This window comes from Nelumbo lutea, chromosome 5 (genome assembly GCF_056320005.1).
Source record: "Nelumbo lutea isolate HS-2025 chromosome 5, American lotus-T2T, whole genome shotgun sequence".
Lineage (NCBI taxonomy): Eukaryota > Viridiplantae > Streptophyta > Magnoliopsida > Proteales > Nelumbonaceae > Nelumbo > Nelumbo lutea.
The window spans coordinates 43,098,324-43,158,729 of NC_142688.1; the positions used below are offsets into that span (position 1 = coordinate 43,098,324).

At 37.4% G+C, this 60,406-nt stretch overlaps 1 protein-coding gene across 2 annotated transcripts; it reads left to right on the forward strand.

The window, feature by feature from the left end:
- The first annotated feature begins 13,780 nt into the window (after positions 1-13,780).
- Positions 13,781-48,118, forward strand: LOC148852016 (fatty acid amide hydrolase-like). 2 transcript variants are annotated; one of them, XM_088944935.1, is made up of 20 exons: positions 13,788-14,278; positions 14,938-15,047; positions 17,424-17,484; positions 17,629-17,816; positions 18,066-18,195; positions 22,521-22,598; positions 22,720-22,867; positions 23,028-23,140; positions 34,439-34,514; positions 34,605-34,676; positions 35,852-35,903; positions 36,345-36,413; positions 36,779-36,859; positions 37,091-37,194; positions 37,291-37,383; positions 45,111-45,179; positions 45,586-45,650; positions 45,815-45,876; positions 45,977-46,072; positions 47,506-48,118. In XM_088944935.1, the coding sequence occupies exons 1-20, from the start codon at positions 14,176-14,178 to the stop codon at positions 47,575-47,577; spliced, it is 1,842 nt and encodes a 613-aa protein (XP_088801061.1). In that variant the 5' UTR covers positions 13,788-14,175; the 3' UTR covers positions 47,578-48,118. The 2 variants fall into 2 exon arrangements, with proteins under 2 accessions (XP_088801062.1, XP_088801061.1); XM_088944936.1 differs by lacking the exon at positions 36,345-36,413 and having other exon boundaries at positions 13,781-14,278.
- Positions 48,119-60,406: the final 12,288 nt, after the last annotated feature.

Sequence of the window (60,406 nt, forward strand, 5' to 3'; positions counted from 1 at the left end):
TTGACCCACCCCACAATCCACTTCAATCTTACAATGGGGCGTTATTTGTTAAACATCCTCTCCTCCGACACAGCCATCAAGTGCAGCCCATCCAGTCTGAGTTCAAATCACCCGCCCTCCCCCCCCCCCCACCCTCCCAGAGTCCGACGCCTCCTGATGTGAATATGGTGGTTTTACTTTGTAATTTGATGCCTTTTACATGTCATAGGTCACAATGCCATTGCATGTCCTACCAAAGTTGTTTTTGTTTTCTGTTTTATAATCTTACCTTTTTAATAAAAGTTTTGTTTCTTTGGAATGCTTTTTCAATTGGGGTACATGTGGAAGATGCAACCTTGTCTAACTAAAAGAAACATTTCAGTGTTCTTTTTCCTTTCTGCCCCTTTTCAGCCTTCTCCTGGTTATCTTTCAACTACCCTAACTATTATCTCTTATTTATTCATGAAGGAATGATGATTCAACCCAATCACTAGCTTTAGTTAGTTCAGCCATAGCTTTACTAATACATAATCTGATACTACCCTTTTTTCTGTCTCTATATGTGGGAAATGGATCTATTTGTCAAGTTATTCAAGAAAAGATTTGGGCCTATATTTCAGGCCCAGGACTTGTGTGCTGGGCCAGGCCTAATCTTACATGAAGACCTTTCTGTGCTAAGCCCGGCTCATGACCACCCCTACTCGATATATCCAAAACCAGTCCTTTGTTTTTACCATTTTAGGATTGAGCAATGCTAGTGAAACAAACTTGTATTAACACAATTGAGGAAAGTATAAATCAGAGTGCTTGAGCAATAAAAACCCTGATGGAATAAAAAACCGTTTTGTATTTTGTTCTTTTGTGCTCAATACGCTCATATTAGCACCATCATCATCTAAGCCTTGTCCCAACTATATGAGGATGGTTGCATGATTACTATTTTGCCATTTCCTTCAATGCAGTGTCATATCTATCACTAAATTATTGGCATTTAAATCATTTCTTATTACTTTCGCCCAAGTCATTTTTTGTTTGTCACTAACTTTTCTAACCCCTTCAACTTGTAATAGATCATTTTTCCTAAAAGGTGTTGTAGATGAACTCGGATTTCTTGCTCACAAAAATCCCACTCACATCTACCCATATGACAAGACAGCTGTACATTGGGAATATCTTCAGTATTTACATGTTATCATTCATGGGGAGATGTTCCCAATGTACAAATGTAGTGCCATGTGGGTAGGATTCTTGTGGACAGAAGATTTAGAGATGTTATAAATGGTCTCTATGTATGTGACCAAACTATCTCAGGCCTCATTTGGTTTGTGGAAATAGGAGTCTGGAATCGGAATTCGAATAGGCCTAATTATATATAAATGTCAAGTATGATCAAGTCTAATCAGATCAGACGCAATTATTCTGAGTAATAATCTGTTCGAGACTGATTCACTCTGTCCTTAGCTTTTTTATCACTAATTAGGGATGTCTCCTGTTTATCTAAGGCTGTGTTTTTTTTTGAAAGAAAAAGCAGGGAAATGAAAGGAAACCTTAACAAATCTTGTATAAATTTTCCTACCTTCCCCCGCTTTTTCATACTTTTTCTTTCAAACCAAACGGTCTAACATAACGTGGGGTATGTTCTAATCACCAACGTACCATTTTGTTAAGGCTTATAAGATCGCACTTTGTTATTAATAATATATCGAAATGCCTACATCTGGTTGATAGAAATTAAGTACCTGTCTGGGAGGGCTTTCCAAACAGGCTTATAGCTTGTGAGTCCTACATAGAAAGCTTAAGAGCTATGTTTGGTGAAAAATCAGTAAAGTTGTATATTTTCCTTGAATCAAGAAAGTAGGGCTTTCCAGTGAAGCCATTTTTAGTAGCTTTTTTTCAAGGTGATTCAACGAAAGCAACTCGACCAAAACTAAAACCCTCCCAAATAAACCTTAAGAGAGAAACAGAAAGTTGAGGGAACTTTTAATGAGTTGGTACAAGTCAGCTTCCATAGTCGTTGATGGACTTCAATTTTAGGCATTGATCCCCCTTCTGTGGTCTGTTTCATTTAAGAATAACTATCCTTCAAACTTCAGCTTCGGCCATTGATGAGGTAACCAACATAGTGCCTGTTTTGGATAGCTGAAGTGCAGCACCTTCTGGTCTTCTGAGATGGATCCCAAGACATCCTATATGCTCTGTTTGGTGAAAAATTTAGATAGCTCAGAATCTCAGATCAGCCATCTATCAGTCACTTGAAGGGATGTTTGCATCAGCCACTTTAGGGCCAGTTTGGGAGGGCCGCTCTGGTCTAGCTGCTTTGAATTGCACTCCAGATAAGCTAGCTACTCAAGGAGGCTGAAGCGGCAGCCCTTTAAATGACTTACAGCCGATTTAGGCTCTCCAGATTTTTCACCATCGTTTATAAGCTGCCTATGTGGGGTTCACCTCGTAAAACCAGAAGCCACTGTGCTTACACCCTCCTTAATGGACACCTAAATGGCTTATTTAGAATAGGGTTGTTCACAGTCCGGTTTGGTGTTTTTTGGAGAAGATCTCAGACTAAACTGGTAAATTATGGATTGAGAAATTTTTAAATAGAATCAAACCGTTTTATTACGGTTTGGTGCGGTTTTTAATACAATTTGAAGACTTTGGATAATTCTATGATTTTTTTGGGCTTAACTCAATTAGAAAGCCCAAATAGTTCTCCTAAAAATTAACATTTAAAACTTTTATTTATTATTTTATTATAAAATAAAGAGTTCTTTATACATTTATAATTTTATGCATTCAATTTAGATATATTATATATAAATTTACATATCATATATTCATATTATAAAATTCAATAAACCAAATTGAAACCATAAACCACAACTTAGAAAATTCTTAAACCAAACCAAATCATTTATAGTTATTGATTTAGTTTTTTGCAGTTAATGAACACCCCTAATTTAGGGTGCTTCATAGCAGCAGCTGAACCAGCTTAGCTAAATCTTCAACTCAATCCTTCCAAACGAGATCCCATTTCCAAGGTTCAAAGTAACAATATGATACACCCCACATTGGGTATATCATTATATTGTATATATTTTACCTTTAGGGATCCAAAACACCTGTTTAGGTGTTTTCAGGAATCCCATTTTTTATGAAAAATATATAAAATTAAATTTTGAAAAATAAACTAAAAGAGCATAAAAGCAAATGCTTTTAAATATCAATACATGGTGCGTCGATAATTTGAACCTTGCCCATTGCCTAGGGGTGTCAATCGGCCGGTTTTGGGTTGGATCCAATCTGATCCAAACCTTATCAAATCGGATTTGGACAATCTGTATAATTATTGAATTGGTCCAATCCAAAATAAATTGGTCCATATTCTTAGTGGTCTGAATTGGACCTAAATCCAATCATGAGGCCAAACCCTTGTCCAATTTTGAAATTGATCAAAACTGAAGCCAACGTAATATCACTTTTATGAGAGCACTTTTATAAAAATAATTTTATGACAAAAATACTTTTATGAAAGCACTTTCACAAAAAGTGCTTTTATGAAAACACTTTTACAGAAGCAGTTTTGTAAAAGCACTTTTACGAAACCACTTTAATAAAAGCACTTTTACAAAAATACTTTTACACGAAATCACTTTTACAAAAGAACTTTTATAGTACTTTTGTGGAAGTACTTTTATAAAAGCATTTTTTACGAAAGCACTTTTATGGAAGTACTTTTATAAAAGCATTTTTTATGAAAGCACTTTTATGAAAGAACTTTTACAAAAGTACTTTTATAAAAGCACCTATATAAAGGTACTTTTACGAAAGCATTTTTACAAAAACAATTCTATGAAAGTACTTTTACGAAAGTATTTTCATTAAAGTACTTTTACAAAAGCACTTTTATGAAAGTACTTTTATCAATGTACTTTTATGAAAGCACTTTTACAAAAGTGCTTTTTCAATGCGAAAAGGGTATAATTTTATAATTTTCAGATTTTTTATTTTAATATATATATATATATTTTTGTAATTTTTGATATTTCATTCAGTTTGGATTGGATCCAATCTAGTCCATTTACAATTTAATGGATTGGATTGGGTTTGGTTTATATTAGATTTGGACTGGATTGGGTCCAGTCCCTTTGTAAGTGGACTCACATTGGACTGGATTAGGTCGGACCAAATCCAGTCCAATTGACACTTCTACCATTGCCTACTCTCTAGACAATCCATATAGACATGTTTTTCAAAACCAGACCGGACCGAACGGTCGGACTAGAAAAACTGGTAACCGGTTAGCCATTTGGGTCCGATTTTACTAAAAACCAAAAATTTCAAAATAACATTGAAAGGTCAAAAAAACCGTTGACTTGGGTGATCGAACCGCTAAACCATTCGACTCGGGCAGCGGTTCGCGAGTTAATGTTTTAAATAAAAAACAAAAAAAATAAAATGCCAATTATATCCCAATCAGTTCGATTTTCGAACCCCAATCCTAGTCCCTTTTTCGGTTTTGCCTTTAGGGTTCCTGAGTTCCCTCCTCACTCCTCAGTCCTCTCAAGTCTCAACCCTCACACCCTATCACCTACAACGGTCATTAACTTCGGCATCCGACGATGACACACACCGACGACGACCGGTGAAAAGAGTCACCAAGCACTTGCAGCGGCAGACGGTGAGCGACTTGCAGCAGTGGCGAACGGCAAGCGACTTGCAACGGCGGACGACGAGCGACTTGCAGCAGCAACGGGCTGCTCGAGCCCACGGCGGCGAATCCCTGAAGGTATAATTTTTTTCTTATTTTTTTTTTGTGATTTAATTGATTTTTTGAATTCTTTTGGTTCATTTGTTAGGATAAAATTCTCATTAGTTAGGATAAGCAAGGAATATCTTAAATTTTATCAAATCAACACATTCTTCTTCTTCTATCCTTCTTATTCTTCGTTTCCTATGAAAAAAAAAACAGGGTCTTGTCCTATATTTTTCTGAATTTTCTTTCTTTTTTTTTTCTTCTCAAAACATATTTTGATATGAAATTTATGCTTTCTTCTCAAAATATGTTCAGATAATTTTTTCTGAACTGATATGCTTTTTTCTTCTCAAAAAACAGGTGCTCATTACATATTCTTGCTTACATATTTGTTCTATATTTTTTTGGAAAGTTTTCTATATTTTTTTTGGATTTTTTCTGTATATTTTGGAAAATTTGCTGTATTTTATTATTTTTATATTTAGATATTTTTATTTTTCATATGTTGTTCGTTTTCCTATATTTTTCTATGTATTTTTTGTATTTTATTTAAATTTCTATAGTATTTTTTCTAATATATATATATATATATATATATATAAGTATTTTTTGTTTTTTTATTTATTTATGATATTTCGGGTGGAACCATTCGACCCAGATGATTGAACCGCCAAACCAGAAAATAGTGCCCTGACCGGTTCGATTTTAAAAACCATGTATATAAACCCCCTAATAAAATGTAAATGTGCCATTCTTCAAAAGAAAGAAATATATATATATATATTGGTTTTTGGTTTAAAACACTGACGTGTTTACATTTCATTGAATATCACATGTGACCGTGGTTGCAACTTTGCAGGAAATCTTTTCTGCTCCCAAAATGGACACTTAGCTGGTCCAAGGCAATTTAGCCCTTGTTTGCGACTTGCGAGTGCTTATTGCACTTTGGATAGTATAGGTATTTTAAAAATTACAAATTTGCTGATTCTAGTTTAAAAGGAAACAGGATTCAGTCAGAGCAAAATATTCCTTATTGCATTGAGAATATTTCCTTATTAAATAAAGCATAGAAATACGAAAATATTCTCGATGCAAGTTACAAACGCTAAAAACTGATCTCATCTAAAAGTCAACTACGTGGCGTTCATTAAAAATCTTGAAATACACAAAGTGTAGGTTTTGACGATGGCCGAACATTTAAATAATTAAATAAACTAAAGAGAAATTCATGTACCGTACACAGAAAACTTAGATTTGTAATTAAGAAAATTGAACAATACATTGACAGAAGCTCAAGTTCGTAATTGCCAGATAACCATTTTATGCGTGACCCATCTTGCTTGTTAGAGAGATTACAAGCTGATTTTTGGCCTAACTATCTCCATTAGCGAATTTGTTTTTAAGGCTCAGTTGGGAAAGACAGCGTAAATACATATAAAATATAAAGTTTTGTATTTTATATATTTTTGCATTTGTGTTTCTTTCAAAAGATTCGGTTTGAAAGAAACGCAAATATAAATACGTAGTGCCTAAAACCTTGTATTTTGTATTATTTTATATTATATATTTTTATTTATGTTCTTTTAAAACTGAGAGAAATGACCCTTGAAGGTAACCTAAAAAGTTTAAGTTGTTGGGTGAGATGTAAGAATAGGATTTTATTCCCTAACATGCACCTCACGCAAAAGCCCAAGTGTGGATAAGCACAAACCTATCTATACCTTGTGATTAAATTTAATTAACTATAAACGAGGACTTTGATATAATCTCAAACAACCATTCAACAAAAAGGCTTAACCTGTTAGTTGATGTCTCTGAATAGGTTTTAGTTCTCTAACATTGTTTATTGGTGGATTCAAGTTATTCTTCATCTGAATAGAATCTCTCTTCAGTGGCAGCAAACGGTGGAAAAGAGGTCCTTGGAATTTGGAAATGGTTTGCCGTAACCAAAATAAAAATATAACAAAATGTAGAAAATACTCGTTTACGTCACCAAAGCTATTTTATACACCAAGGGTCCTTAATTTGGTTCATAGTGTAGGAATTTAAATCAGAATTGGAATCACATTGGTCTATTTTCATTTTCATACTCTATAATTTGGTTTAGAAAGGAATTAAAATGGGAATGAAAATGAAATTCTAATTCCACTCAACCAAATAGTTGGAATTAGAATGATTCATTTTAATTCCGATTTTAAACCTATATCTTTATATATTTCTACAAGCCAAATGATCCTTAACTTTAGGAGCTAAGGTTTAAAGGTTTAGTATTAGAATTTAAGAATTTTGGGTTTGGAGTTTAAAACTGAAAATAAAAATGTAGGATCATGGTAGGAGCCCAAGTATTACCCACGAAATACAGTCTTTTTTTCTTCTTCTGATAGTTACCCACAAAATACAGTTGGATCTTGGATATAAAACTGCTGAAATGACTGAAGTGTCGAATGACTCCTATTGATTTAAAAACTGACCCGGAAATGGAACCGTTCTAACCACTAGTTTTTAGGTTAGTGGTTTGATCATCTGGGTCCAACGGTTCGAACGGTTTGAGTGTCTTGCCCGTTAGATTGGAATATTAAGGGTTGAAGCTTGAAAGAAAATTGTTGGCTAAACTGAAAGAGTTTAGAAGAAGAAGAAGAGGAGGAGGAGGAGGAGGAGGAGGAGGAGGACTTGTAGGTTTACAGCGGCGACAACAAGGGCGACGGCGATGGCGATGGCAATGGCGAACTACAGCGGCAACAACGGCAGCATTCTCAGTCTCAGATCTCACTCTCTCTCACCTTCTTGTGCGAGAAAGACAAATATGATATTTCTTGGTCTCAGAGTCTCAGATCTGAGATCTGAGCAGCAAACCGTTCTCTGGGTCGAACAGTTTACCGGTCAAACCATCTGGGTCAACAGTTCGTTGACTAATTGAACTGTTTTTTACCAAATGGTAGGTTTGGGTTAAAAGGGAACCAGTCGCCTAAATGGTTTTCGATTTGAACGGTCTGACCATCTGGGTCAACGACGGTTCGAAAACATTGATTTAAGGGTACACTTATTAATCCAATCCCCATTTCAGTCATTAATGAGGAGGGTGTTCGGTTCCATTTACGTTTACTGAATAAACGTTTTGTATTCGTGTGGCTGTATAACCGAGAAAAGCAATTAATGGGGGTGTTTATGACACATAGGTCCCATTAGGCACCACATCAGCAAAGTGTCAATAAACGCCTACCCGTTTCAAGAAACTTCAAAACAAGAGAGGTGGATAGAAATCAATGTTTGCAAAAACAAACATCGATATGTACGGATGCAATTAATGAGGCATTTGCTGACAGGGTGCCTATGTGGCAACGTTTACCCAATAAACATAAACCGGACCAAACACATATGAGGTAATCTAGCTGATTGTAGAAAATAAAAACACTAACCCAATAAATCATTCAATTCAACCACTTCATCTGGCCCTAAAACTTGAGGGGAGCAGGATTTGTGAAAACCCTTGCTTGCCATATGTGTAGGATTCATGATATTATATTCTCACCTATTTTCAATTTAAATATAAGAATGTGGTACTCACCATCTCCATGGTATATATTCTTGTTTAATTTAAAAAATTACTAGCTGGAGCAGGTGTCACTTGAGTTAGTTGGTAAGGTCTCTTATTGGTTGTAGGGGAGACTTCTGAGTTGACCCCGTCTAGGGTTTGGAAGGTTAATGTCTTGGAGGCTATTCCTGGGTTTCTGATACTTGATTTGAAGATTTTACATTGCATTGATCGTGTCTAGATTTTCAAAGTGACCGATTCAAATTTTGACAAAATCCCAATCAGTAATCGCCCAAGTTGCATCCCTATCTATTTGCCTAGTGGAAAAACATATAGTATAGGAAAAATCTCCAATCATTTCAACTGTCTTATAGCACAAGAACATTATATAAGGCATGATTCACGGTCACATTTAATTCGTAATGCATAATTATCGTCGCACATGCCAATGTTACATTAAAAATTAAGCTTTAAGCTTCTGGTCTCAACCTTATTACCATGCAAAAGCTAAAAATTTTTTCTATTCCAATTCTGATTCTGCAGTATTTTCATTCCGATTCTGATTCTCACTACGAACGAAACGGACCATAAATTCTTTCACAGGCAAATTTTCTTTTCTCGTTCTCTCCTATACCATACTTGCTTGATTCTTCGCCTGCGCTAATCTATATCTCTACAATCCATGAGATTCAGGCTTGATTTCAGCGAGCAACGAAAAATATGGATGGATACAACATACTGTTGTATCATAAATGCATTTTAATGAGAATAACCACCACAATCCACATAACAGGAAAAGGAATTGGCAATTTTCCTGTATGGTCATAGATAAATTGTATAATCACATGGATATAAATTATGAGAAAACTGTAAAGACAATTGTACAGTTTAAATTTAATATTCTTATATTCCAAATGTACTATACATGCAACAAGAACATAAATGGAGTTCGGTGATAGTTTGCCTTTTGGTGTATGAATAAGTGAGAATTCAAACACTCCCCATATACGAAAATGCAAAACCCTCCTTACATTCAAGGGTGGGGTGAATTGGGTTTAGAATCCATGTCTAATTTCTTATTATTTCTTATCATATATAAGTAATAAATAAGTAAAATAACATAAATAAAAATAAAATTCCTAATTTGATTAAGACATGTAAAAAACACATAAATTATCAATTGTCCTTCATATAAAATTCAAAATGTTATTAAATTTAAGACCCAATACATAAAGCTTATATGCTTTCTAACAATATGCAGGTTGGCCGGTTGGGGAGGATCAGGTTTAGCCTAATACCATTACTTTACCCGTATCCATACAGATTAATCCCAAAATCCATCTCCACCCCAAACCCCGGTACCCCCGGGTGCCATCGCTGAGTAGGAAATCCTTTAATTTTTTCATTTTTGATCTTATCTTTTTTTAATTTTTTCATTTCAACATTGTATCTCTACCACACTTATTTTTTGAACATGTTTATTGATTGCTGAACACTTTGCTACGTTCAACATTTTTGGCCTTACCACTATTTTATGGAATTTTCCTTTGGACCTAAATGCTATTCACATGATCCCCTCTATTTTGTCCATCCCATTACTTTGGTTTCATGTTTACATTCTCCTTAATCTCTCTATTGTTACGAACCATTAAGCCAGTAAGCCTAAAATAATCAAACTGAACCAACCTAATTATATAGGGTTAGGTTTGCTTTACATGCTTTACATACATCAACATATTGAAAAAAAATATAGACAACCTAATGCATCATGCACATGCCTATATTTTTCATGATCTAGTTGTAATATTCACATAATGTCTAAATATATCTAGGGATGCAAATGGATTGGACCGAATTTGAATTAGAATATATTTGAACCCGATCTGACCTGAAGATCTGATAGGATTTGATAGGCCTTGATCTGAATTCGAATCCTATCGGTAAGTTGGATCATCGGATCTTATCCAATTCGATTTATTGTTTTAAAAATTAACAAATTATTAAAATAAAAATAAAATATACTAATTTGAATAAAGAAAAAACAAAAAATACAAGTATTTTTAATTATTTTCATCATATATATACATGTTTTTTATAAGAAATAAATAATATAACAAATTTATAAAAATAGAATATAAATAATATATTCATAAAAAAATAAATAACATATATATGTATTATATATATATATATATATATTTATATAAATAAATATATAACATATATTGGATTGGATCTTCTCAAGTCGGATAGGGATAATCTGAATCCGATCTGGTTTCTGGTCGAATCCTATTATCCAATCTGATACGATTCAAAGATATAAATAGAAGTGACCCAAATTCGATCAAATAGGACTGAATCTCGGATTGGATTGAATTGGATTATGATCTGATCCATTTGCACCCCTAAATATATCAATTTAATAAATAAGTAGAATTATTGTCAAATTATAGATTATAATTATTGTTGCAGCCTAGGATGGGCCGAGGGCAACAAGGTAATTTTGCTTCTGAGTTAAGGGCTAACTGAAGAGTCCGAGGTCTATTGTGGCCAAGGGCCAGTAGGCCAGTCCTATGATGAGGGAGAGAGGGAGAACATTAGAGGCCCCATGTGAGTACCCAAGGCGGAGACTCCAATGGTTAATTTAGTATAGGTGCAACAAAGGGTGAGGCCTGTGGTTGGAACGCTCAGATGAGGCCACGAAGGGAACAAGGAAACTCTTAATGATCTTAAGTCTAGATGTTTACCTTGAGAGGGTATGTTACCCCCATATTTATACTTGAAGTCACCTGGAGGTAGGTTGGCACAGATGATCAAGATGTGGTATGGCTCTGAGGAGCACGGTCATCTGAGGCTACCGCATGTGGCCACGCTATTAGCCCCATGATGTGTGCTGGCTTCTGCTCTCTACACACCCTCATTGGGTCCGCCCTGCGTTCCACGGTCTTCCACGCACATACATGCTATTGATCCAGAACATGGGCGCCTATATCAGTTATTATGTATAATTATCATTTGTAATGGGTCTTATAGAGCTTAACACGGTATGTAATCTCAATTAATAATTTGGTTGGCTCTGATACGGTCTGGTTTGAATTTATTGTGCAGATTTATTTATTACATATCGTTTCTGATGAATCAATTTTTGGTGATGTATCAATTTTTTGTGCTAAGCACCTCGTCATTTGGTTTGCTTCCAAGTGGCCGATGACTCAGAGGCCGAAGTTAACTTTTGCTGGATGAGATCCTGGATGCCGAGTTGGGGGCAGATTAGGTGCCGAGTTAACTGGGCTGAGCTGGGCAGGTTAGGTGCCTAACTGACTCGGCCGAGCTAGGTAGGTTAGGTGACGAGCTGACTGGGCCGAGCTAGGCAGGTTAGGTGACGAGCTGACCATAGTGCCGAGCTGCCTATTTGGTGTCGAGCTGACCAGAGGGTCGAGCTGCCTAGTGGCGAACTGGATTGATTGTTGAGCTTCGTCGTTCTTTAAGACCTACAAGGAATCAATGTTAGAGGACCCGGGGTGGCTAACCCGACGAGGTTGCTCTGGTGCTTAAGTTAGTACTCTCATAGTAGATTGCGAGTTAAAAATCACAAAGTATGAGAGTTAGAATATGCTTACTTGCCCCCCCTCATGTCATTGGGGTCGGTGCCTTTATATAGGCATTGTTTGGCGTGGGCTTCACACACCATATCCGAGATTTTTGAGAAGTCGTCTAAGTGGTCCGAGATTCCTTGAGGCAACCGCCATGCACATTGACCACCCTCCGGATCGTTTGGCACGTGGGCCAACTTTCAAGGATCGTGGGAGTGTTAGGATATGCATGCTGAATTTGTCGCCGAGAATGTCTGGCTGGTCGCCAAGTCGGCGCCTGGGCCAGGCTGCCAGGTCGCACCTGTACCAGGCCACCAGGTCGCATCTGTGCCAGGCCGCCAAGTCACGCCTGTGCCAGGTCGCCAGGTCGCACCTGTGCTACACTGCCAACTCGCGCCTATGCCAGGCTGCTAGTTCGTGGCAGGGCCAGGTCGCACTAGGGCCAGACCGCCAGGTGGGACACCATCAACTTGGATAAGGCAAGTTGTTGGCAAAATGGTTCTAGGTATCACCTAGTTGTTCCGAAATGCCATATGTCACAATATCATTAGAGGGCCAAGTCCTCCCTCATTAGGTTCTATCTTGACATGGCCCCAACCTCAACTCATTCACAGTACTATATGTAAACGTGTCATATGTTAGACCCCCTAAGATTAGATCTCCTCCTCACAGTGTGAGATCAGTGTGAGATGCGCTGTGTGAGGAGCATGTTTCAATTCTTATGCGAAAATCGAATTAAGAGTTTTTTATAGTTTAATTCACCTATAGAGTGGAGCTAAGATTTGTAAAGGGTGGATTGAATCTGCCCGTAGAATTCACGGGTAAGATACGGTTTAGAAGGAGCTATTAATAGACTAGGAACCGGCTGCAATTTCAGATTTTCCATCCCTCTCATGATTAATTAAATGCAATGATTCTGTAACCAATAATAACGGCCCGGTCATTAAAATGCATAGCTACTCACTCTCCCACTTGACTTGTGTTGGGGTGGTGTCGTTGGTTTCGCAGCCACCACATTCAACCAATCCAAATTTATTTATGAGTTTTAGTGCTATTCATAGAATCATAATTAGTAATTGGGTCGATTGTGGTACGTTCTCCTTCGGAACCATTCTGTACATTTATGCTGACATGGACCCTACTATCAAAACAGTTAACTGCGCCACCTCCCCTAATGCTCAATAAGGTAGTGTTTGTTAATGTGATGGTTTTGTTTTTCAAAACAAAAACAACTGCCATGTTTTTATTGAGTTGGGCAGTTATTTTTGTTGCTTTAAAAAATAAAAATATATACATTGGCAAAAAAGATAGGAAAATCTTTATAAATCTTATATAGATTTTTCTACCTTTTCCTTTCAACTAAAAATAACCCCAATTCATTCATTCAATCTCATAAAATGACTTCTAGAAAACAACCTCATAAAAAGCTTAAGGATTTTGTAAATTCAATTTCGCATGGTCCTAGATTTTTTTTATTGAAATTTTAATATTTCGATTACTTTGAATTATTTTATTAATATTCTTAATCCAAATAAATGCCCATTATAATTGCATATAACATTTGGTAAGGTTGATATATAGAATAAATAAACGAAGCTTGCTTTTCATCCTAGATGGGGATGAGTCGAAGAAAAAGTCTTTGTGATAAATCTTAAAAAATTGGGCAAGTACTAAAGTCATGTGACCATTTCTTTAATTTAATTTAATTTATTTATTTTTGGGTAATCTTGGGACCATCCTTGAAACAAGTAATTGGGCCCTATGCACAATTAAGTACACCATTGATCCAGCCCATTCGTCAAACGGTTAAAGTCAACTGTAAGAAGATTCCCTAATTAAGACACGTGTCAATAATCTATGGGTTCGAAAGCCTCTCTCTCTCTTCAAACTCAACCAATAGAGACTAGAAGTTTGACTTTGACCACCGGGAACCGGGTGAGTGAGATTTGTATTTTCCCGGGGAAAAGGAAAACGCTGCACTCGCACCAGTCGTATGTGGAGTTGTGGACTGCAGATGAGCTACAAACAGAGGCCCGAGAACAGAAGAGGAAGAAAAATATCCCTTGGATTTGCTTTTTTTTTTTATTCTTTTTTCTGGGTTTAACCAGAAAGCGACTCCTCTTCCCTAATTGCGATTGAGCATGTTCACATGTTCAGTTGGGATTTCATTTAATTTCGACTGTCTTTCACTCTCCGCCATTTTCAGAATATTCAATTCCTTCCCCTTTTGAGGTGGGTTCATAACTGATTCACTCTCTGCTTCCTGTATACTTCACACTGCTGCTTTGAGAATTCCAGGCTCTAAGCTTCTTTTCTCTGCCATGGGGTGGTGGTCTAAGAACCAGGGAGTTGTCTACAAGCCTGTGGAGGAAGTCGATGTAAGCCCAGAAAGTGATGAGGTTTATCTCCGATTGGATGTCAAAGGTTCGAACCAGATTATCTTTACTTTTCTGTGTTTCAATTAACTTGTTTTCTGTGTGTGGGAGGTAATTCTGATGGTGTCAGTGTTTTGTAGTTATTTTGCTGTTGTAACTTGTAAGAGTGTGTACAAAAGTGTGTTCTGAAAATTGATTAGAATTCAGTATTTGGGTGGAGATTAATGGTTGCCCATGGCAATTTTTAGGATGCAAGCACATTTTTTATATTAGAGTGTTAGGATTGATTTCTTTTGTTGGTGTGCAAGTTCAATAGCTGTTTCTGTCGTTGTTTGATCTTGGGTGTTTATTACATTTCTTTTTCTTGTCTAGATTTCATACTCTTTAGTGATTGCCTTTATTTTGGTGAAAACTGGGAATGTGAATGTTGGTTTAATGCTTTTAAATTCTATAATTAGATATTGAATTATTTATGTATTGGGTTTGGACATCATTGAATTCACCTATATTTTAGTGTTAGGCCAAAGGCCACTAGATGTCATTAACCGATTGATCCATTGCATTTGGTATCAACACTTGCTTTCACTTCCTCCATCCCCAAGCTTATGATGGTGTTCACTGAAAGAATGACCTTCAAAATATGGAAAACTATAGATGATAGCAGCAGTTGCAGATATGTTGACATTGTGGATTTCCATGCTTATACAGCTCCTCGTATGGTTGGATTTTTAATCAAGATTGCCGCATGGGTTCTGGAATCAAGGATTATTGGAGCACTGTTAGTGTACATACTGAAGGTTGAAAATCTAATTCACAAGGTATCATTTTGGTGTTTCTTGTTATTGTCTCCATTACCTTTTGAACTTTGTCCTTTGTTTTTTTCTTTTATTTTTTTTTTTATGTATATCTGGTTGAATTTTGGTCATTTGTAGTTCAAAATTGTATCCTTTAGTTCCAGTAAAGTTTGGCCTTTTTAGGCTAGTACATGGGAGTTGCTGAAGCACATATTTCCAGAGAGGAAGCTTTTCAATTGTTCTCTCTATTTCTTTCATAGTAAGTTATGTGTTTCTAGCAGCAAATAAAATTTCAATAGAACTCATCATATATCCAAGGGAAAAAAGTGTGGGAAGTCTGCAGTACTGTATTATGTTCCAGATAGAAAGCTAGGAAATGATAGCATAAGTTCCAAAAATTTTCTATGGGGAAGCAAGATATGAATACCTTCCCAAGTAACATTGATCTCCCATGTATTACATTAAAATAATCATTTTCTCTGTACACTACATTATCAATCATTTGCTCAGTTTATTACTTTGGCATAATTAACCAGTAGGTGTACATGAAAGGAACAGAAGAATTTTTTTCCCCTCCAACACTGTAAATTTAGCCTCTAAGGTCCTGTTTATTAGTGTCCATAGGAAACCAGTACCTCTCCGCTGGATGTATCAGTACTCCAGTGACTGCAAACCCAAGGTTTCCTTTATTTGACAAAAAATCATCAATAACTTGAAAGATATTGAAAAGAATACTTTGTTATGTTATTAGTTAACTTTCTGAAATAGATAAACATATGATCCCTGACTTCACTAATATAATAATGGATTTTGGTTATCTTTAATTGTTTTACACCACAATTATATCTATAAATAATAATCAAGAGTTCCTAAATACTTTGAAGAAAAGAACAAACTCAAACCAGGCCATCTGTCCTTCCATCCCTGCATACTTTGTTTTCCATTTATTCCAAGGCACTGTATCCCAACTTTGAAGCTTATACTACCTTTCCTATCCTAGAAAACGCTCCTCATTGATTCTGGATTTTGTTTACATTTTGTTTTTATCAGGTCTATGGATTCTTTCTTTTTTTTCCTTTATTTTTTGGATTCCTATAACCCATGCCCGTACCTTTTATTCAAGAAAAATTCTAATATGCTGTAAATAATGTATATCTTCAATAACCATAATTTTGGGAAGAAAATAGTTAAATTGTATGTATTATGATAGCTTGAGTAACAAAGGATTTTATGTCTACATAGCTGTAATTCCATAGAGAAAATATGTCTTTGTGCACCTTTAAATCATAATATTTATACAACTTGTTGACTGGTTAATGGCTAACCAATTCCTCAAATATTGCTGTACATTTTGCTTCTCTCTTAAGTAGTTTTGTTTTTGCGTTCTATTTGATCTAATCTATTAGATTTTTTTTTCACATTCTATTTGTCGTTATTTATTTTATCTTTCAGTAGTTTGATAGTTCGTTTCTCATATATGGATATTTTAATGAATCAGGTTAAGAATGGGAAAAGTTTCCTCTTCTTGTAACTATTCGAATAATTTATTGTGTTTACTACAATTTTTAAAGGCCAAGAGTTTTCATGGCCTTTTCAGAGATTTTCTTCACTCTACTTCTATACATTTTTTTTAATCCTAATCACATCAATATTCAAGTGTGCCACCTTTGAAATTCCATTTCCATTTGATTGTTTAGTGAAGAGGGAAGAGCAATCTGTGCAATTCATTTGATTAAAATAAGATGTACTACAATCATTTATTTGGAGATAGAATTTAGTATTGTGGTTTCCATGTCTACCTACATATTTACTTGAATTTGGCTTCTAGTTTCCTTCTTCATATTGAACTTGAATTCTTTTCTAGTTTCTTGGATATGTCAGCATGATACCTTCTATGTCCCATTTGTTTGACATAATGATGCCATTTTAAGAAATTTTCCCAGGTTGGGTGTTTTTATATCCATGATTATCTTGTTTTTGGGTTTCATATTCATATCATTTGCAAATTCACAATTACGAATATTTTTTCTTGCTTTGTCAGAATAAGTTTGTTCATCAGTAAATCTTCTTTTTCTCACCTAAATCCTGTCCACATCAAATTACAAAGATTGATATTAGATTGATAACAAAATGAAAAAGGGTTTGAATTGAATTTCTAATGAAAATGATGGCTTTGGAATTCCATTTATCTTTGATTTAAATCTTTTGAATCCAATTCTTTCTAATGGAACATTCTATGCTTGTATCTTAGTTTATATCTTGCATTTCTCTTGTAGCCACTGCTATCCTTATTCCTTATATAGTAATTTGCCTAGTATATCATGATACTTGAACCATCTTATTCCAAGAACGTATCAAAGGTTCTCATTGAGAAGTTACATACTTGCCTTTGTTTTGCAGTTCATTTCCTTTGCAGAGTTGAAAGAACCGCCTCTGTATGTGCCCTACCATCCTTGGGAAGGTTAATTTCTTCATGAAATTCTCTATTCTTGATGTATATGCTCATCTAAATGTTTTATGTTGAAAAGTTGATCTTTTCATGAATTTATTACCGGTTAAATGTTAGTACAACACCTTGTAAGTTTCTCATATCTGACCATGGCAGATCTTGAAGAGAAAGAAGTTAAATCCATACCATCTGAATTGTCACCACCCGAGAAAGTTCTGCAAGCTGTGGATTGCTTGCCTTTTCGTTCAGATGTTACAGTAAATGTTCAGAAGCCCTCATTTATACGCTGGACAATACAAGATTACTCAAAAGCTTATATTTCAGGAGAAACAACTCCCCTTATGGTACACCATTTGCTTACCATTTTTATCTTTGATTTACTAATGGTTTACCTTTCAAAAATGATTTGTGTACTTATTCAATCAGACTTTTCAAAGCATATGTATTGATTCTGTTAGTGAATACTGTATTCCATTTGCTGCTTTTGGAACCTTCTAAACTTCTTCTGTATTATGTTATCTTGCATTAGATTATTTAACACTTCCTATAAATATGCTATATATTCTTTAGTTGCTTAACCATGAATTGTACAGGTAGCACAGTGCTTTCTAGATGCTGTGCGTGACTCTTCTAATCCTCCCCTTCATATGTCATTCTTTATCAATTATTATGCTGAAGATATTTTAAAGCAAGCTACTGAGTCAACTCTTCGATATGAGAGAGGTACTTGTCTTATTGGTAAAGTGCAAACTACAATTAAAAAATTCTTAAAATATTTCTATGATTATAGCACTCTTTGTTCTCTTTTACATGTTAAGATCCTTACATTATTCCACCATCATCATCATTGTCATTTTCATCTTCTAATCCTTGTCCTAACTATATATATAGGGTTGGCTATATGAGTCCTATTTTACCATTATGTTCTCTTCAATGTCATATCCATTGTTAAACTATGGCCCTTAAATATTTTGTCACTAATTCAATCCATGATCTTTTTGCACTGCCCTAGATCTTTGAGCCCCTTCAACTTGTAACATATCACTTCTTCATGTTGCCATAGATGGTCTTCACTACATCTACCCAAAGCATCTTTCCCTAGTTTTATTACCCACGGGAGCTATTCCTAGGTTCCTTATATTAAGTTCATTTATATTCCTGTATATGATTTCTAGTTTTCACTCATCCTCAAAATTCATATTTCTTTCATATTAATGCCTTTTGCACATACTGCTTCTTGATTGCCCAACACGTTGCTCTATACAACATTGCTGGCCTTATAAATTGTTTTATAAAATTTTGCATTTACCCTAAGTGGTATTCTCCTATCATACTAGACTCTAAATTCACCCCTCCATTTTCCCCATCCTGCTCTAATTCTCTGGGCAACATCCTTCTCAATCTTTCCATGTTGCGAATCACTAACCAAGGTAACAGAACAAAATTGAGATATTACTTGACCTCCATACATCTGGTTTTGCATAATAAGAGCATTTTATTATTTATTATATTTATGTGGTTAAGAATTATGGAAAGTTGCAGATTAGTACCTGCACTTTGGGGGTGGTCTCACTTTATTTATTACCTGAACATTGAAAAGTGCCACTATAGTACCTGAACTTCCAGAAAGTGCAATTTAGTCCAACACTATTAACAAACGTTATAGTGGGTACTAAAATTACCAAACTGCCCTTTTTCTATTATGAACAGTCAAATACATTTATAGAACCGACAAAACTCCTCTCTCTCTCTCTCTCTCTCTCTCTCTCTCTCTGTATCAGTCATTCACTTCATCAAATGGATAGGCATGGTTGAATTTGGGGGTTAGACAGGTTACCTCAATCTAGTGGATTCATTGCCACCTGTTTGTAGTTATCAGGATGCAGCCATTACAAGTGATTGGATTTTTCTTCTCGCGTTCAGTCTCAGGGAAGAAGATGATGAACAATGTCTTCTTCCAAAGAAGAGGGCAAAATAGTCTCTACCTATTTTATGTGAAGGGTAATTCTAGGATCTTGAAATGTTTCTTGCCCATGACATCACGTGCATCAGATAATTGACAAAATGCTAACAACCGGACTAAAGTGGCACTTTGGGAAGTTCAGGTACTATGGTGACATTTTTCAAAGTTCAAGTACCAAAGTGAAACCACCCCCAAAGTACAAGGTACTAATCTGCAATTTACCCTTAGAATTAACACAAGAGAGGAGTGTGCAAAAAATAGCATATATGACCATCCATTATTGTAATTTATTTCTTCATTAGCTGTAGACATGCTTGGATTTGGAATTATAGTTGAGCTTTGAGACTGGATTTGAATATGAGCTATAAATTAGGTCTAAATTTAGAAACATGATGGGACCCCATTAGTTTGTACTTCAGCCTCATGAATGGTTATGCCATGGTTCCTATAATGTAGGATGATCCAATAGATATAGGTTTGTGGTTTTAGGCATTAAGAAAATAAGGTATTTAAATAGGGGTATCTTTGTAATTCTGATGCATTTAAATGGGCTAAATTTTGAAAAGGACAAATGGTTACACTAATTGTGTAGGATTTAGAATATAAAACAATGCCTTATCTTGCGAAAAAATGCCAAGTACTAACCTTAAAAGATTAATAAGAGGTTTGGGGATGTAATAATCATTGTAAAGCATAAGACAATAATTTTTTTATCAAAAGAAGACCCCATAAACAAAAAGAGAAAAGGGCAAACTAAAAGAGCCCTCTTGTACTATGGGGTCAGTGACAAAAACCTTTTTGTACTTTAAATTGCGACAAAGAACCCCTAAACTTTTACCATGCAACAAATACCCCCTAGTCGTTAAGATGATGGAATGCATCAAATTTCCAAAATACCCACATGAACTTTCTTTATTTTCTTCTCATTGCCTTTTTTTCTTAAACCCTAATCTAATCTAATCTCCATATTTCCTTCTCTGATAAAAGTTATGTTAAAAGAAGTGTAACTCAAGGAACTACAAAATAAATGAAAGTGGTAGCAGAGAAAAGAAATTGAAATCTGAAGGATTTCTTTAATCAATTTGAAATTATTACAAGCTATGAAGCCTGAAGCATTGAATTTTTTTATAAACTTCCATGAATTCAGCCATTGATTAAAATATTCAAGTGCTGCCATAATATTTTACAATTAGTTGTGCTTCATTTGTGAAGTCAAGCAAACAAGTCAAATTCCAAATGTCTATTAGTTTTATTTCCAAACCAAGTATTAAACATAGTTGTCAAGGCATCGCCTAGGCGACTAGGCACCGTTGGTTGGCTGCCTCACCCAAATGCCTTGACTTTAGCAACTAGGTGCCCTGCCTAGGTGACAAAAATGACAAGGTGGGCACGTTTTGTAATATCATTTATGTTGTTGTATCTTATTAATGTATGTATTAATACATTTTATTATATGATATATATTAATTATAGAAAGAATAGAATAATAAAGTTCTTTTTTTCTATTCTCTCTCTCTAATTAAATAAAACAAAAACTTCATCCTTGTTTTTTTTTCTATTTTACTTTCTATCTTGAATATTTATCATATAAAGTTAATAACCTTCTTTAGTTGCTAATTAATATAAATTTTCTCTATTAAATACTTATTATAGTATTATTATTTTTGAAAATAATAAAATTAATATATGTAAAAGATTTTTATCTTTTAGATGTGATGATTTACCACATTTTTTGAAGAAATTTAATATTATTAATAAAGAGAATTGCTATTTTTCAATTAACATACATGTTGAATGGTATATAAAACTAGGAGACTAGCCAAATGTTAGTTTTTTATATTATAAAATTTTTATCGCCTAGGCAACTAGGTGCCCCAGTGTCACACAAAATCACCTAGACACCCTAAAAACTATGGTAGAATAAATCATAAAATTCACTTAATCTATTATTGCTATTTTCTTTTATACACGCAAAGCAACTATAATCTTGGATTAACCATTTATTAAATTTTGAATGGGACCAGGCTTGATGTGGTTGGAATTCTTTAAATCATATACCTGGTTTGCATTCAGAAAGTGATTCCTATAGAATCTCAATGATACTTGACTTCTTATACCCTTGTCAGAACCTAACTTCTGCCGTGATCATAGAAATTAATCCTTTGATGGCATTCGTAAATCCCAAGCCCATCTGCAAAATCTATCACCGAAATTCCCTTTCAATTATCCCATGTCCATAGAAAGTGGGGCCCATATGATGAAACAGAACCTCATGGTGAGATTCCTCAGCCCCAAACCTAAGAATATCAAATTTCAACTCTTTGGTCAACCATTTAATCATTGATAAATACTGGTCAAAGGCTAGATACTTGAAGATGAAAATCTCTTTAAGTTTGACTAGTTAACATAGAAGATTTGAGTGTTGGATGAGCAAGCTGCCCCATAATTGAACTTAGAATTGTGAAATTAAGAAAATTCCAAAGTTTGAGGCCAAACCCTTTTCATCTAACAATCCATATACCATTTTTTTCCAATAAACAACTCGTTTTCAATCGGAATCTTTCATATTCTAGAAAAATCTGGCCCATGGCAGTTTAGTAAATAAGTTTTACCATAATCAAGAAGAAACGTTGTCTGTAATTACCCCTTTGAATTTAGACCTTATGACTAGGAAAACCCAATAAACATTCATCATAAACTTATCTCTCTTTCTAGTTTGTGGGATCAAGTTCTCTTTTAAACGGCCTTAAGTAATCTTGAGGTTTTTCTTAAGATTATATGCTACTTTTCTTTCAATGGACACTATCTATTATTATGCTACTTGCTACATTCATAATAAATTGATTTACCTCCTTATAGGGTTGTGGAATCAAATCTTCCTTTAAAGGGTCCAACATGTTCTTGACATCTTTATAGTTTAAAAACTATCATGTTTATCAATGGACACTATCCATGTTATATTAACTTATATTCCCATTGTATTTTATTATATATGTTTATTTTGAATACTTGTTCAAATGATATTGTGAAGATATTTCTTCTAGATTATGTTTTCCTTCTTAACTCTCCTCATATTATTATCCAGGGGAGCCAATTTCAATTTTGGATGGTGTCCCAATTGCTATTAAGGATGAAATAGATTGTATGCCATATCCAACTACAGGTATTCTTCTTTGGACAATTTTCTATAGGCAGAGTTTATTTTTAGTACAATTATCAAATTCTATTTAGTAGAATGGATTTAATTATTTTTTCATAGTTTCTGACTTCAATAATGGTTCTAGGAGGAACAAAGTGGTTACACAAATTAAGACATTGTATTGATGATGCATGTTGTGTCAAGCATCTAAGATCCTGTGGTGCACTGCTTGTTGGGAAAACCAACATGCATGAGCTTGGTGTTGGAATAAGTGGAATAAATCCTCACTATGGGTAAGAGCAAGTGATTTTATTCTTCAAGTATAAAAGTGTAATGCAACTTCTATAATTTTCTTTATCATATTTTTTATTAATATATTACTGAATTAGACAACTTGTTTGGAACGAGCAACATAATAGATGCTATTACATGTGCATTTCCTAATTATTACAGGGCTACTAGGAATCCTTATGATTCCACCAAGGTGTCCGGAGGTTCTTCTGGTGGATCTGCTGCAGTGGTGTCTGCAGGACTGTGCCCTGTTGCCCTTGGTATTGACGGGGGAGGTAAAGTTATTTATTTATTTTTCTTACATGAACAAGAACATACTAACACTAGTTTGTTGCCATATTGTGATAAATCAACTTTGAATTTGATTTTGAATATAAAATTTACTAAATAGGGTATATGTATTGCTTGCACTTGGTTACGACGATGGTAGTGTGTCGCACCGGCGATGGTAGGAAAATCTTAAAGGCGTAGTTTCAGTGCGATGTATCATACATCTTTTTCCAGGTTCCCACCAGGCAGGAAATTGAGATGGGGAGTGATGAATCATTTTTTTGTCATGTATCAATTTTTTGTGCTAAGTACCTCATCATTTGGTCTGCTTCCAAGTGGCCGATGATTCAGAGGCTGAAGTAAAGTTTTGATGAATGAGGACCTGGATGCCGAGCTGACCAGGCCGAGCTAGGGGTAGATTAGGTGCAGAGTTAACTGGGCTAAGCTGGGCAGGTTAGGTGCCGAACTGACTGGGCCGAGCTAGGCAGGTTAGGTAATGAGCTAACTGGTGAGCTAGGCAGGTTAGGTGACGAGCATACCAGAGTGTCGAGTTGCCTATTAGGTGTCGACCTGACCAGAGGGCCGAGCTGCCTATTAGTTGTCGAGCTGGATTGATTGTTGAGCTTCATAGTTCTTTAGAGACCTGCACAGAATCAATGTCAGAGGACCCGAGGTGGCTAACCCGGTGAGGTCGCTCCGATGCTTAAGTCAGTACTCTCATAGTAGACTACGAGCTAAAAATCACAAAGTATGATAGCTAAAATATGCTTACTTGCCCCCCATGTCATTGGGGTTGGTGCCTTTATATAGGTCGCTCCGATCGTGGGAGTGTTTGGATATGCATGCTGAATTCGTTGGTGAGCACGTCTTGCAAGTTGCCAGGTCGGCGCTTGTGCCAGGCTGTCAGGTCGCGCCTGGGCCATGCCGCCAGGTCACACCTGTGCTAGGCTGCCAGCTCGCGCCAAGGCCAAGCCACCAGCTCATGCCAGTGCTAGGTTGCTAACTCGCGCCTGTGCCAGGCTGCCAGCTAGCGCCAAGGTCAGGTTGCGCCAGTGCCAGGCTGCCAGTTCGCACCAGGGCCAGGTTGCACCTGTGCTAGGCTGCCAGGTGGGACACTATCAACTTGGTTAAGGCAAGTCGTTGCCAAAGTGGTTCTGGGTGTCACCTAGTTGTTCCGAGGTGCCATGTGTCACAATATCATTGGCGGGCCAAATCCGCCCTCATCATTTAATTGGCATCGTCTGTGGGAAATGCTAGAAAACGCTAAGTTCTCACCCTTCGAAAGGCTAAGTCCTCTTCTTCCAAAAAGCTAAGTTCTCACATTTTAAAAACTAAAAGCTCTCACTTTCTAGTTTCCTTTTTTTATGAACTCAAAGACTATGCAGGAAGTTGATGGCCAACAGACTAAGCAGCTCTACCAACTTTATTTCAACTCAGATAAATCCTCGTCAGTCCTCTTCGCGAGGTACCCTCTACAAAGATGAGCTCTTCATGGCTTCTGCGGGAGTAGGCAGCCAATAGATTGCATGGACGCCCCTTTCGGTCGAGCCTTCCAAGGCTCCCATGCGAACTGGTGACCTAAAGTCAGTAGTGTTACCCCCATAGGTCGAGATCCTAGTAGGTTTTTGTAGGAGTGAGTAACCGACATCACTAACGAGGTTGATGCAACGCAGTCGTAGCTCTAAGGCGCAACCTGGCGGCCTGGCCCATGCGTGAACTGGCAGCCTGACCCAGGCGCGAATTGGTGGCCTGGCCCAGGTGCGAACTAGCGGCCTGGCCCAGGCACAATTTGGCGGCCAGGCCAAGGCGCCAACCTGGCATCCTGGCTCCAGCGCGAAGTGTCGAGTTGATAAAAGACCTCGACACTACGATAAGTACAAGTCGCCTCTTCGGCATGGGCACATAAGTCCCAATCGCCTCCTCGGCATGGGCACATAAGTCCCAATCACCTCTTCGGAATGGGCACATAAGTCCTAGTCACCTCTTTGGCATGGGCACATAAGACCCAGTCGCCTCTTCGACATGGGAAAAATCAAAGATCAAGGAGAGTGGACTACAAGTCGCTCCAAGAGCTTAAGGACTACAGTGTCGAACTACCAAAGACTTCGGTACCACATAAGACCCAGTCGCCTCTTTGGCATGGGCGAAATCAAAGATCAAGGAGAGTGGACTATGAGTCGCTCTCAGAGCCCAAGGGCTAAGATGTCGAGCTAATAAAAGACCTCGGCACCACATAAGTCCCAGTCGCCTCTTTGGCATGGGCATACAAGTCCCAGTCGCCTCCTCGACATGGGCACATAAGACCCAGTCGCCTCTTCAGCATGGGCAAAATCAAGGGTAAGGAGAGTGGACTGCGAGTCACTTCCAGAGCCTAAGGAATTGGATCGACGCTTACGAACTCATCGAATTAGTCATTTTAGGCCAAAAGGAGCAAATATACTCCCTTTGTCGAGTTACTTTCAACTCGGAAGTGGGGGGCAAATGATGAGGGCAGATTTGGCCCTCCAATGATATTGTGACACATGGCACCTCGGAACAACTAGGTGACACCTAGAGCCACTTTGGAAACAACCTGCCTTAGCCAAGTTGATGATGTCTCACCCGGTAGCCTGGCATAGGCGAGAACTGGCAAACTGGCCCTACGCAAGCTGGCAGCCTGGCACTCGCGCGACCTGGTGGCCCAGCCGTGGAGGGACTTGGCCCTTGCGTGACCTAGCGGCCTGGCCCTGGTGCAACATGGCCCTGGCGTGTGCTGGCATCCTGGCACAGGCACGACCTGGCGGCCTGGCATAGGCGCTGACCTGGTGGCCTGGCCTAGGCGCGACCTGGTGGCCTGGCATATGCGCCGACCTGGTGACCTGGCACATGCGCTGACCTGGCGACTTGCAAGACGTGCTCGCCGAAAAATTCGACATGCATATCCAAACACTCCTACGATCCTTGGAAGTTGGCCCACGTGCCGAACAATCCGGAGGGTGGTCAACGTGCATGGCGGTTACCTCTGGGAATCTCAGACCACTTAGATAACTTCTCAGAAATCTCGGATATGGTGCGTGAAGCCCATGCCAAACAATGCCTATATAAAGGCACCAACCCCAATGACATGGGGGGCAAGTATGCATACCTTAGCTCTCATACTTTGTGATTTTTAGCTCGTAGTCTACTATGAGAGTACTGACTTAAGCATCGAAGCAACCTCATCGGGTTAGCCACCCCGGGTCCTCTAACATTGATTCCTTACAGGTCTCTAAAGAAGTACGAAGCTCAATAATCAAATATGCTCGACAACTAATAGGTAGCTCGGCCCTCTGGTCAGCTTGGCACCTAATAGGCAGTTCAACCCTCTGGTCAGCTCGTCACCTAACCTGCCTAGCTCAACCCAGTCAGCTCGTCACCTAACCTGCCTAGCTCGGCCCAGTTAGTTCAGCTCCTAACCTGCCCAACTTGGCCCAATTAAATCGGCACCTAATTTGCCCCCAACTTGGCCTGATCAGCTCGGCATCCAGGTCCTCATCCAGCAAAAATTCACTTCGGCCTCTGAGTCATCGGCCATTTGTAAGCATACCAAATGACGGGGTACTTAGCACACAAAAATTATACATAACCAAAAATTGATTCATGAGGGAGCTAGAAATTGGTCTCAGGAAGGGGGATTGATGCGAGAACCAAACCTAATGTATCTTATAGTAAGGTGGGAAAACAGGTTGGTGGTGATCACAGAAAGTCATGCGGTGGAAGCGAGGAGGGACTTCCTACGAAAGTGTTTGGTGGGGAGATTCAGATGGGGGTGGGAGCTAGAGAGGTGGAACCATGGGTGGCTAGAATGTGGAGGGGGGTGTGGGGAGTTAGGGTGAAGAAGATGGCAGATGACTTATTCTTATTCATTTGTCCTTCAAGAGCTAAAGCGGAATGGATCTTTGCACCAGGGGCCGTGGTATATGGACAAAAATCCTCTTCTTCTAGATTGGTGGGGTGCGAGTGCGGGGTGCTTCTACCCGGAAGTTGAAGCTAAGACGGATTGTTCGGATTCCATTTGGATTAGGGTCTTTGGTCTCCCACTTCCCCTCTGGTGCCCAAGTGTGATTAAAGCTATTGGAGATGTGTGTGTCCAAGTGTGACGGTTCAGCCACCATCAGCGCCATCAGCACGCCATCTAAGTGTTTTGGGTTAGGTCCTTGTACTCTTTTTGTAAGGGGGGTATGCCAATGGCAATTATGTAAATAGTAGTATGCATGTACAGTATTTTGATGTATTATTTTGTCACTCCCCCAAAAGCTTAACGTACTCTTTGAGGGGAGGTAGGTAGTCGAGTGAGCTCATAAGCGTGTAAAAGTTAAGCACGAGATCCCCTCGACACTGTATTGTGTGCTTGTGCTTACCACTGATTAATGCAATACAAGTTGCCTTTTGTCTAATTTGTGTGCACTCCTGTTTCCTTTTGTGTGTTGTTGCTTGCATTTGTAGGCTTTCTCGACCCCAATCGAGTGCCGCATGGGGCCCCGTCGATTAGCCCCGTGACAGTTGGTATCAGAGCTTCGTTGACACTAGCGGTTGTCAAGCCCAACGAGTCCTTGTCGTGCCCCACAACAACACCAGCCCGATGAAGAGTCGTGACACGCAAGATGAGATCTAGGAAGGGATCTCACGAGTTTATGATGAGGACGAGCCTAGCAAGCGTGACAAAGTCAGTTGACTAGCTTGCGACCAAGGACAAGCGCATCATGCACTGTGAAGCAGTGGTTGGAGAAACTCGTGACCATGTGGATGAGTTTCAACTCAACCTTTAGACCGTAGCATCGGTCGTGGAAAGATTGGAGGACCAGTCAGGTGATAGCTTCAACAGGCCAGACAACCCACTAGAAGACCTGGTGAAGTGCCTACAGATCCAGCTCGAAGACTTGAAGGGCGAAGTGACCCTTCTGAAGAGGCTGATGGCCAGTACAGCCAGCACACCTGCTGCTCCAGCCCCTCCAAAGATCAAAGTCCGCGAGCCTACCTCATATGCAGGGACCCGCGATGCCTGGGAGCTTGACAACTTCCTATGGAAAATGGAACAATATTTCACCGCCGCCGAACTCGTTGAGGAGGCAGCCAAGGTGCGTACTGTTGTTATGTATCTTACTGATGTTGCTATGTTATGGTGGCGCAGGAGATGTGCCGATGCGGAGCGAGGATTATGCTCCATTAATACCTGGTCCATGTTCAAGAGCGAGATAAAGCGCCAGTTCTATCTAGAGAACGTGGAGTACCAAGCTCGTCGGAAGCTCAAAAACCTAAAACACACGGGCTCATTGCATGAGTACGTGAAGGAGTTCTCCGCACTATCGCTCGAGATCACGGACATGTCAGATAAGGACCTGCTCTTCAACTTTATGACGGCCTACAACAATGGGCCCTCTAGAGACGAGGTGTGAAGGACCTCACCATAGCCATGGCCGTTGCTGAACAACTGGTAGACAACAGGCGACCAAGAAAAGACGACCCCAAACCCAACTCATATCAGGGCGTAGGGAAGATTGAAGGTGATAGGAAACCTTACTACGCGCCCAAGGGAGACTCTGGGCCAAGTAAACCCAACACTTTTAAGTTCTACAGGAGACCCGAAGGAGACTCTGGATACAGGGGTGGCTAGTTTGTGAAGAGAACACCTCCGGCACCATGCTTCATCTGTGAGGGAAAACATTGGACTAAGGATTGTCCTAGTCGGGGGGAGCTCAATGCCTTGCTTGCAAAGCTTAGTGATGATGAGCATAGCGAGGAGGAGAAGGAACCAGGGGAGACAAGAATGGGGGCTCTATGAAGACTCAATGCAATGAAGAAGAAGACGAGCCCGCAATGAGCATCGAAGTTCAAGCCGAAGGGACTGATGTATGTAGACATTCGCTTGAATGGTAAGCCCACAAGAGCCATGGTGGATACAGGTGCTACCCACAACTTTATCTCTATGGAGGAGGCATCCCGAGTAGAACTTGCACCTACCAAGGAAGTCGGATGGTTGAAGGTTGTGAACTCTAATGCCAAACCCATACAAAGTGTAGCTCATGGGGTGGTCTTGCAACTTGGTGACTGGGAAGGGATGATAGACCTCTCAGTCGTGCCTATGGATGATTTTCAGGTTGTTCTCGGCATGGACTTCTTAACTCAAGTAAAGGCGGTGCCCATGCCTTTCCTCAACAAAGTGTGCATATTCGAAGATCAAGCTCCTTGCATGGTTCCAGTTGTGCCAGAGACAACGTCCACCCCCAAGATGCTCTCAGCATTGCAACTCAAGGATGGAGTAAGGAAAGGAGAGGCCACTTACCTAGCCACATTGATGGACTCCGACCTGCCTGACCCACCATCGGGCATATCCCGCCAGCGATTACAATGGCACTAGAAGAATTCCAGGATGTCATACCTCCCACATTGCCGAAGAAGCTTCCCCCAAGGAGAGCAGTTGATCACAAGATTGAGTTGGAGCCTGGAACCAAACCACCGACGCGCCCGCCATACAGAATGTCTCCTCCTGAGCTGGCCGAGCTACGAAAGCAGTTGAATGAGTTGTTGGACGCTGGATTGATTCGGCCTTCTAAGGCCCCTTTTGGAGCACCAGTCCTGTTTCAAAAGAAGCATGATGGATCTCTTCGGCTCTGTATTGACTACCGAGCTCTCAACAAGCTCACCATCAAGAACAAATATCCCATACCTTTGGTGGCCGACATCTTTGACTAGCTCAGCAGGGCCAAGTACTTCACCAAGCTAGACTTGAGGTCGAGGTACTATCAAGTGCGTATAGCCAAAGGAGATGAACACAAAACAATTTGTGTTAACCGATATGGGTCCTTTGACTTCGGGTCATGCCCTTTGGGCTCACCAATGCTCCAGCCACCTTTTGTACATTGATGAACAAAATATTTCATCCCTACCTAGACCAATTTGTGGTTGTGTATATTGACGATATTGTAATTTACAGTAGAACCTTGGAGGAACATGTTGACCACCTCTGTACTGTTTTCCAGGTCTTGCGGGACAACAACCGGTTTGTTAAGAAGGACAAATGTTCTTTCGCCACAGAAGAGATGGCCTTCCTCGGACATATAATCTGAGCAGGCACAATCAGTATGGATCCAGCTAAAGTCAAGGCCATTCAAGATTGGGCACCGCCCACCGGGGTCACCAAACTTTGCTCCTTCCTTGGCCTCGTGAACTACTATCAAAGATTCATCTCTGGATTCTCAGTATGAGCCACTTCCCTCACCAACTTACTGAAGAAGACTAGTACGTGGACCTGGAGTGAATGTTGCCAAACAGCTTTTGATGATTTGAAGAGAGTTGTCTCAACAGAACCTGTCCTCGACTTGCCTGATCCAAGCAAGCCGTATGAGCTACACACAGATGCTTCTAATTTTGCCATTGGTGGGGTCTTGATGCAAGGACATCCCATCGCCTTTGAAAGCCGCAAATTGAATGATATACAGAGGAGGTACACTGTGCAAGAGAAGGAGATGACAACCATCGTCCACTGCTAGAAGAAGTTGAGCCCTAAGCAAGCTCGATGGCAAGATTTCTTAGCGGAGTTTGACGTGACACTAGAGTACAAGCCAGAGCCGATGAACAGGGTTGCTGATGCACTTAGCAGGGAGGCCGAGCTTGCAGCACTATCCACAGGTGAAGGTCCCTCTCAAAGCCAGATCAAACTGGACCTCATTAAGCATCAAGGAAGGACTCCAGAAGGACTCCATTGCTCAGAGCCTATTGACAGCGGCTCGTGAAGGGAAGACTAGGCGGTTTTGGGTTGAAGAAGGCCTTCTTTTGACAAAGGGAAGGCGGATATTTGTACCGAGAGTTGAAGACTTGAGGAAGACTCTCCTATGTGAATGTCATGGCAGCTTATGGGCAGGACACCCTGGGTGGCAGCGTACCTTGGCACTTCTACAACATGCCTACTATTGGCCTCGTATGGAGCAAGATCTTCGAGAATACACAAGGACATGCCTGATTTTCCAGCAAGACAAGCCTGAGCATTCCAAGCCTCTTGGACTCCTACAACCTCTTCCAACTCCCTCACAACCTTGGGAGAGTGTTTCCATGGACTTCATCAGCGGTCTTCCTAAAGTGGGAGACTATGCATCTATCATTGTTGTCGTTGATAGATTTTCCAAGTATGCCACTTTCACCCCAGCACCAAGGCACCTTTCAGCTGAAGACACGGCATACCTTTTCTTTAAGCACGTGGTGAAATATTGGGTAGTCCCACAGTACATTGTTAGTGATCGGGATCCCCGATTCACTAGTGCTTTTTGGACAGAAGCTTCTTGGCTCGAACTTGAACTTCTCTAGCAGCAGCCATCCAGAGTCAGATGAGAAGACAAAGAGAATGAACTCCCTCCTTGAAGAGTACCTCCGCCATTTTATATAAGCTACACAGAAGAATTGGGTTCGATTGCTGGACATTGCACAGTTCTCCGTCAACACACAAAAGAGCTCCTCCACCAATCAAAGTCCTTTTGAAGTCATCACCAGCCAACTACCAAGATGTCCGCACAGCATTGAATCTACCTTCATCACTCATATCCCAAAAATTGAAGGGGCTGTAAATGTGAAAGACTTCAGGCCAATCAGCCTCCTTCACAGCTTTTATAAGATTCTGGATAAAGTCCTTGCTAAGAGAATGAAAGGGGTGTTAGGAAGTGTCATTTCTAACAATCAAAGTGCCTTTGTCCCTGGTAAGAAGATGCTTGATTTGGCCTTCATTGCTAGTGAATTAATTCACTCAAGAAGAAGAGAGGGAGTTCCAAGTTTAATATGCAAGTTAGATATTGAGAAGGCTTATAATCATGTTAACTGGAGGTGTATTTACTCAGTCTTGCAACAAATGAACTTTGGGCAGAAGTGGAGAAATTGGATTAAAGTTTATACTACCTCTCCTAAGTTTTCAGTGTTGATCAATGGGCAATCATCAGGCTTTTTTGAAAGCTCTAGGGGGCTGAGGTAGGGGGACCCTCTATCTCCTTTGCTTTTTATATGTGTAATGGAAATTTTGACCCTATTTTGTAAGAGGATAGCTGATGATGGCAGTTGGGAAGGATTTGCTATTTGTTTGGGGGGAGAAAAGGTCAATATTCTCCAGTTTGCTGATGACACCTTGTGCTTTATGGATGCATCACTGTCCCAATTGAATCTCATTCTTGGTATTTTAATATGGTTTGAAGTGGTTTCTGGGCTAAAGGTGAATTTGAACAAAAGTTCTATCATTCCAGTGGGGCACGTTTGTAATTTAGAAGAGTGTGTTGAGGTTTTGGCCTGTAAGACTGACTTTCTTCCTGTGGAGTATTTGGGTCTCCCTTTGGGGGCTAACTGGCTCTCTTCCTCGATCTGGGATCTAGTCATTGAGAGAATCGAGAGAAAACTTTCATCTTGGAAGGCTAAATATCTTTCTTTTGGAGGAAGGGTAACCTTTATCAAAAGTACTCTCAAATCTGCCAACTTATTTCTTATCCCTTATCCCTATCCCGGTTGGTGTTGCTAAAAGGCTGGAGCAGCTTTAGAGAAATTTCCTTTGGAGGGGCTGGGAGGAGGATCATAAGGTTCATCTAGTCAATTGGGACCAAGTCTGTCTCCCTAAAACTGAAGGTGGGCTAGGAATAAGGAAATTGAAGAATTTCAATACTGCTCTTTTGTGTAAATGGATTTGGAGATTCTCGGCTAAGAGAAATGCTTGGTGGAGATCTCTCATTGCTGAAAAATATGGGTTTGATTGGGGAAACTAGAGAACCAGAGATCCCCCTCCTAATTGGGGCAATTCTCTGTGGAAAGGAATTATGAGGAACTTTCCTATTTCCGGGGAAGGGATTTCTGTGATTGTGGGTAAATGTGATAGAACTAAATTCTGGAAAGATAAATGGTGTTTAGAAAGCCCCCTTGCAGGTTCCTTCCCTCAGCTTTTTAGATGTGCAGTTAATCAAGAGGCTAATGTGGCCGATTACTTATCTTTGATTGAGAATTCAGTTACTTGGTCCCCTCTTTTAAGGAGAAATTTGTTTGATTGGGAGCTGGAAGAATTCTTGGAGCTGATGTCACTTCTGCTTAATTAGAAGATTGGTGTGCTTGGGGAGGATATGTGGTTCTAGAAATGGAAGCAGGAGGGTTTTTTTTTTTTTTTTTTTGAAGTCCATGGCTGATAAATTATGTAACGTGGGGCTTTCTGAGTTTCTAGCTGGGCAGATCTGGAATCCTTTGAGTCCTTCAAAATCCAACTTTCTGGTTTGGGTGATGGCCCTTAACAAATGTCTCTCCAGGTCTAATTTGTTGAGAAGAGGTATTCCAATTCTGGATTCAAATTTTGTTCTATGTGGGACTGCTGCAGAAACTACAGAGCATTTATGTCTTCATTGTCTGTTCTCCTTTCAGATTTGGATGCATTTTCTTAAAGCTTTGGGTGCTAAGTTGGTCTTGCCAAAATCAGTAAAAGATCACCTTTGTTGCTGGAAGTTGAAGGGTCTAAGCAATAGAGGGAAGCTAATGTGGAAGACAATCCCAGCTGCTGTCCTGCGGTTCATTTGGGCTGAAAGGAATAGTAGAATCTTCTGTAATAGGTCTAAGGGTCTTGATGATGTAATTCAGAGAGTTGTGGGCAAGTTGATCTCTTGGATTTCCATTTCTAGGGAATTCAGAGACCTTGGCATGCCTGTTTTGTTTCAATCTTGCTCCTGGTGGAGGTTGTAATCCTGGCTGCTTTTCAGACTGCCTTCTAGGGTCTGATTTGTGGTTTGCGTTTGTTTCTCTATGCTGAATAAATTTACATTACCTTTTCTAAAAAAGAACAACCAATGATGGATATTTTTAGAGTTTGTATTTTATCCCATCGCTTTCCCATTAAACTTGTATCTTTCTTTTTTCTCTTTTTCTTTTTTTTTTTATTTCCTTTTTTTAGCATTGCACCAGATTTGTACACACTATAGACTTTTCTTATGTATTGAAAACTGTATGAACTTACTTAAGTGGTTTTATAATTTTAAAATGACCTTATAAGGTATGAACATATTAGAGTGGTATTATAGTTTTAGTTAAGATTGCATGAAGAAAATCCTATTTGTATCATAGTTTTCAATGTGCCAAGGCACCCAAGCGATGCAATCTAAAAATATAAGAAGCTTATGGATTTCTACTCCTCCTAAACTAGTTTCTTTTGGTTTTATATATAACCTACAAACTTCATAATGGATGCATCCATACACTAGACTTCTACGTGGAGTTGAAAAAAATGTTGTTAGAGTTCCAAATTAGAATGATTGTAAAACCTAACATTTTTAATGGTTGTTTAGGTTCTGTTCGGTTGCCTGCTTCGCTTTGTGGCATTGTTGGTTTCAAGCCAACTTTTGGACGTGTTTCTCACTTAGGGTGTGTTACAACTACTCTATAACTAACATTTTTTGTGGGATTCATTGTTTTTGTTTCTAAGTTCTAAAGTTTTCCTTTGTTGCTTCTCAGTGTTCTTCCTTTGAATTGGACAGTGGGAATGGTTGGAATACTTGCAGGAACAGTTGAAGATGCAATTATTGTGTTAGTTTTATTTCTATAGCAAACTATTCATTTTGATTTATTCTTTAGAAGTTGAGACAAATTTATCATCTCTATTCAGCCAAAAATGGCATATGCTTCGCTCTTCTTTTATTAATAATAGAATAAAAGAGTAAGCCATAAAATTAAAATTCACTATAAGCATATATCAGTAAAGTCACAAAATAATGAAACCCTTATCTACTTGAAACTGATTCCATACCATTAATTACCAACTAGGTTTTTTAAAAGGAGGAAATTAGGGAGATAACATATGATAGAGAAAAGTGGAAAAAGAGAAGATATCTTTCTACTAGACAACTAGCACTATATATATCTTAAAATAATATTAGGAAAAGTTAGCTTTTATTAGCACCTTGGTTCTGGAAATAATTTTTCTTTGTGCCTTTTAGCAACCCTATTAACCTTATGTTAACCTTCAACACCTGTTTAATGTCCATTTATTTTTTTCCTTTGAGAAGATTAATTAGTTCTTATGTGCAAAATTTTCAACAACAATAAAAGAAATAGACATAAAAAATAGAACAGAAGAGATAAAAGCATCATAGAGAGGGGATAATATCTCATAAAACACAGAAGTGGAAATAGGATAGTAAGTATATTGGTGTTACCCTTTGCATAAGATAACAAGCTTAGATCCTTAAACACATATTTATAAAGAAAATTAGGACCAAGAGGATGACTACATAGGATGACCTTATTCAACAAAATTAGAATTAAGGGGATAATATATTTGAATTGAGGAGGGGCAAAGAAGGAAAAAAATAAAACAGAATTAGAAGAAAAACAATATCGAAGAGAGTCAAATGGTTTAGTGGTTGGTTGACCCTTTTACTATTTATATATAATCTTTGCATAAGGACTAAAGCACGAGCTTTAGTAAAAGTTTAAATAATTATCTCACATTTGGTATCCTTAGTTTTTAAGATCATAAAGGCTAATTTGCTTTCCTCCCATAAATCTTATACATTATCCCTACCATTACATATGTCTGAATAAGAAATATAGAAAAAATGAGAATTTTATTCATACAACTTATAATTTACTGGTTGACTGGGTGGTTTGTCTAATACATCAACTAGTACTCAATTTGTTTTTAATTTATGAGTCTAATTTATGTTTCACCTTTGTAGCTAACAATTATTATTTGTTTTTAGTTATGCAGCTATCAGTGGGAAGCTTCCACCAAATCAACTCACTACTTTATCGGTATAGTATATTTGCATTCTTTTCTCCAAAGTTCAATTTCTTCCTTTACCATGTTGAATATCTAAATCAATATTTTTATTTTTGGGGATAATTTGAGCACATTCCATTTTTGATAAATTAGGGCACATCCCTATTGAAAAAAATAGAGAAATCCACGTTTATTGTAATAAGGGAGTAGTACCCAATCAATTAGAATGAGTGTCTCTCATTGACTTGTAGGAGAGACAAATAGTTTAATTTTTGCTTTGGTTAACTTTTGCAGTAATTATGATTTTACACTACCTAATATTTTATTTACATTTTAAAAGGAATGAATACATTCATAATGTTAAAATTCATATTCTACTATGACAATTCTTTCTTGAATATGTCCTTTACTTCTTTGAATAACCATATGCCATAATTGGCTAATTTTGCTCATGATTTTTGGATCACATACAGCCCAAAATAAATCTACCACTGTTGAAATCTACAAATTCTACTCGATATAGATTGGCAAAGTACACAAAGGTTTGTGATTCTACTATTAGAATTCAATTTATACAAAATTTAAGGTTGTATTTGGACCAAGGTGCAAAAATGGAAGCAAAATATTATCTAGGTTCATCCTACAGGGAGGTTTTGAAGTTAGTAACATCCATCCAAAGGGATTTCATATCCACTAAAATTGGAAGAAATTGTTAGTTTACAATCCCCTCATCTAATGACAATAAAAAGGAAATGATATCCATTTCCTTATATCCTCAAATTCCATGTCAATGTTCATTAATTAGAATGCCACTTAATTACATGTAATAGTTTGATTACTTGTTCATTTAATAAAATTCATGAATCATGTTATTCTAATGTTATTTTTATTTCTTTGGGTCAAATAGTGGTTTAATGATTGTAGTGATGACATTAAAAGTTGCTGTAACCAAGCATTGGACCAGCTATATGAGCATTATGGATGGGAGGTATTTAAATGTTTATTAATTCAGCGTTACCCTTATTAGTTCACATTTTTGTAATACTTTATTTATGCTTTTTTAGTGGGCTTATACATCCTTTTATTTATCACAAGTAAAAATTATACCATATTGCCATAAAAGGGTTGTTTTTAATATTGAAAAGTGACAGAAATCCATAAATATATCCCAATGTTGCTAGTACAATCCTAATTTTCTTAAGCCTTTTTAACATGCAAGACTATAGATGTTACCATACCAGAGATAGAAGTGATGCGCATTGCACATTATCTGACAATCGGTTCTGAATGTTATGCAGCAATTAGTCCTCATCTAAAGAACATGTAGGTTATCTCTAGCAATCGCGTTCTATTTGGCATTTTGTTTGATAAAAATATAAAAAGTATGAATACTGATACCACAACCTCTTATTGTACTAGGGATAGAACAGAGTTGGGGTGTGATGCAAGGGTGGCACTTCGATTATACAGTTCTTTCAGTAGTAAAGAGTATTTGATTGCCCAGAGAATTAGGTATCCTATAAACTTTTCTTATATTATTGATTGAAAGTCATGAAAATATCTCAATATCTAGAATTCTGGTAACATGATATTTTCTAATAATGGTCACTGATAAATATTTGTTAATCAATTTAATGATGCATCTAAAAAATTATGTGGTGTACTTTAATCATTAGGCAATATGCTCATAAATTATATTCAATTTAAGTAAAAGGAAAGTTGCTATTATTCTTTTTAAAGGAATATAGTTGTGGAATCCAATTGCATATTTATTTACTCACTTTTTGTTGTAGAGTTTTGCCATTGGTGTTTGATACTACATACTTTGTTAAGGTGTACTTACTAATTTCTCTTTGTACAAGCATCATGTTTTTTTTTTTTTTTAAATAGGTGAAAACCCTTATCATTATAGCAAAATGAATGCAAAATGGGTTTTCTCTACTAAAGGTGGTTTAAATGTTGTACTTACGAAGGTTTGTGGACAATAGGGGTATAAATCTGATTTAAACAATAAATCTAATATAAATCAAATGTAAAACATCTAAGATATCTCAAGCATAACTAATATAGAGACATAAAATGCAATTAATGGTATAAAACACAATTATGAAGGTGTTAAAAATGCTTGGAAGAACAATACAAAGGTGTGAAATGGCGACATAACTGTGTAAAACACACCCAAGATGTTTGAAACAAAGCAATCAACAGTAGTTGTGTAATCTATAATAAAAAAGAAAGAAAAACTTATCGTTTGTGATCAAGGTACGCCATAGCAATATTGTCTTTGAATATGTTTTTGCCTCCTTGTGGGCAATATTCTCAATTCTTTTGTTAATGACATCCAAACTCTAGTATATAATGGTTAAGCTCAACGAGTTGTTATATCTGCAGACCAATGGTGAACCTCTAGTATTGTCTATGAGTGAATAAAACAAAAATAAGCAAGAAGCAAATAAATCACTTTAGTGTTCTGTGTTTCTCCCTTATGTTTTTTTTTTTTTTTTTTTTTTTTTTATGTGAAGTAATCTCACACAAAAGACTTATAATAGACTCCAACAAGTGGATGGTTATAACTCCACCACCCTTAACAAATTCGAATAAATCTACAACTCATAAATTCTTTCATTGCAAAAGTAATCCTTAAAAACATAAAGGAAAAATGAAAATAAAGATAACCTGTGAAGGGGCTACAAACATGTGCATGTGCTCAACATAGCATGGCACGATGCAATGTAGTGGGTTGACATGCATGTATGTGATAGCTAAGTTGGACTTGACCTGACATGTGCATGCGTGTGTGGTAACCCCCAACCTAAGACAAATATTATCCCCACACTCATACTCTCTAGAAAAGTTTATTTACGAAATGTGGGACACAAAGTGTCCCCTAAAATAACAACAAGAGGGAAAAAGAAAAGACAATGTTTTCATAAAACACAAAACAAAATAAAAAGAAATTGTTCCATGTGAACAAATTCCAACAAGAAACAAAGCAAAATCTACTTTATACTTTTATCTTAAATAAATAAAGTTATTTAAAAGTTTGAAACACTAAAATTTAATTAAAAGCTTAAATTTCTTAATACAAAAAGTTCATGGATTCACATATAAGGGAGATATAGATATGACTCCTCATTTTCCAAAATTCAAGACTGTCACATCATGCAACATCTCCAATATTTAGAAGGTTTATGTAAGAAGATGCTATATGTATATGTATTTAATCAAAGGGAGAATAATAGGACAGAGAGATTAGAGAAAATATTGTACATAATGGGTTTTAATAAAAAGGGTGAATTTCTTAAACTAACCCTAGGGTTTAGGAAATTAACTAATTATACCCCTATGTTCAATGTTGCCTTAAAATACCCCTACTTTTTTGAAAATTGTCACACAACTCCCTTCTTGTTAAGTCTCTGTCCCAAACCGTTTACACATAACTTCACGTGTTTGATTTAATTTTAAATTATACTCAAAATATCATTTCCGGCAAAGATCACCATCTTCTCTACTCAAACCAGCGGAGGCTAACATTCCATCATCTTCCACTCCGATTTCTCTCTTTCTCTCCTTTCCTATTTTCCCCTTTTCCTTTCCATCTTTCTTTTCTTCCATTTTCTTCTTACGAGAACAACAAATCCTCAACAGTGATCTTCTCTTAATCTTTCCCATCATCACCATTGGCAAGCATTGATGAGGTATGGTTAGACCAGTAGAGGATTTCCTAGGGTTCATGGTATCCACATAAACTATTATCGTATCCCCATGGACATTAGTTTTCGCATCCACCTAGGGTTTAGTTGTCTTGATTCTAGCATCAAATTGGAGACAAACAAATAGTTTAAATTGAAAAATGAGTGATATAATTCTGGTAGGAGTTAGGCGATCGGAAATACCCATGACTTCAATCCTTGATTGAGGCCGGGCCATTGCCTTTCCCTCTGAAGGACAAAACCCACTCTGTTGACTGGTTATGGGAGGAACACTCTCTATCATCAATCGTCATCGACGTGACAAGGGCATTCATCTTTCCAAATGAGAACAACGGACCTAGCAGCAATGGCGGCGCTCGTTAGTTCACTCTTGGACCTCAACTATTTCCCTAGGTCGAAGGAAACACTACATAGACTACCATCTTTCCAAATGAAAACAACGGACCTAGGTCGAAGGAAACACTACACCCCTTCAAGATTACCAAGATTTTGAACAAAATTCATAGGCTTTCCGTTTGTCATAAACAAAATCTTTTGTCATGGTATTTGCCCGAAGGAGAGCAGACTGTAGTAGGTCTCAGAGATCTCTTGTACTAATAGTTCACCTACCTTGGTTTGTCCTCCTTCAAAACACCCCTTCAAAATATTTCAATGTCTATCTTTCCCTCCTTATTCTCTCTTTCCCTTCCCTTGTATCGTTATTTATTTGATAAACTAGAATTGATTGACAAGAATTGGTTCATCATTTTTGACATCTTCAAATGAGTTTTGTTTGAAGTTCTCACTTTCAATAAAGTATCAAAAGTTTCACTTTGAAGAATAATAGGCAAAATAGTCTTTTTAATCCTTTCATTATTGAATACTAAAAGTAAGGAAGATTTAGTCAATTATCAAAATCAATAAGAGTAGGGGTATAGTTAGTCAATTTTCTAAATCTTAAGGGTAATTTAAGAAATTTACCAAAAAACAACTTTAAGGTTTTATAAATAGTAAAACCATATAATCAAAACTCACATCGTTTCTTAATTCACCTCCAATTTTGTCAAGTCATCATCTATGACATTCAACCACCTAATGATCCATCTCAAGATGGTGGTACAAGAAATTAAATGTTGCTTGGTCCCTTCTTAATGTATGTCAAAAACCTCCCTGGGTTATTATAAACCAATACTCTATTCAAAGTCATTATTGCAATTCCGCTCAACCAAAAGAAGAGTTTTAATTTATAGCTCTTGTCAAGCTAAAGAGAAGGAATCACTATTGTGGCTACTCGACTTAGAGGGGGGATGGATTTGTACGGATTTTGGAGTTGCCACCTAAATTTTTGGAATTGGGAATTTAGGAAAACCCGGGTTTTTTTAAGAAAAATATTTTGTTTTCTTGGTGACTCGTTGCTCAATGGGGATGAGGTTCTTAGAGTTCGGGGACCAAGGTACGGTGTGGGAAGGTGTTAGGCACCCTACACACGCCTGGTTGAACCGGCCTCTAATTCACCAATGTTCCTAGAAAATTTTTATAATCTTGGGCAATTAAAAGAAAATACACATTGAAACTAAGAAAATGTAAACAATAAAAAACACCAAGGAGCATAAGTCACTAAAATAATCAAGAGAAGGGAAAATGATTTAATGATTAAAGTATGTAAGCTATGGCTAAAGGAAGTGAGAAAATAGAAATTAATGAAATCCTAATGGCAAGCAATGCAAATGTACTCTAGAATGCAAGACTAGAAAAAGCAACAATAAACACTTAGGGGGGAAAACTTAAATGCTGAATGGATTGCTAACTGGAAAACCAATGGACAATTAAACCATGAAAAAGCTAAATGATTTTGACCAATACTAGGAGTTCCTACCTAAACAAATGTTTATGCATGAGGAATGAAGAAATCTACAACTTAAACTACTAAAACACATACTAGCTGCGATGTTTATTGGTATGAGGGGTTAAATAATAACTACTCAAGACCCTAGATAATGTGATAACGTGAAGGTGAAAGGACTGAACCAACTAATACAATGGACTAAGGGAGGAGAAAGTACACGAACAATGGATTAGGTGTTTAAGTAAAAGCTTAGACGAGGATTTGAAGTCCACTCACATCAAACCCATTACATGCTGAGAACGTAAACGTTGATAGGGGCAACAATACAATGAGTTTTGAAAAAAAAAAGGAATAACCGCAATGCTTGTTGTACTAAGAGGACAAAGGAAGAAAGAAAAAAGAAAAAAAAGAAAAAGAAGCTAAAAATAAAAAGAATTAGAAAAAAAAAACGGACAGATTGGAAGAGTGGGATTGTATGTCCAATGAAACAAGCTAAATAACTAAATAATTAAATAAACTTGGACCTTCACTCTAAAATTTAAAACAGAAAAGGGGGAGATGAGATTTCGGTTAAAACATGTTCAATGCTAAGTGTAAAAGAAGTGAAAGTGATGCTGATGCCGAATGTCGATGCTAAGGATAGATGTGTTAAAATTCTAAAGTGGTTTACACGATTAAAACAAAGAAAATGAATGCATGCACACAACCATCGAATTTGAAAATTAGTATATAACTATAAGACAAAATAGAAGTTATAAAAGAAACGGACAAAGAAGAGTGGGGGAAATCAGATGCAATCCATGAGATTGTTGTCTTTGCAAAGCTAATAGGCTAATTCTGAATTGTCTAGAAAACAACTAATGTAATCGATGCAATATAAATGGTATGAACATCAACAACAAGAATAGGTAAATCAAGAAAATTTAAAGAAGTGAACATATCTGGAATGACAAAGGAAAGGAAGAACTCCATGCGCATTGCTTGGTCCAGCCACCATTATCTTTAATGTGTATCAACTTCTAACTTCAGTTGTTTACCATGCCTCTTGAGTGCTATAGGTTATGAAGAATGTGCCCCAAATTATGTAGATGATCCATTGAAAGCATGTGGTGCCGTTGTTTCAAACATGCTTCATGCTTTCTTCCTTGACAATTTGTGCTTTGGACTGATACTATTATGGAGGGATCCAAGGGACGTGATAGGAGGTGGGGAGTGAGTTAGGGAAGGTTGGAGCTGTTTGGGATGTGAAGGGGGTATTCTTTGGGCTAGTGAGTGTAGGATCATATCTCTAGGTTTTTCTTCTCTGTGTTTTGGATATGAGAAAGGGGTGGTATTTATAGATTTTTTGAGAGGGGAATGGAGGGCTGAGATGGAAGATAAGGGAGATCAATGGCTGATGTTTGAATGGTTCTTGGAGGGAAATTGATTGAGAGAATGGATTATCAAGACAGCTTTGTGAGGGATTCTCTCAATCAATCAAGACAAAGAGTGAAGCCATAGCTGGTCAAATCTTAGATTTTTAAGATGTTTTTAGAGGCTGAGGGGAAGTTTAGGTCGTGGAATGCCCTAGGTTCGAAGTTATTGTGAAGAGGATTCTAAACGGAGGGTCTGGATCGAGTCTAACTTCGGGTCTTAAGATAGAGGTGCTAACGGTGTCGGAATTGGATGATCATGGTACCGTTGGACTTAGAATTTCGAGCTCTATCCATCTATAAGGTTGGATTTCAGATTTTATGGGGGTTAAGATTTCGGGATTAGAGATGATCCCGATTGGACGATCGAAATCGGTTTCGGTTTTGGGTCTTGATATGAAGGGGTAAGCAGTGTCGGATTTGGGTGATCTTGGTGTCGTTGGATTTGGATTTTCGGACTTTACGTACCTATGGTTGCGGATTTTGGATTTGATGTGAAATGAGGATAAGGTTTAAAAATGACTCTAATTGGACGATCATAATCGGTTTCAGCTTCGGGTCTTAGGATGAAGGGGTAAACGGTGTTGGATTTGGGTGATCTTGGTGTCGTTGGATTTGGATTTTCAGGCTCTATGTACTTATAGTTTTGGATTTCTGATTTGGTGTGAAATGTGGTTTAAGGTCAAAATGACTTCGACCGGACGATTGGAATCAGTTCTGGCTTTGGGTATAAAGATGAAGGGGTAAATGGTGTTGGATTTGGGTGATCTTGGTATTGTTAGATTTGGATTTTCAGGCTCTACGTACCTATAATTTTAGATTTCTGATTTGGTGTGAAATGCGGTTTAGGGTCAAAATGATTCCGATCGGACGATCGGAATCGGTTCTGGATTTGGGTATAAAGATGAAGGGGTAAACGGTGTTGGATTTGGGTGATCTTGGTGTCGTTAGATTTGGATTTTCAGGCTCTACGTACCTATAGTTTTGGATTTCTGATTTGGTGTGAAATATGGTTTTGAGTCAAAATGACTTTGATCGGACGATCGGAACCAGTTCCGACTTTGGGTCTAAAGATGAAGGGGTAAATAGTGTCGGATTTGGATGATATTGGTGTCATTGGGTTTGGTTTTTTGGGCCCTACGTACCTATGGTTTTGGATTTCTAATTTGGTGTGAAATGTGGTTTTGGGTCAAAATGACTCCGATCGGATGATCGGAATCAGTTCTGACTTTGGGTCTAAAGATGAAGGGGTAAACAGTGTCGGATTTGGGTGATATTGGTGTCATTGGGTTTGGTTTTTTGGGTTCTATGTACCTATGGTTTTGGATCCTTGAGGCCCTAACTTTTATAAAATTCCAAAAATACCCCCAAATTGACCACAAGATTAGTTGAAGCATGCTTGAAGCTCAAAGTGCTGAAGAACGCAAAAATGGATGTATACAACTATCTTGATAGAATTAAATGCTCTAATAGGATACTATAAGATTACTAATTGTATTTGGCACTATTGAATGTTAGGGGAAATCAATGATTTTTAGAAAGAAATAAAACTAAACATTGTAAATATATAAGGTGTGTCACAGAAAGTTTTCTAGGGATTTGTGACGAGAAAAATAGAAACAGAAATACTACGACATTAGGAAAATGGTAGTGACACATTAATGGCAATGGTCTTAAAAAAACATAACCTTCAAAAGACATACATTTACAAACTAATTTTCTTTTTGTAAGAAAATTTATTGGTCTCAACCATGGTACAAAAACATGTTTTATAGTACTAGTGTCATAAAAGAATCCTTGAGTTATGAATTCTATAATGCAAACATTGTAATATAGTTCATGTGTTTCTAATATTGATGTTGTAAGTTACACTAACCTATAAAGCTTAAACTATGTTTCATAGAATCTTTACTATTAGGTAGAAAAGGCCCCCTTGATTCTGTAAAAGCATTAATCTTAAGTTTAACATTTTTGGAATTAATTTTGACATAAAAAACTGAAGTCTATAGTACATATTTCATTATTAGTCATCATATGTTTATTTGTGATTTATGTAGATCTTTAAATATATGCCAATGCTATATAATTTATGTGCTACAATGTAACTAAATTCTTGTATTCTAGTGTATTAGATTTGATTTTAATATTCAACGAACTAAATTAGCCATCTAAAATTGGCATAGTTTATAATTAATCCTTTTTTTTGTAGTCACTATTTGTATATTTGTGATTCATGTGATTTTTAAAACATGTCCCAATGTAATACCATTGTTGTATAATCTTTGGCAGGAATCGCCAGATGCAGTTCTATATGTCCATCTTTAAAAGGGCAGATGTCATTGTTACGCCTACCACTGGGTATTTATTTCTGGGTTACTATTATATCATGGGTTTTGATATCAAAGTGTTTCACATTCACACATATTTGGAATCCTAGTAATCATTTTAATGTTAGTCTGCAATGCCAAAGAGCTAAAACTTTATCCAAAAAGACACTAGAGGAGAGATTTCAAAATATTTTCTATTCATGTTCTAAGACTCTATGATATGTATAAAATGGCAAAAATGCCACATTCTTCAAATATGTTTAGCTTACTATAAAAATTTTAGGTGGATAGTATAGTCTACCTACTTATACAATTCCTTGTTTCTTATTTGATTCTTTATAATATAAAAGAAAATTAATAATAGTGAAATGTTTTTGTTCATTGTTATTCCCTCAAATATTAAATTTTTTATTTATCAAAACTTCTTTTTATAATAGGATAACCGCATACCCAATTGATGATAATGCTCTAAAATATGGTGACTTTGACTATAAAAGCGGAGGTATGTAGCATCTAACACAATATTTCCCACCTTACTATGTTGAGTTCTAATTAATTGAAGACAATACAATTTGATACCCTTCATGTGATTTTACCCCAAACAATTTATAAATGAATAGGGTGTAAATTTACCATTGAAATTTAACTCGTTTGTCATTATCTCAGCTTCACTTGTACAATATCAAACAGCAGGAAATTTTCTTGGGTTACCTGCTATATCAGTTCCGGTAATGTGTTTTTCTTTTTTCACATGAAAAAAGTAATTAAGTACTATTAATTTGCAATGAAAAACCCTTATTATTACATTATTTGAATTTCTTTTCGTAGGTTGGATATGATAAGTTGGGGATGCCTATTGGACTTCAGTTTATTGGCAGACCATGGTCTGAATCAACATTGCTTCATTTAGCTTTTGCATTACAGGTACATAACCATCTAGCTCTCTCATCCATTTTCATATATTTGTCTATTATTTATGTAATCATATCAAGAGAAATACTGATTTACAAATAGATTGTTGACTTAATAGAAATGTAATTCTAATTACAACTATAATTTATGTTGAATTAGATACATATTGAAGTCATTGGTCCATCATACTCCATTATGTCGTGAATATATCAGTCACCATAAGTTAGTAGTATAAATTTATATGGTATAGTATAGGAAACCAAATGATTTATCTATAGAATAGTTGTTTAATACCATATAGTCAAGTGAATAATTTATTTTGTACTATAGTTAAAACTGCATAATTTCACTTGCATCCATACACAGATAACCCAAGTTATATTTCATGTTGTTTTTTAAGTAAAACCTATATTCGAAATGTAGGTAATTAGGAATGTATGCTCATGGAATTACTTTAGAATGTTTGAGATAACTTTCTAATTTTATTGAATTGTGAAGTTGGCTTAAAGTTGAGTAGTTCAAGCAAAATAATCTGAAATTTGAATCAACTTGGCACTAATACTTTTCGGTTTAACTATATAAACGTGATTCACCCTATTCAAATGCTAGTTCCAAAAGAGATGCTAATGAATATAGTGGAAATGAATCCCTTAAGAAGAGACAAAAAAATGTTGAAATGGGAGGGTGGAAGAGATCTGAAGGTATAAGTGTAGATTACCTAGAAATTTATGGTTGTTCCTTTTGGGTTGGGCTCCAAAAATCATTACTAGTGTCTCAATGAGACTAACTAATATCCAACATGCATAATTTCATTCAATGATTATAAACTTCCTTGCATTTATTCCATACAATCTAATTATAAAAAATAAATTATTAATAGTAAAATTATAAGCTAAGAAATCATTGTGTTCACATTGATAAAAGGAAGCTTATGTTACAATTGTTGATATCTAGAGTGAAGACACCATTAACATCAATATGTTATGTTATTATGTTATTATACCTATTCTATAATCTATACCCAATAATATTATGCATCTCTTATACCCACAAGGTGATAGGTGTTTCTCCTTCATTGGTTTTGTTTCTTAATTCACTTTGGGCCACAAAGTCATTGAACTGACAATGCCAATGCCAGTACTTTCCATCAACTTGATGCAACAAAGTTCCACTTCCACTTTTAGTGCAATTTATTGAGATTCATAACATATTGTTCAGAAAATTTCTAAAATTGATGTCAAATCATATAAAAGACAAACTCAAGTACAATTTAGACAAGACAATCATGTAATTGTATCTTACCTATCAAAGCTAAGGCAAGATATAATTGTCACCATATTTTTAGATCACTCTCCATGTATATATGCATTTGTGGTTCATTAATCTACTATTTCCACTGGACTTTTCTAGTTATTAATCCAATGACTTGCTGATGTTAATGCTAGGTCATGAGTATTCCAATTTACAAAAAGCCGAAGGTTTTCTATAATCTTCTCAACAAGAGAGAGCTACTATGAATTGCAAAACAACAGATAACAAAAGAATACAAGGTTAACAGAGATAACAAAAATATGTTCATGTATAGAAGGCTTCTGTTAATCCATTTTCTTTATGGATTTACCAAATAACAAGAAGGAAACAAGTTTCTGAATTTGTTCGATTTTGTGGATCTACTAAGAGATAACAAAACCCAGTCTACCCCTTTGAAGATCTCAAATAGGTAGGACCAACATTGGGTATTGTCCTTTTTACAAGTGATAACAAAACTACTTGGTTCAAGTGTTGGTTAAAACTACTTAAAGTTTGGTTGTCTAGGATCATGAACCTCATCCATTAGTCATTTGGTTTTTCTTCTTTCTTTATTTCTATTCTTACATGTTAACTTCTCCTTGTTTCTATTCTAACTCTTGAAATAAAGCAGCAAATCTCTTGCAAGCTGTCAAACTTTTTGTTATTATAGTTGTTCTAACATTTTCATCACAGTAACAAACTGAGCTGCAAATGCTAGATATTATAATGCTATTTATTAATAAAATAAATCCATTTAATTGATAAAAAGTTATTATTGAGTATTACAAGTACCATTGCAAAAACCATTTACAATGAGTTTTTAACTTGTTACACCGTTATTGGCCATTCACTTTCAATTGTCAGTTATTTGATGTGAACATTCTTTCAATGTTTAATTCCACATGTACTAAAAACATATGGTGCATTCGATAGGGGTTATAAAAAAACGGTACAAAAAATGAGGCAGATGTATATGTATAATATTTAAATAAATTCATACACACAAATCCTATATTTATGGTCTCATATTTTACCAAATCGGTCTAATTCACACCAATGCTTAATCTTGAATAATTTTCTAAATATTTTGGAATCTTAAATTATGCAATTTGGTAGAATTTAAAAGGAAACATCAATGAATATATTATACGTAATTTACTATGACTCCTTTCCATCCAATGTTGCAAATGCATGCTTTTGTATATAAAAACGGTAAATATTAAGGCTATGTTTGGATTTGGGAGGAAATGGAAACTCATAGAGCAAAAAGATTTATGAGATCTACTCTATTATTCAGCTCTAGAAAAAGAACTGATTTAAACGTAAAGATGTGCAAAACTCGTAGTTGCTTTTTTTAGGGCTTCACTAATTTGCACCAATTTCCACTTCCACCCTGCTATCCAAACACAGCCTAAGGGGGCATTCATTTCCTCTTATCTTTTAACTATGACAGTGGCATCATACCAATTTCAGAGAGAGAGAGAGAGAGAGAGAGTGTTCAGTTGCCACTTTTTATTCAGACTTAATGTATGGTGTGATATCAAAATATCTGTTTTTTACTTTCCAAAAATATCCCTATTTCTTCCTTTCACATATGAGAGCCCCCATTTCCTCCTTTTATAGATGTATACTATTTACTATATATCATGGTCTAACTAGTCCTGATGATACACGATATGGTGCTCCTTGCTGGAGTACAGCTCGGACGTCGGGCTAACGAGGTTGCCTAGTCGAGCTGCAAGAAAAGGATGCCAAAGTGTCCAGGGTGCTTTATTCGATGTGGATACTCCGATGCTTAAGTTAGCGATTTGGAAGTTTTTGAGAAAGTTGAAAGCAATATAGCTTGAGATTTGAGAGAGCTAAGTTGCGTGTACTTTGTAAGGCTGGAGGCAAGGCCTTTATATAGGCAAGCTACTATGGGTCTCATGATGCATGTCTGAGATCCTCGACCCGTCTGACCAAGAGTTGGTTTTGCACTTGAAGATGGACTCCGCATAAGCTGATAAGGCTTATCCAAGTCCATCCAAATCGGGGGGGGAAGATGAACTCCATTGGCATGGTGTCATGATCCCTAAGAGATCGGAGACAGTTGGCTTGCTTCTAGATTGAGGTTACGTGGCACCTTTGCAGATCGGTGCATATAGTTGAGCTACTCAAGCCTCGGTCTAAGGTCACTGAGGTCATTGAGGTGTCACCACATCACTCTATCATTTCATGTGTCGTCACATCATTTGACAAGCCAAATTATCCCTTATCAATTGCCCCCCACTCCTGAGTTCGACATGGTAAACTCGGAGCATGAGTATCACTGAGCTGAGGAGATTCAACTCGTACATCGGCTCAACCATGGTTCAACTAATGGTTCAAATCTAATCGACTCCATTGGTTTAACCTTGGGGGCGAGGTCGTGTCTTGAGCACGAATGGACATTATGCAAGCATTAAGCTCCGCGGACATCAAAAACACGCTCAACTTTTTGGCCTCGGAATACGAACAATCGCACCCTTGGGAACCGTTGGATCTATTCGATCTGGTACGTCCGTTGCTTGGCTTAAACGGTTATAAATAGGGACCTTAGGGACTCATTTCTTCTGTTCCAACTGAGTTCTGGTGCATATTGAGGTCATAGGTGTTGTCAGAGTTTTCGATCAGGTCAGTGAGGTTGATCATTTTGTTCCTAAGGTGAATCGTCTTCCTTTGCATTTTCCATTATGTCTAGTGGTGAGTCTGGTGAGGAGAGAGTGCAGCTTGACTGGGTCGAGGAGGAATCCTCGGTCCAGGACCGACGTGGTTCCCATAAAGGGGCTTCACCTTCTCATCGGCCATCTAGAACCAAGATACTAGACCACTTCGGTTCCACTAAACTTTTTGTCAATGAGATCTATAAACTCACGGCTCGGTATAAGATTCCTGACCAATTGGTTATTCCCTTTCACTTGGGGTGTTTCCTTGGGAGCATGACGAGGACGAAATTGTCATTTTCGAGGAGGTTCCAAAGGCAAGTCTCTGGTTTCTTCTTCACCCGTTTATCCCTACGGTCTTAAACTATTATAACGTTAGCCTCTATCAGTTGTACCCAAACTCAATCCGTACTTTGGTTGGTACAATATCCCTTTGTCATCATATCGTCCTTCCCCTAGATATTAGGACATTTGTCGGCCTCTGCCAAATAAAACAAAATCCCACTAGCACCTTGGGTAAGGTTAGTTACTACTTGTCTTACCAACCTGAGTACAAGCTCTTACATGACTTCCCTTCCAAAGTACCGGCCTAGAAGATAAAGTATTTCTTCCTTGAGCTGCCTAGTGGATGGTCGTTCTCGACGTGTTTGAGAGAAGGTGTGAGAGACTCTAGGGATGAGACCTTGAGCGAGTAAGTGCAGGCCAGAGTGCGAAACCTTGTGGACTGCCAATTGATGCTAAGTGACTTCTTGGCCGAGGAGAAGTTGATCCAAGTCGGGCTGAGTCCTTCGGGTAGGTCTTCATCTCAGGTTTCGGCGTTCCCTTTAACTCTTAGGCTTCTCGTGCAAGATACATGTTGAGCTACTTCAAAACATGAGGAGGAAGAAGAAGATAAAGGTAGCCATTGAGGGAGCATCTTTGGCATTGACTCTCGAGCCTACAGTATCGAGTGTTGTCGAAGTGGTCCCGATGGTTGGCCTGGTCGGAGAAGATCAGCCGAAGAGGATCTCACTAGACTGAGGCAACCCAGACATCCGAGGGGTGATGTCTACCACCTAGGGCCTCGGTGACCAGTACTTCGGATGTAGAGGACATTCTTGAGGGGAGGCGGACAATTATGGATTTTTGAACTACCCTGATTAAGAGTAAGGAGGTCGTTGAACTTCACAAAGTGCGTCTTAGAGAGCTTGGCGGCAAAATCATGTGCTACCTCATGATGGTAAGTTCCCTATCTCTTCATCGTGCTATTCCCGATTTGTTATTCCATACTTCGCTTCTATTTTCTTTTGTAGGCGAACACCTTGACCCACTCCCTGGTTTGACAATCTGAGAAGCATCTAGTGAGGGTTGAATTTGCCAAGGTAGCGGCGAGAGAGTTCCAGTCTTAGGTTGAACAAGATTCTTCACTCATCGGCAATCTGAAGAATGAGCTGGTCGCATAATGGAACCAGATCGACGAGCTGGGGCTTCACGTCAAGAAGCTCAACTAAGAGTTGTAGGAGACGGAAGCTCTCTCCACCAAACACAAGGCACAACTCCTCAACAAGGTCCAGGATGCTAGGATCTAAGCTGCTGAGGAGTTCAAGACTTCGTCGAACCTCTTAAAGGAGAGGGAGGAGTTTATCACCAACACATTTTGCTAAGGCTTCAAACTATGTCAGACGCCGGTGGGGTTGGTGTACCCTGAGGTCGACCTTTACAAGATAAAGTCCTCGGCCTATATGAACTAGATAACGGATTGGATCAATCTAGAGCCTGACTCCAAGGATGAGGAGGATGGGGTCGGTGAGGGAGTTGTCGGGAACGATGTTGATGCTACCAAGGTGGCTGATGATGGGGTCAAGGAGCCCCGTGATGTCTGAAGTATATTGCCTCTTTTCTTGGACCCCCCTGTATATATATAATGTGCCAAGCCTCCGAGCTCGGCCTATTTTTTTGTTGATGTAACTCCTTTTCATCTTTAATGAAATTTGCTTTTTGTACACCTCACGTCTACCTTCTTCGAAGGATAAACTTCAAAAAGTAGACTAAGTATAGGATTGTAACCCAAAGTGCCTAGATGCCAAAGCGACTAGGCATATAGTATGGGATAATGATCCAAAGTGTCTAGGTGCTGAAGTGACTAAGCATATCGAATTGTCGATGTCATCACAAGGTCAATACAGGGAGCCTTTAGGCAAAAAGTGACTTGGCATCCCCTTTCAGATATAGTTTAGCCAATGTGCTCCATAATGTAGATCGGCTAGACTAGGTCGCCGAGGCAAGTGGTCTTTTTTTTGTGCTTAGCAAAATTTTAAAAGTTGTGGACACTGAACTCCCAAACTCAGATATAGTATCACATTAGGTTATCCACATTCCACACATGGGGTACTTGCCTCCCCTCCAATGTATTGAGCTCATACATTCTTTCACTGATCACCCTAAGTACTCTATAAGGACTTTCCTAGTTCAGTCCTAGCTTTCCCACACCGAGCTTAGGTACCTTAACTTTCCGAAGTACTAAGTCGCCAACTTAGAATTGGCCTATCTTAACTCGGGCGGGCATTATAGTACCGAGCTACTCACTGCTGGTAGGCTGCGGTTCAGATATAGGCCAAGTCCCAGACTTCTTCTACTAGGTACAAAGTCATCTAGGACATGCGCTTTGATTGTTGGGCACGACTCTAACTAGATGTCGTATTCGCTTTAGCTCGATGGCCCACTTTGTCAGTCTTCTCGAGACCTTAGGCTTCTAAAGAACTTGCCTCAAAGGTTAATCGATTAAGACTATAACGGTATGGGCTTGAAAGTAAGGGTGCAACTTCCAAGCTTCTAATACCAAGGCAAAAGCCAGATTTTCTATATCGAGGTACCTAGTCTCAGTTTCATGCAAGACTTTGCTTATATAATAGACAAGTTGCACCCTGTCCACTTCTCAAATCAGTATCAAGTTAACCATCTCGTCGCTCATGGAGAGGTAAAATTTTAGCTTGTCTCCAGGTTCCGATCTAGTCAATAGGGGTGGTACCTTTTGAGCTCGTCAAACGCAAGATGGCACTCCTCGATCCACTCAAAGTCTTGGTTCTTCTTATTAGCTTTAAAGAATGGGAGAACCACCCAACCAACTTAGACATAAATTGGTTTAGGGCGGCTATCCAACCTGTTAATTTTTTAACTTCTTTAATTGACCTAGGTGGTCTCATTATCTAAGATAGCCTAGATTTTATCCAGGTTGGCTTTGATGCCATGTCAGTGCACTATGTAACTGAGGAACTTGGCTGATTTAAGTTGAGATTCATGCTATATTTTCATAGAATCTCAAAAACGGAATTCAAGTTGGAAATTAAATAATTAGAAAACTGAGTTTTGACTACCATGTCATCAACATATGCTTCTATTTTATTTCCAATCAAATTTGAAGAAAAAATTGTTTAGACGCCGTTGGAAAGTTGCTCCAGCGTTTTTCAAGCTAAATAGCACTTTGTAGTAGTACAAGCCCAATTCAGTTATAAAAGGGGTCTTTTCCTGGTCAACTAGGTCCATCCGAATCTAATTATAGCTGGAGTATGTGTCCATGAAGCTTAGCAACTCGTGGTCCAAGGTCATGTCTACCAAGCAGTCAATTATGGGGAGAGGGAAACTATCCTTTGGGCAAGATCTGTTGAGGTTGGTGTAGTCGACGCACATCCGCCATTTGCCATTGGCTTTCTTCGCGAGCACTGGGTTGGCAACCCAACTTGGGTGTTGGACCTCTCTAACAAAGTCTATTGCGAAAAGCTCCTGACCTCCTCATCTACTATCCTCCACCTCTTTAAGGCGAGATTCTTCTTCCTCTATCAGACTACTCTGACTAAAGAGTCGACGTTCAGCCTATGAGTTATGACAGAGGGGTCTATGTCAGGCATTTCTGCTACCGACCAAACGAAAATATCTAAATTATTAAGTAAAAAACTTACCAACTATAAGCGCAACGGTTCTGTAAGACGAGCTTCGATCTACACCATCTTCTCAGGTTTGGTGTCTAAGACCGGTACTAGGATGCTATCCTCCATGGGGTGATTTCACTCATTCGTGTTCTCTGGGGGCAGTTCTAGGTCAACGTCTTTGGCAAGCTTCCCTTTGCCATTTAGGGCAACCACATAACACTTGTGGGATTCCAACTAGTCACCTCTCACCACCCCTATGCCGTAGTTTGTCGGGAACTTCATTGACAAGTAGTAGGTCAACACTACTGCCCAGAGTGCATGTAGGATAGGTCAACCCAAGATGGCGTTGTAGGGGGATGGGGTCGTGACCACTAGGAAATCATGCTTGAAGCGGACTAAGTTCAGCTCCGAGCCTACTGTTACTAGCACTCTAATTCGGCCTAGGGGTCACACCACTTCTCCGTTGAAACCAACAAGGGGGACATCGAACGACTGCAAATCCTTCTTCTCCAGCTGCATGTGCTTGATCGCATTTAGAAATATGATATCGGCCAATCTTCTGGAGTCAACCAAAATCCGCTTTACCTCGAAGTCATTGATCATCATTTTGACTATGAGGGTTCATGCAGATATTGGATTCTCTGAACATTGTCTTTGATGAAGTATATTACTTCCTCTACACGAGGGCACTTCGGCGGGTTCTTATCCTAATGCTCGAGCTCCTGGACTGAGTTCTTCCATTCTATTGTACTACACCCTGCCACGATCGATCCGCCTATGATCATGTTGATCACTCCGTGAATGGGCCGCTCTGGTGGTAGTGGGTCTCGAGGTGGTTGGTCCCTATTCTGGATCCTACTTGACTCTAGCACTTCTCTTGGTTGGTCGATAGGTCGGCTCCAGTCATCATGCTTGATGAACTATTTCAGATTGCCTCGATGGATCAACTCTTTGATCTCATCCTTGTGGTTGCTACAGTTCTCTGTATCATGGCTGATGTCGCGGTGGAAGTGGCAATACTTGTTAGGGTTTCTGTTTGTTGGGTTCCCTCTCATCCTAGGTGGCCACTTGGCCATCTTGATGTGCATCAGGATTTCCCCTCTCTTTGCATTGAGGGTGGTGTAGCTTCTATTCTGGACAAGAGGGATCCTAGAATGTCAACTTGACGACCTATTGCTCTTGTACAGAGACATGCTTCTTCTTTTGGGTGACATGTTGCATCTGTTACTAGGGGACCTGCTTCGCTTCGACAACTTACTATTTCGCCTCTTCCCACTCAGCTCTAATCGGGATCCAAGCGCCTCTTCAACCTTAGTAAACTTGTTGACCTGGTGGAGGAACTCCTCCCTAGAAGATGGAGAGTTCAACTCGATTTTCCAATGAAAGTCAGGGTGTCGGACGCCATTGACCACTATAGTGAGTTGAATGGCTAGGTCAAGGTTTGGGATTTGTAAGCACAACAAGTTGAATTGCTTGATGTAGTCCCGAAGCATCTCATCATATCATTGGACCATGTTCAGGAGGAATGCTGCTGACTTTGGGCATCTCTTGCTGGTGACAAAATGCGTCGTGAATAGGTTGGCAAATTGGTTCTAGCTTTTGATGGAGCTTGTGGCCAACCCCGAATACTACATCCGAGCCATGCCTCGGAAAGTGGTCAGGAAGGCCATGCAAAGGTTCACGTCATTCGCCCCATGTAGTTGCATTAGGGCCTAGAAGCTAGATTGTCAACTGGGTCAGTGGTTCCATCCTAAGACTCCAGGCTCGAAGCTTTAAAGTTCTTAAGTTGTAGGGCCGTAAGGATCTCTTGTGCTAGTGGGAGGTGTGGGTCAGCAGTTGTGCTAGCGGGGCTGCGACCTGGCTCACCTCCTCTTTCCTTTCTACCTCCTTGTTATTGTTGGTGGAAGTGAGATGGCTTCTCCCTGTGTTGTGGCATGTACATTGGCGACGCTTTCTCCTCGACACCTCGGTCGAACTATTTGCTTGAGTCCCTCCTGGTGTGGTTGCTCAGCTGAGCTCTTCGACTAGGACTTGGTTCCGTTCGTCAGCACGACAAGGAGGATCTGGAACCTGGTCCTAATTTTGGTTTTGGTTCATATGTTGTTGTTGTTGTTGTTCAGCCATTATCGCAAATCAACCCTCCCATATTCTCATTTATAGGTCTATCCCATAGACAAACTACACCAACTCGCTAAATTGGTGCAAGTCAATCCTAGCAAGAACCATTGAGGGCTCAATTGGAGGGAGAGGCGCGTTCACATTGGGTAGTTGTGCAATAGGATTATGCATGATTGGAATGCTCGGCAAGGCCAGTGATATAGTAAACTGTCTGATGGTCATAGAGATCGGAGAAGATTAACTCCATCAACGTGGTGTCGTGATCCATAGGAGATCGAAGACAGCTGGCTTGCTTCTAGATTGAGGTTACATGGCACCTCGGAAAATCGATGCATATAGTTGAGCTGCTCAAGCCTCGGTCTAGCTGGGTGACCCGAGGTGCGCGAGGTGACTGGGACCACTGGTCACCGAGGTTGCTAAGGTGTCACCACATTGCTCTATCACTCCACATATCATCACATCATTTGATGGGCAAATTATCCCTCATCAAGTTTGACTCAAATGTTTGAACCATTGACCCAAAACCAGGAGGCAAAAATGCTTCAACCTTTGGTTGGTTTTGAATTAATTAATATAAAAATACTTAATTAATACTTTAGTATTTATTAAATGATAAAATATTTAATTATTTTTAAATAATTAATTATTATTAGTAAATATTTTATTAATCATTTAATTTTAATTTCTAGATATGTATTTATTTCAATTATTAATTAATTGTTGTTTTAAATATTTATCACTAATTATTTCATTAAATAATTATTAATGAAGTATTAATTAGAAGTACCTTTATTATTACTTTATTAATAATTAATAAATAATTATTAATTATGAAATAATTACTTAAATATCTTATTACTCAATTATTTTGTAATAATTATTTAATTATTTTTTATAATTACTTAAATATTTAGTAATTAATTAATTTTATGAATAATTAATAATTATTTATTATTTATTGACTATTATTAATTATTAATGATTATTGATTAATGATTTAATAACTAATCATTTTTACCTATTTATTTTTTATTTAGTAACAATTTTTAGTTATATATTTATTAAAATATTATTTAATTATTTATAATTTTTATTAATGTATTTATTTTTAATTATTTTGTATTATTTAATTGCTATTCTCTACATTCCAGAATTTCAGAATCACATTTCAGAATCACATTCTCTACATTCCAATATTAGAACTAAGAAAAGTTCTCCAACTCTAATACACCTCTTAAAGTAATTATTACAGTTTCAGATGTCATACATGAGAGGAAACAAATTGGCCCTAAGCTTAGCTAAGCCAAAAATGAATTTATTATTTGAATTTCCAGCCACAGTTAAATCACCTACAAAAGCTAGACTATCTCTTGAAACCCAATAAGTAATCAACTTGATGCAAGGTTCTTTCACTTTGAACAAAGATCAATACCTAGCCTACACATTTAGGTTGTGTTTGATTTGAAGGAAAATGTAGGGAAAGGAAGGGAAAAGTAGGGAAACTTATAATCCTTTCCCCACATTTTCCCTCAAACCAAAGACAACCTTATTTTCTAATGCCTTAAAATAAACCGTATACTACATATCTGATAGGCTACAACTTGAGTAGGTTGGGTCGAGTTAGTACCAACCTAGGCCCAATCCTATAGGTCAAAATTGTTTTAGTATTTTTCCTGTATTAATTGGATTTTTTGATACCATCCCTCTTAATGTTAAGCTCAATGCTATGAACTTCAACTCTTTAATAGCTAAAGGGTTTCTATCATAGCTTCATATAAAGTGGTCTCGCCCAAATCCATATCTACATCCAAACTGGGAAATGGGTTTTGATTTCACTAGAAGAGTTTGTGGGTGACTCAAAATATTTAAAAAATCTTTCTCTCCCTCAAATTGTTGATATTTCAAATTTCTATATGTTTAAGATTTGAACTTTTAGAAAATCAAAATTTTCTAATATTTCATTAAAAACATCAAATTATTGAAAATATTTTCCTTAAAGAGTAAATGAGGGATTCTGTAATTGGATAATTGGATTGTTGTTTTTCTTTTTCTTTTTCTATTTTTCTTTTTCTTTTTCTATTTTACAATTTTTTTTCTTTTTCCAAAAGAAAAAATGTACACAATCATAAAGGATGATTCTAAGATTGATCAAAACATATGATAAAAACAAAACAAAAGTCAAAGTCAAAATAGCAAATGAATGACATGCTACAAAAAGAGAAGATGCCCATTTTGGAGGGCTTTCCCATGGCAGCTATCAGCTTTTTTAGGAGGACTAGTAAGTGTGAACATGCTTTGCATGTGGCAATTCTAGATGATGATGATGATGATAATAATAATAATAATAATAATAATAATAATGTATCCAAAATTTTCTATAAGCTTTATGTATTTTTTGTTTTTTGTTTTTTGTTTTTTATTAATTAGATATAGATTGCAAAATACAAATCTGATTACATAAACACCTCATCCAAATATGTGATAATGGGATTGAGTGTTAAAGTTTCAAGTATCTTTAAAAAGTCTACATGCTTGGCTAGACTATTCTTTTTTGTAATGTTTTATCCTTTTGGTGTATCTTTTTTTGTTCATTTGTCAAAATAATGTAAGATTTAAAGAGAGGCAATACAATGAGGTGAAAATAGTAGTTTGATTTACAATTTAAACCTATTAAATTGGAACTAAATTAAAAAATAAGTATTTTAGTTAAAAGAAAGTTCCACAACATTATTCATATTTTTAATAGTAATGTAAATATAGAATTATAAATATGTTCATTTTTTTATAATTCTTTTGTATTTATGTTTGCAAAAATAATGTTGATATGTCTCACTTACTTTTTGTTTAATATGATAAATATATGATATTATACATGTGTTTGTATGCTTTTTTGCAAAATTTGTGTATTTTTCATTTTGTATTTTTTATATTTCATTATTTTTATTATTTATTTATGAAATTAAAGGTTAACACATTTGCCAAACAATAAAATAATTTCATTTTTTTATTAGATCTAAATTATTTATTTCATTTTCATTATCAATAAAAATAATTCTTGTTTATTACACTTATTTTTTTAATTTGATTAATAAAATATCATGAATGTGTCTATATTTATTTCTAAATTTCTATGGGCAATTTAATAGCCATTAAAATAGCGTTAAAGATGTGATAAAATGACCTTTATACCCTTTGTCAAACAAAGAAATAGAAGGTAATTTTAGTCTAAATTCAGAATTTCCACTCTACATCCATACTTTTATATATAATATAGATTTCACTATGATAGCGCATGAGCAATTTTTGTGACCAATCTGGAAAGCCCAAATTTGCTATCCTTCAGCAAAGAAATGGGCTTTTTATTAAAGCCTCTTTTGGTGACTTTTCAAATCAACTCAACTAAAGCTTCAGTCCTTTCAAACAAAACCTTAAAGATTAAAGAAAAAGATGCCTAGTTAAGTCAGATAACTTTATATATAGAATTGTTTGTTATGATTTTTTTAAATCTTAAAATTAGGGTTATTCACGGGTCGAGTTGGGTTGGTTTATCAGTGTTTTTTCAACCAACCCGACCTGGTTGGGTTACCTATAGATTAAACCAAAACCGACCCTCTATTAAGTAAAACCGACCTAGTCGGTTTAAGTTGGTTTGTATTTCAACCAACTCCAAGCTTGCACAATGCACATGAACTCAAAGTGCTAATATTATATATGATATTTCAGAATGTATTTTCTAAAAATATATTTAAACTGAAATGTATATTTAAAACCAAAACATATATACAAATATATCAGAATATATATTTTCTAATTTCTGGAAATATATATTTTTTCAGATATATATTTATTATTTAAAACTAAAATATCTATATTTAACAGATATTTTTTCAGATAACTCGGTTCGATTTGGTTTCGCTTTTCACACATGAAAACCGAAGCCGAACAGAATTATCGGTTTACTCATACTTGCAACCCAAAACCAACCGATAGTGAAGAAAAACCAACCGACTCGGATTGGGTTGGGCCAGGTTAATCGGTTTGAATTTATTTGTGAATAGCCCTACTTAAAATATTATACATCTTTTAACAATCCATAAACTTCAATTGATAAATTCAATACTTTATTACTTTTAAATTTCTAATATTTTATTAGGTGTAGGCCAGAAAAGTTAAATTAGAATATTTTAGTAATATCATAGAAGGTAACAGTTTGCAAATAAAGTTAAATTATGAGCAGCGACGTGCATTAACAGAGTTAACATCGGTGCCCCACAGAACATTCCAACTGTGTATTGAAACATAAGACTAAAATCAAGGGTATCGATCGGGTGTTTCACTATTATGAAACATAT

Bases quoted from the DNA above. Each gene is read 5' to 3' on its own strand.
- LOC148852016 (XM_088944935.1), top strand. From the start codon at position 14,176: ATGGGGTGGTGGTCTAAGAACCAGGGAGTTGTCTACAAGCCTGTGGAG. The intron at 14,279-14,937 runs GTTCGAACCAGA...ATGCTTATACAG, and splicing joins TCTCCGATTGGATGTCAAAG to CTCCTCGTATGGTTGGATTT. The intron at 22,868-23,027 runs GTAAGAGCAAGT...TAATTATTACAG, and splicing joins GGAATAAATCCTCACTATGG to GGCTACTAGGAATCCTTATG.